The sequence below is a fragment of the Dermochelys coriacea genome, chromosome 4, assembly GCF_009764565.3.
Source record: "Dermochelys coriacea isolate rDerCor1 chromosome 4, rDerCor1.pri.v4, whole genome shotgun sequence".
Taxonomy (NCBI): domain Eukaryota; kingdom Metazoa; phylum Chordata; order Testudines; family Dermochelyidae; genus Dermochelys; species Dermochelys coriacea.
The window spans coordinates 132,062,142-132,123,089 of NC_050071.1; the positions used below are offsets into that span (position 1 = coordinate 132,062,142).

The 60,948-nt window shown below is 41.5% G+C and overlaps 1 protein-coding gene across 7 annotated transcripts; it reads right to left on the minus strand.

The window, feature by feature from the left end:
• Positions 1 to 12,332: 12,332 nt before the first annotated feature.
• KRCC1 (lysine rich coiled-coil 1) lies at positions 12,333 to 60,635 on the minus strand. Of its 7 annotated transcripts, none has more exons than XR_006280614.1 (10): positions 60,476 to 60,635; positions 35,003 to 35,109; positions 28,622 to 28,729; positions 28,358 to 28,532; positions 27,350 to 27,628; positions 26,085 to 26,181; positions 23,996 to 24,941; positions 18,908 to 19,109; positions 17,863 to 17,967; positions 12,333 to 16,714 (listed from the first exon to the last, which is right to left on the minus strand). XR_006280614.1 is itself a non-coding variant. In XM_038399944.2 (7 exons), exons 1-7 carry the CDS (start codon positions 60,618 to 60,620, stop codon positions 24,137 to 24,139), a joined length of 1,719 nt encoding a protein of 572 aa, XP_038255872.1. In that variant the 5' UTR covers positions 60,621 to 60,635; the 3' UTR covers positions 23,598 to 24,136. The 7 variants fall into 7 exon arrangements, 1 of the variants encoding a protein (XP_038255872.1); XR_006280613.1 differs by having other exon boundaries at positions 17,868 to 17,967; positions 26,085 to 26,184; XR_005292640.2 differs by having other exon boundaries at positions 26,085 to 26,184.
• Positions 60,636 to 60,948: the final 313 nt, after the last annotated feature.

Here is a 60,948-nt window from a genome sequence, read left to right on the forward strand (position 1 = left end):
AAAGGTAGTGTCTAAAACGTTACGGTGTTTTATCAAAAAGGACAGGAATCAGAAATTTGTTGGCTGCTATTTTAATGAATGACATTTGTGATTCTTTTTACAGGGGAAAAAAAAGCAAATAACTTTTTCTTTTATGCTGCTCTGAGCTAAAATGTGGTTTGTGAGACAAATTTTTGTTTATGTTTATGCAGGTGCAGTTCTGCACTGAAAATTTAGGTCATTGTACATCAAGGACTTAAATAGCTAAGTAATGCTAAATTTCAGGCAAAGATAATGTTAGGTCAAAACTGCACTCTAAAAGATGCAAGCTAGCATCAGAAAATCTGGTATATGTCAAAGATATATAACAAGTCAAAAATTTACAAGCATCACAAGTGAAAATGATGTGAAATTTACTGAGATCTACTAGAAAACTGGCAAGCAGATTTCTTTACCAATAGGATCAAACATGCAAGATACACACTGGGGATTTACACAATAGCACTTCAGAGTCTCAGTGTTTATTACAGGTGACAGGTGCAAGGACTGTGGATATAGAAAGCTGCACAATGAAATCTGGTGCACTGCCTGTGACCTTAGTTTGAAGAACAGCTGTTAAAATGAGTATGCTTAAAAATGATAATGCAACTAGTGTTATTTAGGGTGCAATTGATACTTGCAGGAGGAAAGTAATTACCATTTTAAAATTACTTTAGAGAGAGAAAAAAAAATCCCAGCAAGGGCAGATGTGGCTTTCAGAAGAGCCAGTGTCATCCAATTGCATTTTTACAAAGCATTCAACAAGACTGAAAATTCTCCATTTTATTCCACAGAGTAGATCTTAGATCTGGTGTTCTGGGTCTGACTACTTGCACAGAACTCCCATGGGTTGACATGTTATATAGTAGGTGGAACTTTGAGGAGCTCTATGATCCGAGAGAGCAGAACACTGGAATTGAGATCTGCCATGTGGATTAAAGATAAGGGTTTTAAAATTGTTTTCTACCTTCGTGTTTTAAAGTAACTTGGCTATTTTGGGCACAAATTTCAATTGGTACTTTGATGCACCTTATTAATTAGGGATTCCTATACATCTAACACTACACTGCTTCCAGCCCCATTAAAATTAAATTTACCATAAATAAAACCCCATAAATATAACAAAAGTTGTTTGTGTGACCTTCTATCCCAGTGCATTAGCTTCCCATGTGGCTGCATTCGCTTGGCCTTACTTCTTATTTTTCTAATCTTATCACCTCCACCTGCTGTTCTTGTTTCAACTTAGGCCCTGATCCAGACATTGACTCTGTGGCCCAAATCCTCACCTGGTACAAATCGGCATATTTCCACCAACTTTAATAGAGCTACATCAGTTCACCCAGCTGAGACTATGTTAGTCCCCTACATCCGGTCAAAGCCCCAATGACTTCTGTGAATGTGGGTACCAGGGTCTGTCCGCACAGCCAGCTGCAAGACCGGGGCCTTAGAGTGTCAACTCCTCAGGCAGGGAATCAGTCTGTATTTGTGCTGCCATGCACGTCTAGAGCACTGTCTGAGTAGTAAATAAAGCATAATGATGATGCTGGTTACTACTGGGAAAGTGCCTGCAATTCATGTGCTGCTTTATGGACATTGCAGAGAAAAAGAGGTCCCTGCTCTAATTACGTTAATCATCTGGGTAGGAGACAGCGATGGAGGAAGAGGGATGGAATCATCCTACAAAATTCCAAATGGATCAATCTCTGGCAAGGTACGTAAAGTCGTTTGCTTGCATATTCACTTTATATCCATCACTGGTACCATTACGATCCATCACTGTTGCCACCAATGCACAGGATACCAGAATGACTCTTTTGCAAGGTTTTATTGGTCATTTTCACCTTGGTGACAAAGAAACTCTTGGCCATTTCAGTTACACGGATGGACAACTGACCAGATTGTTGCTGGTGGTTGGCTTTGGTATAAACACCCTCACCGCAGCTGAACCTGACAGCTCCAGAAAACAGGGGAATGGAATGCACAGAAGTAATAAACCATAGTGGCTGAAAAGAAAGGGTTCATCCCTGCCAGGCTTGCTCCATTTTAAATTTATTTTTCTTCAAATGATCTCAAATAACTTGTTTTACTAACGTGTGTATAGGAAGTACAAACAAAGTGCAACCTTTACAGGATGTACACAAGCAGAAGGCTTTAAAAAATGGAAATCTTTAATATAGTGTTTTTAGTAAATACATTACTCTTTAAGGAGCAAAAATATGACACTTCATGAGAAGTAATAATTAAGGCAATGAAAATTACACATAAAATTAACCAAGGAAATAATAATAAAAAATTGCATAATATCTGTAGAAAATAAAATGCACAGGAAAAAAGAAGGCCTAATTGATGGGTTTTTAATGAAATTTGAAGTAGATAGATTTATAGTTCATTTGAGAAAATAATAAAACAAACTGAACTGTGCTGAAACCTGTTGCATAAATATAATTATAAACTTTTTACCCTATGAATATTTATCCCTTTATACCATGTATTTACATCTTTAAACTAAGCCTCAGAACCTCCTATTATACCCATTTTACAGATGGGCAGACTGAAGCACAGATGAGTTAAGTAACAGCCTCAAGCTCTTGCAGGTAGTCAATGACAAAGTTATGCTTGTATTAGGCTAAGCAGAGACAGAGGAAGGCGATCTCGAGTTCCTAAATCCCAAGGTTTGGATCACACTTACAGTACCAGTACATCCGATGAAGTGAGCTGTAGCTCACGAAAGCTTATGCTCTAATAAATTTGTTAGTCTCTACGGTGCCACAAGTATTCCTTTTCTTTTTGCGAATACAGACTAACACGGCTGCTACTCTGAGTACCAGTACAATTTCCTAGTGTAGCTAACTAGCAGATAGCATACAATGAAAGCACCACTCTGCAACTGCAAATGGCTGCTGCCATCTATGGGTCAAAACCAGTAGTGCACATAGATTTGGCAATCCCATAGAAGCAATGTGGCTGTATCATTCGTAGTAAGGGACATCAACCATCAACCTCAGCCTGGACCAATCCACACAAGAGATACACTTCCTGGACACTACGGTGCTAATACGTGCTGGTCACATAAACACCACCCTATATCGGAAACCTACTGACCGCTGTTCCTACCTACATGCCTCTAGCTTTCATCCAGATCATACCACACGATCCATTGTCTACAGCCAAGCTCTACGATATAACCGCATTTGCTCCAACCCCTCAGACAGAGACAAACACCTACAAGATCTCTATCATGCATTCTTACAACTACAATACCCACCTGCTGAAGTGAAGAAACAGATTGACAGAACCAGAAGAGTACCCAGAAGTCACCTACACAGGACAGGCCCAACAAAGAAAATAACAGAATGCCACTAGCCATCACCTTCAGCCCCCAACTAAAACCTCTCCAACACATCATCAAGGATCTACAACCTATCCTGAAGGATGACCCATCACTCTCACAGATCTTGGGAGACAGGCCAGTCCTTGCTTACAGACAGCCCCCCAATCTGAAGCAAATACTCACCAGCAACCACACACCACACAACAGAACCACTAACCCAGGAACCTATCCTTGCAACAAAGCCCGTTGCCAACTCTGTCCACATATCTATTCAGGGGACACCATCATAGGGCCTAATCACATCAGCCACACTATCAGAGGCTCGTTCACCTGCGCATCTACCAATGCGATATATGCCATCATGTGCCAGCAATGCCCCTCTGCCATGTACATTGGCCAAACTGGACAGTCTCTATGTAAAAGAATGAATGGACACAAATCAGACGTCAAGAATTATAACATTCAAAAACCAGTCGGAGAACACTTCAATCTCTCCGGTAACTCGATTACGGACCTGAGGGTGGCTATCCTTCAACAAAAAAGCTTCAAAAACAGACTCCAGTGAGAGACTGCTGAATTGGAATTAATTTGCAAACTGGATACAATTAACTTAGGCTTGAATAGAGACTGGGAATGGATGAGTCATTACACAAAGTAAAACTATTTCCCCATGTTATTTCTCCCTCCCACCCCACCCCCCACTGTTCCTCAGATGTTCTTGTTAACTTCTGGAAATAGCCTACCTTGCTTGTCACCGTGAAAGGTCTTCCTCCTTCCCCCCCACCCCCCGCTGCTGGTGATGGCTCATCTTAAGTGATCACTCTCCTTACAGTGTGTATGATAAAACCTATTGTTTCATGTTCTCTGTGTGTGTATATAAATCTCCCCTCTGTATTTTCCAACAAATGCATCTGATGAAGTGAGCTGTAGCTCATGAAAGCTTATGCTCAAATAAATTTGTTAGTCTCTAAGGTGCCACAAGTACTCCTTTTCTTTTTGTGAATACAGACTAACACGGCTGCTACTCTGAAACCTGTCAGTAAGGGACTGTATGCAGTTTACTAGCTTGTATTTTAAGTGAATTTAGTGCTGGCGAAAGGTGGAAGGCTAACAGCTCTGGAGGTTGGAATCCTCTATTGATCTGGAAAGCAGGCAGTGGAAGTATAAGCTTTCCTCATATTGTTTCACTCCAGCTTCAAACCTGACCTAGAGGGACTATTTGTAGGGATGAGAGTATAATTCAATTCCTCTGCCACACTCATTCCTTGCTCTTTTTGCTAAGGTAGCCAAACAAGACTGCCAGTTGTTGGTGTTTGTGATGTGAACATCTGCCCACTAGGAACTGGAGTGAGCCCGTCAACCCATTTTCTTTAGGCCACTGAAGACCCAACAGCTGGCAAAAACTCTGTGACCACTGACCAGACCAGACCAGACAAATCAGCAGGCTGCATGTAAGAGGCCCCATTACCAACAGCCTAAGCAGTCTGCAATGCACCAGTTCCCCTCCCCATTTAACCATGTAAAATACCCACAGAAAATACTCAGGGTAGTTAAGCAGGTCCAACTGGCCAAGTTTAGTTCCCTTTAGCACTAATATTCATAGCCCAGCAGTATGCATTGTTCTAGTTCTGGCTACAGTAACTAAAAATTACAGTTGGTGGAAAAGAATTGAAGAAATTAGTTCAGAAACAGCAGTTCTGTATTAACCCTTTGAATTCTAAAGGTCTTGTCCACACTGGGACATCCAAAAAATTAATCCAAATTAACTAAAGGAGTGAATTTGAAGTGGATTATTTAACCTGCACTAAATCTCTGTGAGGATGCTGTTATTCACAATTACAGAGGCCATAATTCTGTTTAGTATAATTCACTTTGGAAGTTAATTAAGATAAACCAAACTAAGGCCACTTTAATACTGAATGAGGATCTTCACACCAAGGTTTAATGTGGTTTCACTCATCCACTTCAAATTCACACCTTTAGTTAATTCAGATTAACTTTTTAGCCCTGGTCTACACTAGGCGTTGAGGTCGAATTTAGCAGCGTTAAATCAATGTAACCCTGCACCCGTCCACATGATGAAGCCCTTTTCTTTGACTTAAAGGGCTCTTAAAATCAATTTTCTTACTCCACCCCTGACAAGGGGATTAGCGCTGAAATCGGTTTTGCTGGGTCGAATTTGGGGTACTGTGGACGCAATTAGATGGTATTGGCCTCCGGGAGCTATCCCAGAGTGCTCCATTGTGACCACTCTGGACAGCACTCTCAACTCAGATGCACTAACCAGGTAGACAGGAAAAGGCCCGCGAACTTTTGAATTTCAATTTCTTGTTTGGCCAGTGAGGCAAGCTGCAGGTGACCATGCAGACCTCATCAGCAGAGGTGACCATGATGGAGTCTGAAAATCGCAAAAGAGCTCCAGCATGGACCAAATGGGAGGTATGGGATCTGATTGTTGTATGGGGAGAGGAATCCATGCTATCAGAACTACGTTCCAGTTTTTGAAATGCCAAAACATTTGTGAAAATCTCCCAGGGCATGAAGGACAGAAGCCATAACAGGGACCCGAAGCAGTGCCACGTGAAACTTAAGGAGCTGAGGCAAGCCTGCCAGAAAACCAGAGAGGCGAACGGCCGCTCCGGATCAGAGCCCGAAACATGCCACTTCTATGATGAGCTGCATTCCATTTTAGGGGGTCAGCCACCACTACCCCAGCCGTGTTATTTGACTCCTTCAATGGAGATGGAGGCAACACGGAAGCAGGTTTTGGGGACGAGGAAGACGATGATGAGGAGGCTGTAGATAGCTCACAGCAAACAAGAGGAGAAACCGGTTTTCCCGACACCAGGAACTGTTTCTCACCCTGGACCTGGAGCCAGTACCCCCCGAACCCACCCAAGGCTGCCTCCTGGACCCACCAGGCAGAGAAGGGACCTCTGGTGAGTGTACCTTTTAAAATACTATAAAAGGTTTAAAAGCCAGCATGTTTAATGATTAATTTGCCCTGGCATTCGTGGCTCTCCTGGATATACTCCCAAAGCCTTTGCAAAAGGTTTCTGGGGAGGGCAGCCTTATTCCATCCACCATGGTAGGACACTTTACCACTCCAGGCCAGTAGCACTTACTCGGGAATCCGAATTTTTCCACTAAATGCATCCGATGAAGTGAGCTGTAGCTCACAAAAGCTTATGCTCTAATAAATTTGTTAGTCTCTAAGGTGCCACAAGTACTCCTTTTCTTTTTTTGGGAATCATTGTAGAACAAAGCATTGCAGTGTATGTTTGCTGGTGTTCAAACAACATCCGTTCTTTATCTCTCTCTGTTATCCTCAGGAGAGTGATATCATTCATGGTCACCTGGTTGAAATAGGGTGCTTTTCTTAAGGGGACATTCAGAGGTGCCCGTTCCTGCTGGGCTGTTTGCCTATGGCTGAACAGAAATGTTCCCTGCTGTTAGCCACGTGGTAGGGGGAGGCAAAATGCGACCTTGTAACGAAAGCACATGTGCTATGTATGTAATGTTAACAGCAAGGTTTACCGTGAAAGAGTGTACCCATTGTTCTATAAAATGTGTCTTTTCAAATACCACTGTCCCTTTTTTTTTCTCCACCAGCTGCATGTGTTTCAAGGATCACAGGATCTTCTCCTTCCCAGAGGCTAGCAAAGATTAGAAGGCGAAAAAAACGCACTCATGATGAAATGTTCTCTGAGCTCATGCTGTCCTCCCCCATTGACAGAGCACAGACGAATGCATGGAGGCAGACAACGTCAGAGTGCAGGAAAGCACAAAATGACCGGAAGGAGAGGTGGCAGGCTGAAGAGAGTAAGTGGCGGGCTGAAGAGAGGGCAGAAGCTGAAAGGTGGCAGCAGCGTGATGAGAGGAGGCAGGATTCAATGCTGAGGCTGCTGGAGGATCAAACTAATATGCTCCAGCGTATGGTTGAGCTGCAGGAAAGGCAGCAGGAGCACAGACCACCGCTACAGCCCTTGTGTAACCAACCGCCCTCCTCCCCAAGTTCCATAGCCTCCTCACCCAGACACCCAAGAACGCGTTGGGAGGCCTCCGGCCACCCAGCCACTCCACCCCAGAGGATTGTCCAAGTAACAGAAGGCTGGCATTCAATAAGTTTTAAACTTTTAAAGTGCTGTGCGGCCTTGTCCTTCCCTCCTCCACCACCCCTCCTGGGCTACCTTGGTAATTATCCCCCTATTTGTATGATGAATTAATAAAGAATGCATGAATGTGAAGCAACAATGACTTTATTGCCTCTGCAAGCAGTGATCAAAGGGAGGTGGGGAGGGTGGTTCGCTTACAGGGAAGTAGAGTGAACCAAGGGGCAGGGGATTTCATCAAGGAGAAACAAACAGAACTTTCACACCGTAGCCTGGCCAGTCATGAAACTGGTTTTCAAAGCTTCTCTAATGCGCACCACGTCCGCCTGTGCTCTTCTAACCGCCCTGGTGTCTGGCTGTGCATAACCAGCAGCCAGGCGATTTGCCTCAACCTCCCACCCTGCCATAAACGTCTCCCCCTTACTCTCACAGATATTGTGGAGCGCACAGCATGCAGTGAGAGTATTGTTGAGAATACAGTGAGAATATTGGTTTTGCTGAGGTCTAACCGAGTCAGTAAACTGCGCCAGCGTGCTTTTAAACATCTAGATGCAGATTCTACCACCATTCTGCACTTGCTCAGCCTGTAGTTGAACAGCTCCTGACTACTCTCCAGGCTGCCTATGTATGGCTTTATGAGCTATGGCATTAAGGGGTAGGCTGGGTCCCCAAGGATAACTATAGGCATTTCAACATCCCCAACGGTTATTTTCTGGTCTGGGAAGAAAGTCTCTTCCTGCAGCTTTTGAAACAGACCAGAGTTCCTGAAGATGCGAGCGTCATGTACCTTTCCCGGCCATCCCACATTGATGTTGGTGAAACGTCCCTTGTGATCCACCAGTGCTTGCAGCACTATTGAAAAGTACCCCTTGCGGTTTATGTACTCGCTGGCTTGGTGCTCCAGTGCCAAGATAGGCATATGGGTTCCGTCTATGGCCCCACCACAGTTAGGGAATCCCATTGCAGCAAAGCCATCCACTATGACCTGCACATTTCCCAGGGTCACTACCCTTGATATCAGCAGATCTTTGATTGCATTGGCTACTTGCATCACAGCAGCCCCCACAGTAGATTTGCCCACTCCAAATTGATTCCCAACTGACCGGTAGCTGTCTGGCGTTGCAAGCTTCCACAGGGCTATTGCCACTCGCTTCTCAACTGTGAAGGCTGCTCTCATCTTGGTATTCTTGCATCTCAGGGCAGGGGAAAGCACATCACAAAGTTCCATGAACGTGCCCTTATGCATGTGAAAGTTTTGCAGCCACTGGGAATCGTCCCAGACCTGCAACACTATGCAGTCCCACCAGTCTGTGCTTGTTTCCCGAGCCCAGAATCGGCGTTCCACTGCATGAACCTGCCCCATTAGCACCATAATACCCACATTGTCACGGCCCGCACTTTGAGAGAAGTCTGTGTCCATGTCCTCATCACTCTCGTCACCGCGCTGATGTTGCCTACTTGCCTGGTTTCACTTTGCCAGGTTCTGGTGCTGCATATACTGCTGGATAATGCGTGTGGTGTTTAATGTGCTCCTAATTGCCAAAGTGATCTGAGTGGGCTCCATGCTTGCCATGGTATGGCGTCTGCACAGAAAAAAGGCACGGAACGATTGTCTGCTGTTGCCCTGATGGAGGGAGGGGCGACTGACAACATGGCTTACAGGGTTGGCTTACAGGGAATTAAAATCAACAAAGGGGGTGGCTTTGCGAGAAACTGAATGGCCACCTCAAGGATAGAACTCAAAACTGGATTTAGCAGGCTGTTGATTTCACAGAGGGAGGAGAAAATGAATACAAAACAAATCTGGTCTATTTCTTGTTTTGAGCCACTTCATCTATCTTTATACATCATGCTGGCAGCAGACTGTGCAGTACGACCGCTAGCCATCGTCACCTCCTGGGTGCTCGGCCGAAAACGGTGCAGTATGACTACTAGCCATTGTCTTCTGCTGGCTGCAAATTAAAAGACAGTGCACTGCCGGTAGGACTCAATTGCCATGAGACGAAACAAGGGAAATGACCTGGCTGAGTCACTCCCATGTTTGCCCAGGCGCCCGATTAAAAGAGCACGCAGGACTACGTTGACGACGGCTACTAGTCATACTGCACTGTCTGCTGCCAAAAGGCAATAAACTGCTGCTGTGTAGCAATGCAGTACCATGTCCGCCAGCACCCAGGAGACATATGGTGACGGTTAGCTGAGCGGGCTCCATGCTTGCCATGGTATGGCGCCTGCACAGGTAACTCAAGAAAAAAAAGTGCAAAACGATTGTTTGCTGTTGCTTTTACAGAGGGAGGGAGGGAAGGAGGGAACGGGGGCCTGACGATATGTACCCAGAACCACCCGCGACAATGTTTTAGCCCCATCAGGCACTGGGATTTCTACCCAGAATACAAATGGGCGGTGGAGACTGCGGGAACTGTGGGATAGCTACCCACAGTGCAGAGCTCTGGAAGTTGACTGTTGCCTCGGTACTGTGGACACAGTCCCCCGACTACATGCACTTAGAGCATTTTTGTGGTGACACACACTCGACTGAATAAAAACGCTGTCTACAAAACAGACTTCTATAAATTTGACCTAATTTCATAGTGTAGACATACCCCTGGTTGCATGTAGACAAGTCCTCTAACTGTAGCTTGCATTCAGGAGTTAAGCTGCTTCAGTGAAGAGCCAGTGGTTTGAATGGGGCAGAATAATGTATAAATAGGCTTCCATGGTACCTCTTTGGATAGGGACCATGTTCCATGTTCCTATAACCTTCTAAATGAATTAAGTAGCCAGGGACAGAAAATTTATGTTTTAATGGTTACAAAATCAGTAATTTTGCTTAGGGAGCCTATGCTCTATACCTGCCTAAATCAGACTTAATAGGAGCTTAATGCACAGCCCAGCTTGGAGAAGAGATCCTAGTTTGGCTAGTTACAACAGCATTCAGCTATTCACTGAACATATAGTTAGCATAGAAGACCTTATCACCATAAAGAGAGACAAAAAGACCTCTACTACTTAGCTGTTTATTGGATGTTCCTGCATATTCTTCATACAGCTGGATGGGACCTGCGAGGTATCTCCTAGATCACCAGAAGCCTGCTACTAACATACTGTTCTAAGCTTCATGGAGATGACTCCTTGCCAATGTTCACGTGAGCAACTAGCAGCTATATTGAATAGATCTAGCTTTGCTTCCCCTTCTCTCCCTGCTTCCAAGAAATTCCTAAAGACCCACTTGTTCTATGAGGCACTCAGGCTATAGAACCACTTCTGCACTCAGAGAGTTGCGTATTGCTCAGTATCACACCCGCTTATGGCGCCAGACTATACGCTATACGATGTAGGGACTCTTCTTTATCCAACATATTCACACTTTGTCTAATGCCAGGCAGCATTAATAGCACTGTATAAATAATTAATGGTATTTGGCACTGGCTAACTCTTAAAGGGTATGAAAACCTAGGCCAGCTTCTTAATGGGGAGATCTTCACTTTGGATATTCAAGTCCAGGTCCTAGAGCATCTAAGGGCCCTGAATTATTGATGATCACCACCACAAATGATAAATACCACAGGTGTTTGCCAGTGTATGAATCTGTGACAGTGCACTCATCTCATGAGCACCTCCTGTCAGCTGGGTGTGGTGCTGCAATCTTCTTTTTCTCCTGGCACCACCTATAGACTGCAGACCTCACTAGGCGGGTCTTCAGTGGCTCAGCCCTCCGTCCAAGTCACACACAGACAGTAGGCACGAATGAACCCCTTCTTGGGGTACTCAAGTCCAAAACAAACACAAAGATCTTCCAATTCCCTGGCTCAAACTGGACTCAGCCCATCCTGCCTGAAGGTGCTTTCTCTCTTCAGCCCCTCTTGGGCTCCTTTAAATCTAACCCCTTTTCTTGGGTTTTTAGTAAAGAGTCTTCTCACCTCTTTGGGATTTAGGGCACCTCCTCGGGATTTAGGGCACCTCCTCACTGGCCAGGTCGGAGCAGACCCCAGCCCACTCCACTATTCCAGGTCCCAACCTAGGGACCTTGTAAACAGCAGCCCTGGACTACTTCCCTTAATATTTGTTGCTGCATTCCCAGGGCTGCTTCCCTCTTGGTCATAGAATATCAGGGTTGGAAGGGACCTCAGGAGGTCATCTAGTCCAACCCCCTGCTCAAAGCAGGACCAATCCCCAACTAAATCATCCCAGCCAGGGCTTTGTCAAGCCTGACCGTAAAAACTTCAAAGGAAGGAGATTGCACCACTTTCCTAGGTAACGCATTCCAGTGCTTCACCACCCTCCTAGTGAAAAAGTTTTTCCTAATATCCAACCTAAACCTCCCCCACTGCAACTTGAGACCATTACTCCTCATTCTGTCATCTGCTACCACTGAGTACAGGCTAGATCCATCCTCTTTGGAACACCCTTTCAGGGGTCCCATCACCTTCACCCGTTACCTTAGAGTTACAGTCCTTGGTTCTCACTTTCTGTTCCCGGTTTGAGCAGGGTCTCTCCCAAGCTTCTACGCCTGGAGAGTTTCTCTGTCCTATCCCTGCTTGAGCATGGTCTCTCCCAGTATTCCTTACCAGGAGAATTTCAGTCTTCCAGCCCTACATCACCCTTCTGGTTCCAGCCAGGAACAGACCAGCTCAGACCCTGTAGCTCCTTTTATCTGAGCCTGTTATTCTCTGATTGGCTGCTTCCTTGCAGCCTTTCTAGGCAGTGGTGGAGGACCCACCTTTACTGCTCCTCTCCTGGGGCAGGCTGTGGTAGGACTGCAAGGTCTCCAGGAGGGCCTCAAAGGGCCTGGTACATTCCTTCACAGAATGCAACATGGACTTGTATACCAATTTCTGGAACAGTAAAACAGTCACTTAGCACCCAAACAGTCCAAAGAAAATAAAATGTTTATTTCTAGATTAAGAACATCTATAAATATAATCATAACATTTATTAAAGTTCATGAAATCTGATTTAATTTAATAAACAAGGCAAAAAAATCAATCATATTGAAAACCACAGCATTGCAATTATTGTTTAAAAACAGGAATAAAAACTTTACTGAACCCAGGAAAATCCACTGGAGAACAAGTCCTCATTTATAATAGTGGTCTAGCCGAGGAAAAAAAGGTGCCCAATCCTGCAAACACTTCTGCACACAACTAAATTTTCTCATGTGTTTGAAAGACTGGGCCCAATTAGTTAATTGTTAATTAAGAGACAGACTCAAAGGAGATACAATCATAAGAACATAAGAATGGCCATACTGGGTCAGAGCAATGGTCCATCTACCCCAGTATCCTGTCTTCTGACAGCGACCAGTGTCAGATGCTTCAGAGGGAATCTAGTTCTGGCCACAATAACTAAAAAGTACAGTAGGTAGAAAAGAACTGAAGAAATTAGTTTAGAAACAGCAGTTCTGTATTAACCCTTTGAATTCTAAAGGTCTTGTCTACACTGGGACATCCAGGAAAATTAATCCAAATTAACTAAAGGAGTGAATTTGAAGTGGATTATTTAACCTGCACTAAATCTCTGTGAGGATGCGAGGGAATGAACAGAACAGGGTAATTTATCGAGTGATCCATCCCCCGTTTACCAGCCCCAGCTTCTGGCAGTCGGAGGTTTAGGGATAGCCAGAGCATTGAGTTGCATTCCTGACCATCTTGGCTAATAGCCATTGATGGACCTATCCTCCAGGAACTTATCTAATTCTTTTCCGAATCCAGTTATACTTTTGGCCTTCACAACATCCCCTGGCAACGAGTTCCACAGGTTGACTGCATTGTGTGAAGAAGTACTTCCTTATGTTTGTTTTAAACCTGGTGCCTATTCATTTCAATGGGTGACCTCTGGTTCTTTTGTTATGTGAAGGGGTAGACAACACTTCCCCATTCACTTTCTCCACACCAGGCATGATTTAATAGACCTCCTTCATATCCCACCCCTTGGTCATCTCTTTTCCAAGATCAACGGCCCCAGTATTTTTAATCTCTCCTCATAGGGAAGCTGTTCCATACCCTTACTCACTTTTGTTGCCCTTCTCTGTACCTTTGCCAAGTCTAATGTATCTTTTTTGAGATGGGGTGACCAGAACTGCACACGGTACTCAAGATTTGAGTCTACCATGTATTTATATAGTGGCGTTATATTTTCTGTCTGATTATCTATCCCTTTCCTAATGGTTCCTAACATTGTTAGTTTTTTTGACGGCTGCTGCACACTGAGCAGATGTTTTCAGAGAATTAATTATCTATGACGCCACCAAGATCTTTCTTGAGTGGTAACAGCTAATTTAGAATCCATCATTTTGTATGTATAATTGGGATTAATTTTTCCAGTGTGCATTACTTTATAATAAAAATATTCAGCATACCAGACAAATGTTTGTTAAGCAACTTTTTAACATTTTAATATACAATGAATGTTAGTAGTTAAATTTGGCTTTTATACAGCACTTGTCATCTGTAGATCTCAAAAGTGCATTAGAAAGGCAGGTACATATCCATATCTGTTTTACAGATTGGAAAAATTCAAGGACACAGAAATGACCAGTTATGATCATCTAGTCTGACCGCCTACATAACAGGCCAGCGAACTCACCCAGTAGTTTGTGCATCAAGCCCATAGCATGTCTGAGCTATAGCATATCTTTTCGAAAGAAAACCAGGCTTGATGTAAAGACTTCAAGAGATGGAGGATCCATCACACCTCTAAATAAGTTGTTCCAATATTGACCTACCCTCACTCTTAAAAAATTGCGTCTTATTTTTAGTCTAAATAGGTCTACTTCAGCTTCCAACTAATAGATCTTGTCATGCCTTCTTCTGCTAGATTAAAGAGGTGTTTAGTCACAAATCTCTTCCCCACATATGTACTTGTAGACCATGATCAAGTCACTTAAGTAGAGCTGATTGGAACATTTTGGACTAAATGAAATTTAAATGACATTTTGAGAGATTCATTCTATCTCTCTATCGCACCTCTATAGCCCGGTGGTGAGGTCACTTGGATGTGGGAGATCCAGGTTCAAGTCTCTTCCCTGCTTGACTCAGAGAGATCTGGGATGAAAATCTCTTCTGTCAATCAGAGCAGAGACTTGAATGGTAGTCTCCCTCATCCCAGGTCCTACCCACCAGGCTGTAGAATGTGTCACACACCTTGTAGGATCAAAAAGCTCAGGTTTTAATTGAAAAATGGACATTTTGACACAGTTCTGTTTTCACAAAATCATTCAGAAAAGTTTTGGTTTTGTTCTAATAGGGAACAAAGAAATTCTAAATGTTTAAAAGTTGCGATAAAATGGAATTATCGCCCTCCCGCCATCTCTAGTCTTAACCTCCACTCGGATAAACTAACCTGGGTCAAGGTCAGTCAGCAGGTGAGTAACAGAGAACACTACCACCACTAATTTTAAACTTAGAAAATTCATTGAAATTACTTATCACTGAAGATAATTTTTAGTATCAAGAAAACATTTGAATAGGGGATTATTTTGCTGATGTGGCTGCTTGGTTTCTTCTCTGCCATCACTTTGAGCTCAGCCTTCCAGTTCCCCTTGAAACCTTTAGACTGATTTCACTTCCTGTTTGAATTTCTCCTCCTCAAACTTCAAGGCTTTGCAAGAGCTCTCACATTTTTCATCCTCTCTAGATCCTTAGGCTCTTCTCTTCCCTCTCTCCTCATGGATCTTTTTATCTACTTCTCCCATTCTTAACTTTATGCCTTTTTTTAAACAGGCCCCTATGCCTGAACCAGCCTTCCGCATCCCACATGCCAAAACAACTTAATCTCCTCCTTCAAATCTTCCACTGCCCAAAAGTCATTGCTTTGGTGAGGACCTTCCTATGCTTCCACCCTCACAAGGACAAGGTCTCTTTCTAGGTCTGACTTGCCCAGCATTTTATATTTGTCCAGGTTAGATTATAACTTGAGCCAAGAACCTTTTGTCCTTACACATTTTGTAAAGCAGTGCACATTTAAGGCATTCTATACAATAAATAATAATGATGATAAAAGCTTCTGCCTAAATGTTGCTGCAGTTCCACCTTTTGTCTACCAGAGAGCAATGTGGCACAAGAACAGCAGCAGCTCCCAGCCAGCTAGGGAAGAGAAAGAGCCTGCCTTCTTTGCAGCGCCTGTCAAGCCATATCAAGATACAGGGGCTATGGAGAGAGACAAAATGTGCAGTGCTGGGGGGGGGGCAGGGTCAGATGGGCTCATAAGGCTAGTGGGGGAGGACTGGGGCAGGGGCTGAATGGGAGTGGAGGCACAGGGTCACGGGGGGAGAGAGGTGCAAGGCCACATGGTGATGGGGGAGGGGCTGCTGAGCTACATAGGGATGGGAGTGGCTGAGTGGGGACACAGACACATGGGGACCAGGGAGTGGCTGGGTGGGGGCACAGGGACACCTGGGGTTGAGGTACAGAGCCACAAAGGGATGGGGGAGGGGTGCAGGGCCACATGGGGATAGACTAGTGGGCATCTGAGTGGGGGTGGAAGGACACACGTAGACCGGGGGGGAGAGGTGCAAGGACACATTGGGGTGCAGGAACACGTGGAGACAGGGGCAGAAGTGCCTGACAATGGCACAGGCGAGGGGTCAGCCAGGGTCTGCAGGGGGGAAGCTCCCTAAAAATCCCTTCATGCACCACCAAAAAAATGGTTCCATACATTTCCCACCCATATCCTCCAAGTTCACATCCGGGCTCCTTCCCAGCAATTTACTTCCCTCTCCCTCAGCTCCTCTGTTACCCCTGACTCCCCAAAGCCTTTGCACTGCTTCTGGGAGGTGCAGGAAATACAGTTCTGTATTGTAGTTTAAATGAATTATTACTCAAAGTTCTGTATTAATATGCCTAGTAAGAAACTGATTTATCAAAAAACATTTCTTGAATCTTTTTTGTTGTCTATATTGTTACAGACATACTTGCTGACTGGTATTTTGAAATAAATTACCAAAAATAATTGAAACTGGTGTGATTATATTGTGCTATTTTGACAAAAAATATGCAGAATTTTAAAATATTGTGCACAGAATTTTGTCGCAGAATTCCCCCAGTAGTAATGTAGATATAATTGTTTGCTCATTTCTTTAGGGCACAACTGAAGAAGTGACTCTCAGCTAAGGGCAGGAAAAAAGGGTTGTTGCTTGGTGGACCAATGAGATCATCTGGATTAACGTTCTCAGAAGAATTAGGCAGAAAGTTGGGCAACTCATCTGGGATGCTGAGATAGCCTCTCGCCTGTGTTGTTTCTCTGTTCTGTATATCTGTAAAACACAAGAGAGGCTTTTGAAATCCATCGAAGTGTCTGAAATCTTTTTGAATCAACATGAAGGTTGACATATGAGCTACTCCATAGGGCAGAATGAGGAAGGGTAGATGGGTTCAGGGTCGATACTGAGAAAACGAGAACCCTTCCCTCTGTAAAGTATTTATACACACTGCATCTGTTTTTACTGAGAAGCTGAATGACTGGAATTATATTTTAAGATGGGGACCCAGTGACCTCTTATGGGTTCATATATTTTCTATTCTAAACCCTGAAAAAATAAAAATTAGAACCACCTTAAAATGTGTTTAAAAGGACATTGCCAAGTTGTTTAGACCCATAGTCAAGGGTCTTGCAGAGCCTAACATGAATAAAATTATTTTCAGTTAAAAAACTGAATAAAAATATTAGGTATTCCCCCTACAGTGATGGACACATTACTTTCTTCAGTCCAGCCTACACAGAGATTTGGGATCAGGCACTAATCTTACATACAGTGGCCCTGATCCACCAATCTGATCCATGCTGGCAGATCTCACACTTGTGCAGTATGCTATGGATATCAGTCCATGTTAATCAGACTGCAGGATCGGGGCCAATCTGTGGTCACCAATATTTGCAGGAGTGTGAATCGACGATGGAGTCATCTATCTACTGTAAATATACCAGGCATTCTAAGATCAAAGCAGGGATGAAGGCCTCTCCAGCACTGCTTCTGCAACCATGATGAAGGTTGTGGCTGACATCAGCATGATGTGGAGAGATAGGGAGGAAGCCTTCATTCTGAATATCCTTGACTTTGGCTATATTCACTCAGAACTGTAATGTTAAATTAACAAGTTTCTTTTGCTTTTTTTTTTTTTTTAAATGCTCGTGCAGAGCATTAGCTCCTTGCAAATGCATTCAAAGGACGCACATACAGATTAGAAGGCAATAGAATCAGTCTGATTGTATATGACTGTATGAGCCATCATTTGTAACGTGTATCAGGACAATAGGAAGAGTTATGTACTTTATACAGCTAGTCACCAAAACTAATACAAATACACTTCTCTGTGTGTATCAGATTAAAACAAACATTATCAGAGACCTGGAACCACCACACAATATGGGGTGGGAGGAGAGGGGGAAAATCAACAGACTTACCTTACCTCCATAGGGAGGCACCAGCATTATTCAATGGTGAATGCAACAAGACAAGCCAGCTAGCATAGCACAGCAAGTGGTGGGAAGCTCATTTCCATGGGCCCACTAGACAAACACACACACACACACAGGGAAGAATGAGTGAGTTTAAGAAGTCACGTTTGCAGCATTTCACAACTATCCTTGATCTTATTAAGATCAGAATGTTCAAATTTATCTTTAGGCACCTAAAGAGGTGGCCTTTGATTTTCAGAGGTGCTGAGCATCCACAATTTCCAGTGAAGTAAACTGGAGCTGCACATGATCAGCACTTCTGAAAACCAAGACACTGATTTAGGTGCTTAAATTTTTACTTATTATTATTTAATCACAAGGGTTAGAACATTTGGGGCTCAAGTTACATTTCTCCTGTGATCCATCAAATGTAACACAGGCACATTCTGGATCATACCTGAGATGCATACATCTTGCTGTTGTGATCACATTAAACTACCCTAGCTCTGCACTTGTGGGAATTGCGGTAACACCAGAGCCCCTCAATGCGAGCAAAGACATGCAAGTCATTTACCTGTGTAACAGTTGCTCTTTGTATGCGCAACACAGGGTTACTGTATACAGCTTTATAAAAAGATGTTTGTTACAGTTATGCTACCACTGATAGAGAAGTCTGACAGAACATATTATATTGTTACATATGTATGCCTCTATCCTGCCATCTTTCGTGCCCTTCCATAAAACAGAACTAGTGGTTTCAATCCAGTTGCCAGTGGGATATGGGCAAGGCTAGAAGCAGTCCCTGCTACTAAATCATCACAGATATTGGAGTAAAATAGCAGCTAAGGATAAAAGCTACAGCAGACCAAACAGTCATTATAAAGAAGATAGAGACTGGACATCAGCACAAAAGTATATCTGGATTTCTTATTCCCCACTGACATTAGCTTTCCTGTTTTGTCACATATGAAGAGTAGGGGGACAATGTGAAAGGGAAGAGCAGGAGGGGTTATGGCACTGTGACTACTTCTGCACCCAATACTGTACATACCTGATGCCGTACCAGCACCCACTGCTTACAGCCAAGCTGCACACTGTGTGCACAGCTTTGCACGTGTTAGCCTACATAACACTTTCACCACATGAACGGCTGAGGAGACAGCAGAGAGAGAGGAGTGTGGTTGACGTGTGTGGTCTGCCCATAGCTCTCCTCTTTCCTTAGGATGAGAGATTGTTTTCTTTCATCTGCTAATCTAAAAAAGAAGAGAGACAAAAACATAGAGCAGCCAGTTAAAGATCTAGGGTGACATTCTCCCTCAGATTTGAGGGACTGAATCTCATTTACAATAGAGCAATTCTACATCACTCTGGGAGTCAAAGCACCTTAAAACGGATATATATGTAAACTATGCCCGCTTTAAGGCATATTACCTACATACCATGCCAAAGTTGCATAAAGGGACCTTAGTGTAAATGAGAATCATGCCCAAGAGTTTTCATCTACTAATAATTCAGAACTGTACTGAACCCTCTAGTTCAAAAAACTGTCTGACAGTGAATAATGGATATGGATTTCACAGACTAACGCATGGATGTTTATTCCTGATTTGGCCTTGTATGGCACATTACACCAAGAGAGAGACATGCCAAGGTTATAAATCCCTATCCCTTAAATATTTAGGGCCTGATCCTGATCCAGGTGAACTTAGCAAAACTTCTATTGCCTTCAAAGAGAGCAGGGTTGGGTATAAGGGCCTAATCTTTCAAGGTGCTGAGCAACCTTACCTCTCGTTGGAGTAGTCCTGTACTTGGGTGAAGACTTCAGGCAGAATTGTAGTCACTCAGCACCTTGTGGGAGTGGGGCCCTAATGAGATAATGTGAATGAAGCCACAACCAATTTGGCTGTATGTGGAGGGGATCGTGTGTCAGGTGACTTGTTAAGCATACCAGTTAAAAATGGTGTTGAAGTTGAAAGCAGGCTAAGCTAGCACAGGAAAGCACTATGCATGCGCAGAAAGGCATGGTGCAAGTTTCACGTGATGGCAATTACTTCAGTCCAGACACGCAATACTCCCTCTTTTCCCTCTTTAGAGGCGGCGGCCTGTTTGTGCAGCATAGAATTTCACATTCTAAGATGAGATCAGCAAGTTCAGTTTGACTTGGGACACAACTAGGGAGCCCACATCTCTAGAGGTGAAAGAGTTGGCGCACAAAGCCCTACGTTTTCCAAAAGCGAGTAGTGATTCTGGGTGGCCAACTTGAGACACCCAAGTCCTCAGCATTTTCTGAGGATCAGGGCCCTTTAGAGATCTCTAAGTTTGACACCCCAAAATCACAGGTTAATAATTTAGGCCTAAATTGCTGCTCCAATTTCTCACATGCAGCTCATCATGCATGGAACAGCAGCCTTCCGTGCTTTTCCTGTAGCCTTCTGAAATTAAGACACTCTGCATTTATTGAAAATGTATCATACGGCGTTTAGGCCCAACTTTTGATCTGACAAGAGTGATTGCTAAAATGAGTTCATTTTTCATTTAGCTGTAGGTTGAACCTTCTTTAGAAAGAATAGTTCTGTTTGTTTTTAAGACTTTCTGCAGAAAGGGAAAAAAACTGTGGCATTTATGCTCATTTTTGGTCATCATTGTACATTTATATCTTTATTTATAGGCATTTTTATAAGCCTAACACTATAGTATCTGCACTCCTCACAAAAATTAATGGATTAATCCTCCCAACACCATGAAACTATTATCAGCCCATTTTTACAAATGGGGAAACTAAGGCACAGAGAAATTAAACGAGTTGCTCAAGATCATACAGGAAGTCTGTGGACAGCTGGGAAGAGAACAGAGATCTCTTGAATCACAGCTGGATGCTTTCACCTCAGTATCTGATGGATAAACACATATTTTAAACCAACAGTCACTAACTTTTAGAGGGATCCAAATACAGATGGTGGGCTCCATTTCAGAATGATACGCTCCCCATTCTAAAGAGGTATTATTAAAAGCAACAGAGCATAAAATAAATGAGATACAGAGAAAACCCTAAACTAATTGACAACGATCATTTAGCTACTTCACTGCAATTTGGTCCCATTTTTTAAAATACTGCTAAGCATTTTACCACAGTAACATGAGTAATAGCACAAATGCTACTTACAAGAATTTTAGGAATGCTTAATTAATCAAATTAATGTCTTATTCCAATATTTAAAACACTCTGAAAATTTGTTCACCTGATATATTTTTATATCTATGGTAATATCCCTACGCAATTAGACTAACCCAGAAATAAAAAATATATTGTACTTATATAATAAATTTGAACTACAGTTATAGGAGCTAGTTGAAGGGCATTGTATTCAGACCATATACTACATTTAAAACATTTAAAATAGAATACCTCTTAATCTTCACTTTACAGAGATGCTGCTAGGAGAGATTTTAAAGGCCTAGATCCTGACTCAGCAAGGTAGGTTAAGCGCATGACTAAGTTTAAGATGTGAAGAGTCACAATGTACCTTGCTGAGCTGGGGGCATACAGGGTATATTCAGAAGTTCACATTTATCTTTAAACTGTACCCTGTACAGCTTTCAGATGACAACATTCTGCGATGTATTCTATTTCACAGTGAACCAGACTTTTCTCCTGCTTTTGAAAGTGCAGGGGAGAGGTCCTATTTAGTCATAACCTTTTTCAAACATATCTGTAATGGATATCACAATGGATATTTTAACGTACCACATACCAGGGAGAAAAAAGACAGGTGGGCACAGGAAATTCTAAAATCCTCCCTTAAGATACACACTCGTTGCACTCGCACAGCACATTTTAGCTGAAGATCACCACTCTTTACAAACAGCATAGCTTACAATCCCTCTCTTAGAGGTATCAGAGTAGCAGCCGTGGTAGTCTGTATTTGCAAAAAGAAAAGGAGTACTTGTGGCACCTTAGAGACTAAAATTTATTTGAGCATAAGCTTTCGTGAGCTACAGCTCACTTCAATGCATCCGATGAAGTGAGCTGTAGCTCACGAAAGCTTATGCTCAAATAAATTTGTTAGTCTCTAAGGTGCCACAAGTACTCCTGTTCTCTTAAAGGTAATTATTATTATACCTAATTTACGGATGGAGAAACTGAAGCACAAGGTGAAGTGACTTCAGCAAGGTCATGTGGCAAGCCAGTGGACGAGCTGGGAATGGAATCCAGGACTCCTGATTCCCAGTCCCTCGTTCTAACCGTTAGATTATCCTGTCTCACATTGAGCCTACATTCAAGCAGTCCTAATGCAACAATGAAGTTCAGAGTTAAGACTGAAAATCTGCCAATAGCTCGGTCTTACTGTGCTGATATACAGCTGCTGTCTGTTTAAAGACCCTCACAATTTACAAGTTTAGAAAAGAACGTGTTACAGATTAAGTCCCCGATTCTGCAATCACATCTGTGCAGATAGAGCCTTGAGCCTGCCTGGAGCACCATAGGCTTGAATAGGTCTCCATGCAGATGTCATTGTCCATCCATGCAGATCTGATTGTAGAATCGGGGCCTTTGTCTGTGCCTCACCTCAAAATTCCCATGCTTCTGTGGTTTCAATTAGATTAATAATCTAAAATTGGCACACTTTCCTTTAATTATCAACAGTATCTAGATGCTTTTGTAACTAGGGAGGAAAAAAAAGTGTATGATAGTTGACAGTTAGAAACAGTATATATGGTAAACATGTACTTGCAATACATGGTAAGTATTTTTTTTAAATGGGCTTGGTAATTGTTTTAAAAATGGACTATCATATAAATACCTATTGACACAAATTTGCAAATACAGGCAAATAAATATTTGGAAAAATATGAACCACATTATTTATATAATATGAATGGCTAGAAAATTATAACCTCTCTATATAAAATAGAGATCCATATCACATATGCTGGATGAGAACGTTTGACAAGTAGCATGTGCAGCATTTACATGACAGAGCAATCATTCTTTTGGTGAGTAGAACAGCATTTTAGAGTCAATTTAACACTCCTAAGGTGAAAGAATGACAGCAAGGGAAACTCCTATCCTCCTTTAGCCAAAGACCTTAGACATCACAGGCCAGTGGTTTTCAACCTTTCTTTGTTGTTGTGTGGATCCCTAAAAATGTCAACTGAAGGTGCGGACCCCTTTGGAAATCTTAGGCATAGCCTGCGGACTCCCAGGGGTCCGTGGACCACAGATTGAAAACCACTGCCATATGCAGACACTGTGCATTCTCCCCCCAACTCCTTTGCTAATGTGACTCAACCCTGCCATAGAAGGACCATCTGTAAGGGTGCAAAGGTAATTCCAGTCTCAATGGCCCATTGAACCCAGGACCTGAGAGTAGCACAAAGGCAGCCTGAGAACACCAACTCATTTCATGTACTATAGGACACCAAATATTACATTAGCTCTCTATCAAAAGGATCTAGTTTCATATTGTGAATGAAGAGCTAGTAAAATTTTATTTCTAACCCTCCCCCCAACAAAGTTGTTCTTTTATTTTTCAAGCATTGTTTATTTGTTTTTCAAATCAAGCTCTATTCCACCACTGATAGTTGCAGATTTTAAGTTAATTATCTTGAATCAGAGTGGCAAACACTACTTAGCTTGGAATTACCAACTGAAATTGATTTTGCATATGGTACTTTATCAGTATTTCCTAAACTAAAAATTTGGATCACAGCTATGAGAAAAATATACTGGACAACATATGTCTGACAATCAGTTACATGTTTAATAGACTCTTTCTCTTTTCACTCAGAACTGGGGGAAAAAAATAACAGTTGTAAATAATTGGAACCAAAAAACCTAAATATATTTCACATTCCCCTTAAAAGCCTTTAGTGAAACTGGAACAGGGAGGGTTGGGAATATTGTGTACTTATCATTTATTTTACAAGATTCTGTATACTAATCGAAGAATAATCAAATTCTCCAAATTAATGCCAGTAATATGGTTTGGAAGAGACAATTCATTGTGATAAAACTCCAGAAGGAATGGTATAGCTACTGACCCATATTTGAAGTACATTCCAGAACAGATTATAGGCTTTCAATTCATGTTGTTGTATGACTGTTGTGTGTATGAGATTATTAAAAGCTGATTCATACCTACTACCCAATAGTTTCAGAAGTCAGGCTCTCTCTCGCTTCCATAGAGTGGGACAAAAATTATTGAGTCATAACATAGTACACCATGGTTAAGAGAGACTACAAAAAATACTGACTTCATAAAGTTAATCAAAACCTCTATTAGAATCCCAGGATAGATTCATCCCAAAGTATCTCTTCTTCTGTTTTGCCGTCAGGCTGTAGTTTCCTTTTATCCTTTTTGTGCTTTCTACTCTCCTTTTCAGTGGGTATTTCTTTAATTCTTTTGTCTTTACTGTGCTTTGATTTTTTCTCATGAGTTGAATCTAGATCAATCTTTCTTCGCTTTTGCATTTCTCTGTCCTTTCCAGAATCTGTGTCTTCACTGTTTTCCTTTCTCTTCTGCTTTGTGGCTTCTTTGTTGTGTTTCTCTTCTCCTTCCCCAATGTGTCTTTCCCCCTCTTCATGTTTCCTTCGAAGCTTTCGGCCTTTCCTATAGGAGCGGGTGCTATTATCGGAAGAGATGTGTTTGTAGCAGTCACTGGATTCTGCAGATGATAGGCCATAGCTGTCATCTTTGAAAGAGGTCACCTGAGATGTTTGCATTTCTGAATAATATTCCTTGCTGTCATGACATTTAGCCATGTTTTCTAGTCTTAGCTTATTCTCATGAGCTGGTGACCAGCACAGTGATCTGTTTTCAACAGCATGTGATGACATATATGTTTCTGAGAAGAGGATGGAATGCTGTCCTTCTTCAAATGTAACATTGGAAGATACAATATCATCAGAATCATTTACGGCTTCTAACTCGTAGTTTTCAAACTCTTCCTCCTCTGCTTTTCTGAAATATGTTTTTGGTTCCAGTCCTCTAGCTTTTTGCACTTTAATGTAATCTTCTAATTCATCTTGAAAGGAGTTATATGTTTTCTTTGAATTCTTTATGAGGTTGACAACCATGGTTTCTCTGCAAGAATCAGGTATAAAATCTTAGTTACTAAAACGAATCTACTTTTTGGCCAGTTTTCTTTTTGAACTATGGTAGAATGTCAGGTAAAGACTTTTATGTCTTCCTGGTTTAGATGTGGCATGTTACAGAGTACCTTTATACCTAAGCAGAGAAGATGCCTTGAAAAGCACTACATAAGCGCTAAGTATTATTATTATGAACAGCAATTTTGTCTTGTTTTTTAAAAAAATGTGACTGAGGAAAGGAAAGGAAAGGAAAAAAAGGTTGGGGGTGGGGGAGGAAGAGAAGAGGAAAAAAAAATTCTGTCTTCCCAGCTTTCTGTGTACAGAATCCAGAGATAGTAAAGTATTATACCATTTGTGAATGTAGAGAGAGATTAAAGCCACAAACTGTTAAACTAGCTGGACACAGAGATTTAAAGACTTTCCTCTATCTAGATTGTAAATAACTAGTTTTACTATATTATTTATATAGGTTGTTTAATATTAACAGGGTCTGTTCCCAACAGGTGTTGGGTGTGCAGCAACTTTCAAGAAGGCCAATGAGAGTTGTGGGCTCTCCACACTGTTTGGCATCAGGTCCTAAATCGCCACGGCAATGGTAACCTTACATTACAGGCCATTCCCTCCAATGGTGATTGAGCACAGAAGGCTCCATACCGAAGTATGTGGTGCTGCCTCCATCTGGTGAAATTAGTAAGGAAAAACTGTGCAGGCCTTTTCCGCAGGCAAGGAATATCCACAATTGAGTGTGTATGTGTGTGAGAGAGAGAAAGCTCCGTGAGCTGATCTGGGGAGTGGGGAAGGGAGGGAGATGATGTTATCACCCAGTGGTAGACACATTTTTGATCAGAGTATGATTTTTAAATTGTTGGTGTCTATTTAAATCAGCAGAATAAATGTGCAACGTCAAAGCCAATTAACAGAGCAGCCACCAGAGGATGCGGCACAAGATGGGCACTCCCTCCAATCCTTCTACTCTTTAACAGAAACTTGAACCAGCAGTGCAGTGGTGCAGCCAGAGATGTACAGTAAGAACATAAAAACGGCCATACTGGGTCAGACCAAAGATCCAGCTAGCCCAGTCTCCTGTCTTCTGACAGTGGCCAATGCAAGGTGCCCCAGTGAAAAAAAGACTTACTTAATCTGATGTTTATTTCCTTGCATATGGGACTGGTACATTTCTATAGACGTAAGAGTGATGTTACATATAGGACATATGTAGTTACCAACTCCAACTGCTGAAAGAACAGAGAGCTGCAGGTTAAAGAGATTGCAAACAAACAGCAAAATAGAAAGCACAATTTGTCTACTCCCTTAAGCAACTGCCATTTTATAGAGACAGCGTCCTCCTAAAATCTTCTACAGACAGATGCAAAGTTTCTGCAGTAAACAGATTTTGTTTTGTTCTAGTTACATGAAAATTTGGGTCTGTGATAGTAAACCTTAAAGCATACAGTATATTATGGGCATAATCTAAATAACGAGATTATTATTTATGGACATTGATGATAAGCTCTCTGTCTTCGATATTTCTAGAGTGTCTATTACCTTGGTACCCACGTGCTGACAAGAAGGATAACTGTGCTGGAAATTGAAGTATTACTGTAAATACACAGTGTGGATAAAGTATAAGCATTCACAATATAAACCAGACCATCCAGTCTAAATACAGTAGTATTAGCTTAGACAAGGGCATCTCCTGAGTAGAGAATGCTGGATGATGCCTAGAGAAATTTCAACATGGTATATAATGGATTTAACACATGTAGCCTCAAGTCAATACATAGTAAGGTCTGAGGAGGAAAGGCTTGTGCTTTACTAAGTCACATCATTCCCCCCCCTCACCGCCCCCTTAGAAGCTGAAGCATCAATATTTCCAAACACAGCAAAATCAGTAAATAAATGCCCCACCTCAAAAGCCAACAACCTTATCTATCAGACAAATTCAACAAATACACCCAATCCCAACAGGCTATTGTTTGGCATCAAAGTGTATTCCTCAAGTTTATTTATGATTAACAGCCTGATTCATTTAATGAGATCTGAAATATATAAATAGCTACATTTGAATAAGGAGTCAGATCCAGATCTTGAGTTCTAGTATAGGAAGGGTTGGCAGTTCACTGAGGGCCAGATCCGGTTCCCATTAAAGTCAATGAGAGTTTTGCTGCCAAAGTTCAATGAGAATTGGATTTGGACCTCAGGGCCATGAGGAAATATTTTCCAAAGCAAAGGTGTTCAGAGATCATAAAATCTAGCAGTGACAGCACAAAGGGAAAGGTGAAAACAAACCGAGTCCAAAACAGAGGAATGAGCCCTAACTTCCTTGCACAAATCAGGCATCATCGAACATCCAGCTACAATCAGTGAAGACCCTGGAATAATTCCCCATAGTTCACTTACCATTTGCACTGGATTCCGCAGGAACAGCTTCCTCTCCCATCTCCGCCATCATCTTCTTCCGTGCTTCGTTCCTTTTGTGCTTCTTGCCAACATAATGTTGATGGGCCATCAATGGATTATTGAAGGGAGCTGAGCAGAGCTTGCAATACTTGTCTGGATCATTTAAATCCAAAGCAATGCTAGAGGATGATGTGGACTCTTCAACATTTGGCTCCTGGGAGAGCTTCTCAACTGAGGGCTGCTGTAGTGCCAGAGATGTAGAAGGACCAGCTGGGGAACCTGTTAATAGCACAACAAAGGAAAGTCTGGAACAGTTCTTTAGAACCAAGTATTGAACTACTGGAGTCGAAAAGGGAGAGCAGCAGAATGGCAGCCCTGGTGCCTCCAGACAACACTGTTCAAGAGAGAAAATAATCCTCAGTCTCTTTCATCTCACAGAGGAGAATGGGCTCACCAGGCACATGAGCTTCTGTCACCACCACCCTCTTCCAGCTCCAGCAGGTATACTGAGTGCGTGGCACGAGAACACGAAAGATACTTTAGGTTTCAACCCTAGGAATCGCACAAGATGCTAGTCTCAGTTATGTGTTCCTGGATTGATTTTCTTAATAATTAGTAATATTAATTTAGCAATTAGTATCATGCCTGCTAAGGGCTGCAATCAACCCTCATACTACCCCAAGAGCAGAAGTGTAATTTGCATTTCAGATGGAAAAATGGAGACATTTGCCTACAGCCACAGTCAATGGAAGAGCAGGGATTATAATGTAAGGGTCCCTGACTCCCAGTCCTTTGCTATGGACTTGCTGACTCTGATTAAGCAACAGTGTCTTCAGTCTTTCACTTGATGGTTGCATCTTGAGTTGTCATACCTTCTGCTACACTTCAATAAAAGCACAGTGAAGTAGTAGTGCTGGGAAGATGGTTAATGCTTCACTTTATCTGTTTCAGAGAAGTGACAATAAAATACATGCACCATGTAGGACACAAAGCCCATTTAGTTCTCACCTGTTTGTGGTTGAGTGTTCTGTGCAGGCACTTGAGGTTGGTCTCCTGATAATTGCTTCAGCTTTTTGGCATGTATTTTTCCCAGGTAATGAGACTGAGCAACAACTGGAGAAGTAAAAATCATGTTGCAAAGATTGCAATATTTGTTTTTGTCCACTACTCCACTCCCATCCACCTGAAACCAAAGACAAGCTCAGTTACAAGGGTTCAACAACAAAGAGCTCATTTAACATCTTAGCCAGAGATCTGAAGAGGAAATGTTACCTGAAAGTTCACATGATCTGGTCTCTTCTGTTTGCCAGGCTCTTGTCCATCATCTTGTTCACTGTGCATTTGGAAATAAAGGCGAACTTTCTGAGCATGCTTTTTGCCCTGGAAAGAGAAAAATTATTCCTACTCCATTAACAAGAACCCATGTGCTGATTTACCCAGAAACTAAGATTTGCTTTGTCAAAATCTGAGAATTCCCGTTCTTTCCCTTCCTTCATGGTCCACAGAGAGAACAGGAAGCTCTGCACTGCCCTCAGCATACTCATAACACTTGCAGCTCTGCATTAAGACAATGACTATAATCTAAATCTCATGCTTCAAGGCTTCAGCTGGTTACCTGAAGGGGTCAGGAAGGAATCCTCCTCCCCCTCATCCCTGTATCACAACTGGCCAGATGTATTCTGGGTTGGGGGCTTTTTTTGTTTGTTTTGCGTTCCTCTGAAGCATGAGGGATGGGCCACAGCTGTAGACAAGACACCGATACTCTGAGTTGGTTCAGATAATCCCCTCAGATGTTTGGCGGGTAGGTCTTGTTCACATGCTCAGGGACAAACTGGTTGCCAGATTTGTCAGATAATCGTAATAAACGTACTGGTCCATTACTAGATAGAAATAGTAGAATTATCAATAATGATGCTGAAAAGACAAACATCCAATAAATATCGGTTCCATATTTGGGAAAAAACAGATGATGTAGTCATATCATACGATAACCCTTGTTCCATTCCACTAGTATCTCAGGAGGATGTTAAACAGCACCTTACATACATACATACATAAAGCCATACATTTTTAAATCAGCAGGCTCAGATACCTTGCATCTAAGAGTTTTAAAAGAGCTTGCTGAGGAGCTCACTGAACTGTTAGTGTTGATTTTTAATAATTCTTGGAACACTGAGGAAGAAGTTCCAGAAGAAAGCAAATATGGGGTCAATATTTAAAAAGGGAAAATGCGATAACCTGGGTAATTACAGGCCGGTCAATCTGACACTGATCCTTGGCAAGATAACGGAGCTAGTCATATGGGACTGGATTAATAAAGAATTAACAGAGGGTAACAATTAATGCCAACCAACATAGTGTTATGGAAAGTATATACTGTAAAACTAACTTTTTTAGATGAGATTACAAATTTGGCTGATAAAGATAACGTAGATAGACTTCTACAACATTTTGATTAAAAAAACTAGAATATAAAATTAACCTGGCACTTATTAAATAGGTTAAAAGCTAGCTAACTGATATGTCTCAATATGTAATTGTAAGTGAGGCATCAACATACAGTGGGTGTGTTCTAGAGGGATCCTTCTGGGATTGGTTCTCTGATTCATGCTATTTAATATTTTTAATCAATGATCCGGAAGAGAACATAAAATAACTGCTGATAAAATTTGCAGATGACAATGATTTGGGGAGTGGTGAATGAAGAAGAGAACAGGTCATTGACATAGAGCAATCTGGATTGCTTGGTAAAGCGAATGCAAGAAAACAATATGCATTTTAATCTGGCAAATGTAAATATATACATTTAGGAACAAAGAATGTATGCCACACTTATAGGATGGGGGACTATCCTGGGAAGAAGTGACTCTGAAAAAGACTTGGGGATCATGGTGGATAATCTGATGAATGTGAGTTCCCAGTGTGATGCTGTGGCCAAAAAGGCTGACATGATCCTTGGATTCATAAACAGTGGACCCTAAAGTAGGAGCAAAGATGGTGTTTTACCTCTGTATTGGCACTGGTGCAATCACAGCTGAAATACTGTGTCTGCTGCTGGGTTCACAATTCAAGAAGAATATTGATAAATTGTAGAGAGTTCAGAGAAGAGCCATGAGAATGATTAAAGGATTAGATAACATGCCTTACAGTGATAAGATAAATATCATGAGCTCCTTGTGAATAACAGAGAGAAGTTTAAGGGGTGACTTGATCACTGTCTAGAAGCATCTACATGGGGAACAAATATTTGACAATTTGCTCTTCAATCTAGCAGAGAAAAGTATAACATGATCCACTGGCTGGAAGTTGAAGCTAGACAAATTAAGATAGACAAATTAAGACTGGAAATAAATTTTTAACAGTGAGGATAATTAACCATTGGAACAATTTATCAAAAATTTATCAAGGATTATCCACCACTGGCAATTTTTAAATCAAGACTGGATGTTTTTCTAAAAGATCTGCTTTAGAAATTATTTTAAAGGACGTTTATGGGGTGTGTTATACAGGAGGTCAGACTAGATGATCACAGTGGTCCCTCCAGGCCTTGTAATCTATTAATCTGACCGTGGTTGGGAAGGATTTTTTCCCCAGGTAGACTGGCAGGGACCTTTGTGGATTTTCACCTTCCTCTGCAGCATGGGGCCTGGTTCTCCTGCTAGGATCTTCTGGGCATATCTCAACTAATCAATTCTGTTATTGCATTGGTCATGTCACCTCAGTCTCTCCTGTTCTCTGCTTAGGGCACATAAATGTTTAGTCTCCTGAGGACTGAAATGCTTTGGTCTAAACCAAGTTATTGGACTCAACATAGAGGTAACTAGGTGAAATTTAATGACCTGTGTTACACAGGAGGTCAGACTAGATGATCTAATGGTCCTTTTTGGCCTTAAACTCTATGAAAAGCTGCTTTCATACTTACAGATTGTATTGATATAGCAAGAGAGCCACAACTGGATAAAGACTGTATAATAATATTTATTAATCATAGAATCATAGGACTGGAAGGGACCTCAAGAGGTCATCTAGTCCTAGTCCTGCCATGAGTGCAGGGAACAAGCATTATCTAGATCAGTGGTTCTAAAAGCCGGTCCACCGCTTGTTCAGGGAAAGCCCCTGGCGGGCCGGGCCGGGCCGGTTTGTTTACCTGCCGCGTCAGTAGTTTCGGCCGATTGCAGCTCCCACTGGCTGCGGTTTGCCGCTCCAGGCCAAAAGGGGCTGTGGGAAGGCCAGCACATCCCTCGGCCCGCGTCGCTTCCCACAGCGCCCATTGGCCTGGAGCGGCAAACCGCGGCCAATGGGAGCCATGATCGGCCGAACCTGCTGACGGAGCAGGTAAACAAACCGGCCCGGCCTGCCAGGGGCTTTCCCTGAACAAGCGGTGGACTGGCTTTGAGAACCACTGATCTAAACCATCCCTGACAGGTGTTTGTCTAACCTGCTCTTAAAAATCTCCAATGATGGAGATTCCACAACCTCCCTAGGCTATTTATTCCCGTGCTTAACCACCCTGAGAGTTAGGAAGTTTTTCCTAATGTCCAACCTAAACTGCCCTTGCTGCAATTTAAGCCCATTGCTTCTTGTCCTATCCTCAGAGGTTAAGAACATTTTTTTCTCCCTCCTCCTTGTAACAACCTTTTCTGTACTTGAAAACTGTAATCATGTCCCCTCTTAGTCTTCTCTTTTCCAGACTAAACAAACCCAATTTTTTCAATCCTCCCTCATAGGTCATGTTTTCTAGACCTTTAATAATTTCTGTTGATCTTCTCTGGACTTTCTCCAATTTGTCCACATCTTTCCTGAAATGTGGTGCCCAGAACTGGACACAATACTCCAGTAGAGGCCTAATCAGCATGGAGTAGAGTGGAAGAATTACTTCTTGTGCTTGTCACCATGAAAGGTTTTCCTCCCTTCCCCCTCCTGCTGCTGGTGATGGCTTATCTTAAGTGATCACTCTCCTTACAGTGTGTATGATAAACCCATTGTTTCATGTTCTCTGTGTGTGTATATCAATCTCCCCTCTGTTTTTTCCACCAAATGCATCTGATGAAGTGAGCTGTAGCTCACGAAAGCTTATGCTCTAATAAATTTGTTAGTCTCTAAGATGCCACAAGTACTCCTTTTCTTTTTGCGAATACAGACTAACACGGCTGCTACTCTGAAACCTGTTCTTGTGTTTTGCTTACAACACTCCTGCTAATACATCCCAGAATGATGTTTGCTGTTTTTGCAACAGTGTAACACTGTTGACTCATATCTGGCTTATGGTCCACTATGATCCCCAGATTCCTTTCCGCAGTACTCTTTCCTAGGCAGTCATTTCTCATTTTCTATGTGTGCAACTGATTGTTTCTTCCTAAATGGAGTACTTTGCATTTGTCCTTATTGAATTTCATCCTATTTATTTCAGACCATGTCTCCAGTTTGTCCAGATCATTTTGAATTTTAATCCTATCCTCCAAATCACTTGCAACCCCTCCCAGCTTGATGTCGTCCGCAAACTTTATAATTGTACTCTCTATGCCATTATCTAAATCATTGATAAAGATATTGAACAGAACCGGACCCACAACTGATCCCTGTGGGACCCCACTTGTTATGCCCTTCCAGCTTGACTGTGAACCACTGATAACTGCTCCCAGAGAGTAGTTTTCCAACCAGTTTTGCACGCACCTTCTAGTAGCTCCATCTAGATTGGATTTCCCTAGTTTGTTTATGAGAAAGTCATGTGAGACAGTATCAAAAGCTTTACTAAAGTCAAGATATACCACATCTACTGCTCCCCCCCCATCCACAAGGCTTGTTATCCTGTCAAAGAAAGTTATCAGGGTGGTTTGACACTATTTATTCTTGACAAATCCATGCTGTTACTTATCACCTTATTTTCTACTAGATGCTTGCAAATTGATTGCTTAATTATTTGCTCCATTATCTTTCTGGGTACAGAAGCTAAGTTAATCAATAATGCTAATATGTAGTGCTTTTATAGGGGTTTCTGTTCAAGGATCTAAAAGCAGTCTTTACAGTCACGAGTTAATCCTCACCTTAGTGAAACAAGTATCCCTTCCATCTCTCTACAACAGATGGAGACACTGAAGCGTGGACAGGCTAAGAAACATACACAAGATCTCAGAGAAAGTCTATTGCAGAATGAAGACGAGAACCCAGCTCTCCTGCTTCTCACTCTTGTGCCTTAACCACAAGGCCATTCTGCCTCCCAGTAGGAAGGATCCTACATTTTTCAGTTCCTTTTTAATTCTGGAGGTGCCATCTCATACCACGCCCTATCTTGGTAAAACACAGCTGCACATATGTTCCAGGATATGGTAGTCACCTGTTGGCCAACATGTCATTTACCTGCTCTGAGCGGATACTATCCAAACAGATGCCATGGCTTCAGAGGAGCAATCCCAGGCTGCCCATACAAAGCCACCAAAGAGAACGAGATCCTGCTACACACGAGTTTGATGCTGGCTAAAACATTGACTCAGAAAACACTATCAGTATGGAAAACAGCCTTTCCCCCTGTAATGGTGAAGTCATTAGGATATCTGCATCCTCAGTTGAGGTCAGATTCAACAAAGGGTATGTCTGCACTACAAAAAACAAAATGGTGTGTTCTTAGCTCAGGTTAACTATCTGGGTTAAAACAACAGTGAAGACACAGCAACTCTGTTTTTAACTCAGGTTAGCAGCTTGAGTTAAACCTCAAGCTCCCCTAAAGGCTTTAAGTTGAGTTGCTAACTCAAGTGAAAAGCTGACTTGCCATGTCTTCATTGCTATTTTAACCCGAGTTAAGAACATACTTTTTTTTTTTTTTTTCAGCGAAGACATATCCCAGAAGAGAGAAACTCATGCTGAAGCCTGATCCCTATGAGGTGCTGAGTGTCTTTGACTCCACCTGAAGTGAACAAGAGTTAAGGGCACTCAGCACCTTGCTGGAGCAAGTCCAGTAGACAGTAGATAACAATAATGAACTCCCAAGGTAGTAGACATTCTGAACTTCTTTAACTTGTGAAGATGGAGAGTGAAAAAATGATATTGCTTTGGCTCAAACTTGAGGAAATACTAGTGCCTGGGAACCTCTGTACAGACAAAGGATCCCATGTAAAGGCAAAGTACATTTATGACAAAAAAGTATTCACCCAAGATATTTATTAGTTCCAAGACAAAGCCTTCAGCATGATTTATAGTTCACTGTGTCCTATGATCTACTTAGGACAGGGGTTCTCAAACTGGGGGTTGGGACCCCTCAGGGGGTCGTGAGGTTATTACATGGGGGGGTCATGAACTGTCAGCCTCCACCACAAACCCCACTTTGCTCCAGCATTTATAATGGTGTTAAATATATTAAAAAGTGTTTTTAATTTATAAGGGGGAGGCCACACTCAGAGGCTTGCTATGTGAAAGGGGTCACCAGTACAAAAGTTTTAGAACTACTGACTTAGAACATGTGTACAACGCTTCAGCTGCAGTAACTGTAACTGATCCTGGTAGTTATAGTATGCAATTCTGGTCACCATCCAACCATGATGATGAGTCTTGGATAACTCACTACAAAAAGCCGTAAGTGACCCATATGCAATGCAATTGTCACTGGAAAAAAATAGGTAGCATTATGTAGGAGGACACTGAAATACCCTTATGGCTTACCTCGTAATGTGAAATTCTTTGCGACTCAAACTGCAGCACAGCCCCGCACACTTTACAGAAGGTGTCTGTGAAAAGCTCTTTTCTCGTCGCCTCGTCCAACGAACCACCTAAAATCAAAGGTTAGAGAGAGGAGCTAGGACAAGAAAGATTTTCATTTCTTTACTTAAGAGACATACCAGCCGCTGTTGATGTTCACATATTTACATCCAATGCAATATGATGAAACAAAGGTCCATTCACTGAACTGTAATATATTACAGCAAGAAATCACATAGAGCCTGGTTATGTTTTCAAAGGACTATTGCAAAGCTACCTAAACCATCTCACCCACAAAATTGCTGCTCTAGTGGACCATCAAGGTATTAGTTGTAGAAAACCGTAAGTGAACTTGGCCCTTATAAAAATAAAGAGATAGCAAAGATTCTGCCCCGATGGTTTAGAGTCCAGTTCAGATGGATTGGAAACAGTTTGAAAGGAATGGGATGGGAACAGGCCCTTAAATAGGACTGAAGTAGTACACAGGTCCTGTGCTAGCCCTCTGCACAGTAGTGAATTTCACCGTGAGTGTGGGAAGGCTTGGCAAAAGAAGTGCATTTTGAAGGACAGATTTGAAGGAAGATGAGAAAGTTGCTAGACACAACTAAGAGGAAGACACTGAGCTTGACAGCTTGCACCCGCCCACCTCCCAGGCTTTCCAATAAGCCCGTCCTGCTGCTCTGAGTGGCAAGGTAAGGGGAGGGGGTTGGGCGGGGGTTGGATAAAGGGAAGGAGGTCCTGGGGGGCAGTCAGGGGACAGGGAGAGGTTGGTGGGGCAGAGGTTCAGGGGTGGGGCAGTCAGGAAACTGGGAGCAGGGCAGATTGGATAGGGGGTGGGGTCCGAAGGGGGGTTGCAGTTAGGGACAGGGGTCCCAGGAGGGGGCAGTCAGGGGACAAGGAGCAGGAGGGGTTGGATGGGGATGGGAAGTGGGAGGGGGCCAGGCTGTTTGGGGAGGCACAGCCTTCCCTACCCGGCCCTCCATACTGTTTCGCAACCCCAATGTAGCCTTTGGGCCAAAAAGTTTGCCCACTCCTGCTCTGAATGATATTCCCTCTGCTAACACTAGGGAGAACACAGTTATCAGCTTATCTGTGAAGTCAAAATACCCGTTATAAAGGAATGTTTTTAGACATATTCAAAACACTTCTATTAATCAAGCATGCATTTAATACAAGCAGTACAACCTAGGAATGAACTGACAGTTGCAATCATCTCACTGAAAAGGGACACCATTTCGCTCCTACAGAATGGAAGCCTGAAGTATGGGACTATAAAACCACTTTGCATGTTGCTTTCGTATCAGTTTAACAATCCAAAGAAAAGCTTCTACCACAAAGTCTTGATGCACTTGCACAACGTGGGGATTTGCAGACGCACAAATCTTTATTATTGTATCTATGCATATGTACAGCCCTGACTTGCACACAACTACTGGTTGATCTATAACTGCATTTCATGAGCAGGGACCTTAAAAAATGTGGTCCTTACAGTCTTCTGTGTTGGGTTCCCACACTGATTGTGTGACAAATGTTGTATTTCAGCAAGATGTCCAGTCACCAGTCACTGGCTCAAAAATATTATTTCCAAATGCAAACTTTATTTTCAAACACTTTTCATGAGTTACATTGGCCAGATGCTTAATTCTAATCATGCTTTTCATTTCTCTAGCACTATCCATCCAATAACTGTAAAACACTTGGGAGATTCATGTATTTAGTCTCATCCCTGTCAAATGGAGAGAGTAAAATGACTTGCTCCGAGCCACACAAGAAGTCCAACTCAGAGCTGGGAAGAGAGCCAAGATTTCATGATTCTCAGCTCTGTGCTTTAGTACAAGCCTACATAAGTCTCCAAAAGTTACGAACTTTCTACAAAACTGGATCAGTTTGCTTAAAGGAAGGCCCCTTATCCTGCATAATTAGCAAGAGCACTGAACAGTAAGGGGATGTCTATACTAGGGAAATATATACGAAGGAGAACTCTTTTTTTAAAAAACTGAATTGGAATGTAAGTGAATAATTGTGATAATATTACCATGGGCAATGGCGGCCTTATTTACCACTGGAAAATGTTTGCAATATTTCTTTGTTTTGAACAGGGAAACTCAGACAATCTTTCCTGTACCACTCAAGAACATTTATTGTAAATATGGTCTCATGACCATAGATCCACATTGCACAGATTTCTTAGCAGAGAAAAAAGTATGCAAAAGTATGTGCTGTCAAGCATTTCTATAGCACACCTATGAATCCTGACATGGAATGCAAAAGCAAAAAAAAAGTTATAGCGTTAGCAGCAGGGAATATGGATCTGGTGGTTTCAAGGAACTGAGTTGAAACAATTAACTGGATGCCATAAAGTTATGTTTTACATTGTATGCCTACAAAAAACTAACACTGATTTGATATTTGGTTTTATAAGGAATAGCAGGTCTCCTGAACTTCCAGTCCAACAAGAAGTTGCACTATTAATAGGCAGTCACTTCTTGAAGATATGCGTTTAGATTCTCAATACAGTGCAGGGGATTGGGACACAAATCTTCCATAAGTTTTAGTGGAAAATTTGTCTAAATCCCCCAGACTGCTTCGAAAATCTTAACCATAGTACTTAAACTATGCATCACCTGAACCGAACAGATGCTGGTGTACAGTGGGCATTTTTTATTTCTTGTCAATGCAATTCGGGGTGGGGTCTGTGTAAAAGTAGAATTTTGTTACCATAGCTTCTCTTATTCTAGTCTCATTTTTTCCTATCCTTTTAAAGCATACTGACTACATAACAAGGTCTGATTGTGAGCCACCATTAGTATAGTAATAGCACCTAAAAAAGACTAGCCAAAATTTTCAAAAAATGGATGCTGAAGTTCCCACATCCACATTCGAGAATAAATGGCCTGTTTTTCCAAGAGCACTGAGCGCCCAGCAGCCTCAATTGACTTCAGTGGGATAAAAAAGTCAAAATATAAATGTAGGACTTCTGCTTGAGTTCTAAACTTCAATCCAGAGTTTATGAGCAATTCAATGGTCTTGTAAAAGTCTGTATCAGTATATCAAACTCAATATATGTTAGATTTTTATGGTATGCCTACAGTCATGGTATCTAAGTGCTGCACAAAATTAATGGACATTATTACAGAAACTAACATGGCTTTTTTCTCTCCATTCCTCTGGGAGCGTAAGATGACAGCCATCCTTATCATAAAGACTGGGGATCAATGAGGTATGATTTTTTTATGTGCAAAAGACTATCGTAGTCATGTTTCAAGAAACTGGAGTTTGAACTATTGGTATTTTTCCATTTGTAATTTCTATGGCTCTGCTTATTCCTAGATTGCCCTTTTCAGCTAAACACAGAAGTGAGTGTATGATTTTTAAGCTTCTCAGTCCTAAAAATAATCACACGGAAGCCTGGTTTACACCTAAACTTTAGATTGACCTAGCTACGTCATTCAGGGGTGTGAAAAATTCATACCCGTGTAATGTAGTTATGTCAGCCTAAGCCATGGTGTAGACACAGCTAGGCTGACAGAAAAATTCTTCCATCCACTTAGCTACTTTCTCTCACAAGGGTGGATTATCTACAGCAATGGAAAGACTATAGCTGTGTTGCTGTAGTGTAGACATAACCTAAGGGTCACATGAGAAAAGTAACTGCATTTCAGGTACACTGTATGCTTTTCCCTTCTTGTGCTGGCAAACAGCTAACACCTGCTGGCTGGCTACTCTCTGGGTCAAGCAACTTTAATTTTACATTATAAGCACTCTGGGGAACAGCAGATGAACATTTCCCTCTGGTGATTGCCAAGAACTGTTGCACTATAAATGGCATTCTTTATTTATCAGAGAATGAATGGAGTGCTGCAAATCAAAGTCAGCATTTAGACAGGTCCATTTGCAGTCCTTATCTCACCGATAACAAAAATTAAAGGTGGAGGAGGGCTATTAATTGATCTAGTTCATTCCCCTTTAAGAGTGGGTGGGGGGGGGGTCAATACAATTTACTGATGCTTCTTGCGAGTCACACTACCACTCAGCTGTATGCACACAACAAGCAATGATGTGCTATTATGATGTGGTGTTAACTTCACTTTGCTATTAACATGCTGCAAAGAGAAGCTGACTAATCCTACTCAGTTTTTCTTTGTAGCAGTGTCAAACTGTGTCAAACTTCCAACAGGACACAGACTAGGACTAGTCAGCTTCCCCTCTTCATTAAACTAAGATATTGTTTCAAGAAAAAAAAATGACTAGGGCACAGGAATTGCCGTACAAGATCAGAATAGCGGTCAATCTATTCTGGTACCCTGTTTCTGACAGTGGCCAAACCAGATACCTCAGAGGAATCTGGTGCAAGAAACACTGTAATGGCCAATTATGAAATAACCTACAACAGAATATTTTTTTCTAGCTCTCAGTCACTTGTTTGTCCCTGAAGCCCGAGGGTTTGTGCGTTTCAGGACAAAAAAAATCCCATAAACTAATGAAGATCAGGAAGCTTTCTACATGGGTAGGTTATACCACAACTACTCATTGCAGAGTTTCTTGCATCTTCCTCTAATGCAGCTAGTACCGGCCACTGTCAGAAATAAATATTGGATTAGAGAAATCACTGGTCTGATTTGGTATTGTAATTCCTAATGTTTTCTCTTAAACCATTTCTAATCCTTTTCTGAATCCTGCTATGCTCTTGTCCTCAATGATATCTCATGGTAATGACTTCCTCTGGTTAACTGTCTTGCATTAAAAAAGAAGAAAATCTTACCAGTTTTAAATGTTGCCTTTCATTTTCAATGAGTGTCCCCCTGTTCTTTTATTATGCAAAAGGATAAATAGTAGGACGATACCCCTAGACAATACCATTTTTTATTTTCTATACCTCTATCATGTCACATCTTAGATCCCTCCTTTCTTAGTAGTTCCCATCTTTCCAATCTCTCCGTAGAAGTTTCCATACTTTTGATCAATTTTGTCTTTGCTCTCCAGACATCTCCTCCCTCTCCTATTTTAGCTCTATCTTTTCTCTAATAGGGTAATCACAATCCAGGTGAGAATACATTGAGGAAGTGGCATAATGTTCTCTGCATTATTTTCTATTCTGTTATTTGCACATTTGAACATTTGTAGTATTGCCAACCCCCAAGAGTTCAAAAAAGAGTTGAGCTCAAAGAGATTGATGTAAATATCATGAATTTAAAAAAAAAAAAACAAAAAAACCCAAAAACATAAATTCAGGATTGTTGGTTTTTGGAGCCTTTAGGGTTCACATTCTTCACACCATGACGGCTAGAAACTTTTTCCGCCCCCAAAATGGAAGTTGAGATTTTCACCTAATAACGTGACAAGGAACCAAGGCTTTTGGAGAGACACTTAACTTGAGGAGTCTTCTGATACAATCATAAGAACTGGCAACATTTCTTTACTCTTTTGACTGCTGCTGCACAGTGAGCAGAAATTTATATTGAGTCCTCCACAGTGACAAACAGGTCTTGTTTTTGACTAGTCACAGTTCATTTAGAACCCAGCCATGTACACAGGTAGTTCAAATGATACTTTCCCATGCGCATGACCTTGCATTTGTCAAATTCCCGTGATCAGCATTTTGCATTCTGTTACAAAAAGAAACTGAATAGCACTAGTCATCATCCCTCTACAAGCTTCTGATATGTGAAGCATGACAAAAAGGCAGGAATTTAAAAACAAAAACAAGAGGAAAGGGGGATATATAGCATGCAAAGTTGCAAGTAATATTTTTAATGGGATTTTTTTTTATCATCATCTATATGGTAAATATGGATGAGTAGGTTTGCAAATCAGGCTGGCAAATTGTCATGCTCATGTTGCCAGAGAGCTGAATAGTTTGATTGTTTAGTAGAATTAGGCCAACAATTTTTTTTTTTAACCTAGTTGCCTAAAGTTTGGCTCCTAAATAAGCTTTGTCTAGAGAGGAAAGGTTAAGTTTAGGTCCAACTTAGCTGATATGAGCTTGCTAAGTCTGACAAACTCAACTGCCGCCCCCCCCCCTTATACACACTATACATGCACAGAAACACTTTTAGCTTAGTAACCTGACCTGCTGAAATTGAGTCGAAGGCATTAACATGCGTCTGCGTTAGGAAATGTGGTAGCTAAGCCCAACATAACCGTACCCACTTTTCCTAACCCAGGCAAGCCCTTAAGTGGCCTGATTTTCAAAGATACTGAGCACCTGCAACTCCTACTGAAGCTAGTCAGAACTGTAGATGCTCATCACATCTGGAAAAACACTGAGCTGTTTCCTGGTACTTGACTTTAGGAACCTAAATCTGAAAGTTTTGGCTTTAGGCATGTGAAATATACCTTACCTTTGTGTCAACACAGATTTTAAAGCAAAATATTTATCCAGTAATACACCCCATTATCCAGTGTGTAACATGATAATGCAATAGAAACGTACAGACCAAAATTCAGGCATGGATGCAGCTCCTACTGAAATCTAATCTAGCCAGTACATCACTAAGGCTCTTCAGGGTGGCCTATGCAATCTGAGTCCAGTTCTTAGTGGGCAAGTGTGCACATCACAAAGCCAATGCACTGTCATTCTTTTTGGCATTCCCAGCAGAAATGCCAAGAACTGGAGAATGAATTTACCCTCATCTCCTTTCAGCAATTCCTCAAGGAGGCTACTGACGCATTGTGGCAGCAGAGTGGGGAACTATGCCTTGCCACTGCCTATGATGAACCTGAGAGTACACAGAGGACTTCTGTCTCCAAGACAGCACCTTTTATGACAACTAAATAAACTTTAAAAAATCCGAACTGCCAACCTTTGAATCCAACAGCAACGTTAAGAAGAAACATTACAGAGATACTGAATTCAAAGCGGCAGCCTTGCATGATTGCCATTTTGAACTCAGTATTTTGTCCATGACCACAAAAACTTCATGAAGCATTCCAGGGCATGGGTTCAGATCGCTCTGAGCTAATATTGTGTCATTTAAAGAAGATGCACCCTCACAAAATAGACAAATGATTGTTCCCTACAAAGCGATTGGTCCTCATTTATTGACATTTATATTGATAATGAGAACATCCAGACTTACATTAGATAGGATGAAAACAAAGTGTAGGAGTGATGTAAATCCTCCTGCTTTCGAGCAAAAGTCAATCAGTAGGTGACTGGGGTTACAAAGAAACTTCCCCTTTGGATAGGTTATTCCATAAAGGTCCACTATAAAGTTTCTTACACATTTCTCTGAAGCACTCGCCAGTTAGAAGCAGGACACTGGGCTAGCTGGACAGTTGGCCTGATCTGGCACAGCACTTCTTATCTGCTCTGTTACTGACTTGTCATGTGACCTTGGATAGATCATTTAAGTTTCTGCCTCGGTTTCACCATCTGTAAAATGGAGATTGTAACGTTTACTCATCTATCCCTCAAACAGGGGCTGTGAGACTCAGTATTTTGTGAAGTCCACTGAGATGCTCACAAAGGAAGTGCTATAGAAGTGGAAAATATTAATGATCAGCAATATTGGGAGTAAGGAACAAAATAAAGAAGGGCAAGTTTCTCCCAATCATCATCTTCCTATCCCAGGGTGATATCCTGACCCTGCTGAAATCAGTGGGACTTGTGCCATTGACTTCAATGGGGCTAGAATTTCACTCCATATGTTTATATGTGATATTTAATGAGTCGATTTGGAGATTCTCATGGTCATTAACCAATTTATCCTCGGTACCCTTGGGAAATACAGACCATTGATTTTGTTCTGATCTTAGTGATATTGTGCAGTAGTCTGAGGAGACAAAGCAATAATTCTTGCCTGTGATTTTAGGGCTTACTATATTTGGTCACTACAGAACTCAGCCTATCTCCAATAATGTCCCTTCACAAAATGAATCAGAAGTATATCTGTATAACTTCACTGTAACTCCTGAATATGTAGCTGAACAAATATTTCCTGACACTGCAGTTACAGCTGGTAAGATCAGTCACCATTGCCACTAGAAGTCACAGGATCTGGAGTGTCAGGTTAGAATGACAGTATTTAGGGGCTTCAGAAAAGATGTTTAGATGAGCCTCTTTGGCTAATGCCTGAGAAAAAGTTTTGACTGCATCAATGTATGTGCCCACATGAAAGCAGAGTTAACAATCCACTGTGTGATTTGTATTACAGCAGTCCTAGTGACACCAATCAGGATTACAGCCTCTTTGTGCAGGGTACTGTTCAAACATAAGAAATAGTCCTTTTTCCTGTTTAAAACACACCTCATGCGTGTACAACACAATGGAAGGGGCACGAAGACAAAGGTGACCGTTACAGATCACAAGATTGCATAAGGTAATTGTGGGTCTACGTTCCCATGGGCAGCGAGATTCAGAGTCTGGGTCAACTGACTTGGTCTTGTGCTACAGGGCTAAAAATAGCATTGTAGACATTTGGGCTTGCACTGGAGCCCAGGCTCTGAGACCACCCACTTTGCTGGATTTCAGAGCCCAGAGCAGCAGGGGGAAGGAAGCCTTCCCTGCTCTTATCCATGCCATACCCGTTCTGTTGATATAGCTCACTTCAATTGGGCAGTAATTACAGAATCCACCTGTTTTGCTGGAAGCGGTGGCTGGTAGGAGAAATGAGGGAATAATTGAGAGTTTTGATTCTCTTGCTTTATGCAAATAGATTTAGATAGATTGCCCAAACCTACCTAGTGACTGCTTTTGCTGTTATGCATTTGAATTAATCATAAGGAGATCTAAAGCACTAGATGGGTACTTACTGGTATTATTTTATATATCAAAATGAATATAGCTGTGTCAAAAGAATTGAAATTCACAAGCAGGAAGAAAAAATATCCAATTGTTGGTTCAATTATGTAAAGACTAATTGTTGGATATTTGTGCATTTCAGTAGAACTGCTGAAACTAATCAAATGTTATAAATTCAAACTCCAAGTCTTCCAAATAAGTTATTACAGAGGGTTGGGGCCCTAAAGCAGAGAGAAGAGATGAATCTAGAGATGGATTCAGAAGAGGCAGAGCGGTGAGAAAGCTGTTCCAGAAGGTGGAAATAGCAGGGAAAAAGCACCCAAGCCTCCCCCCCCCAAAGAGGAGGGACAGTGAAGTCAAGCAATCCAGGAGCACAGGATAGAGCCAGTTTCTTATAATTCATTATTACTGAAAGTTTGCTCTGTACTTCCCTGTTATTGTTGAATAATCCACAGACCAGATACATTAATAAAGCCCTTTAAAAATGGGCCCAACAGAGAAACAGAACCATAGAAGAAGGGAAGGAACAGAACAGCTGTCCTCCAACAGTGACCACTTGGCACTGGGCCCCAGAGAACTGGCTAACTACACATTGCTAACTTTCCTCCATAGTTTCCAGGTGCTACATCATATTAAAGGCAACTAATGCATACAATTAATTGCTGTACTTGCCACAGTGATGATGTGCAATTGCAAATGGTAGAGGATGTGGTTTAGGTGACAGGGAATGGGGGCGTTCATGTTCTTAAAGCCTAGTAAGATGTGACTGTGCTCCACGCTATGAAAAAGTATGAGAACTCCTGAATGAGGACAATTTAAATCACATCCTGAACCTCAGCACTACTTGATTGATCACTGCCTTTGGCATCATGCCCTGCATGCCATTTATGTAATGTTCCTGAGTACACACATTGTAGTGCTTCTAATGTAGATAAAACTATAGACATTGCCTATTCACCAGAAATATTTACTGCCTTTTTACACCCTTATTATTGAAGTTTACCAGGCATCTGTGTGAATCAGGTCTCAATTCAGGTCATTGTATTTGGCCAAAACACCCACAGACAATGACAACACCTTTCCCTCTTATGGCCAGTTATGGGAAAAGACTTGCACCGATAGTGTAATAATGGTAGATATGAACATCTTAAGGCTAACCACAAGAAAGTGCTCTTAAAAGGCTGACACACAACAATGGTGTTGTGATGATTCCAGAGAAACACAGTGCTGCCATGGCACAATATATATATATTCCCAGGCTCAGAATTTTGGCATGCAAGACAGTTATTTATTACTCTGAAAAATGCAACGCTACATTAATAAGGAGAACCCATTGGGCCAAACCCTGCTGCGCTTCCTAAGGCAAAGCTTGCAGTGAAGCGAGTTTAACTGGACCTTACCTGGGCCAGCTGTAAAGTATGCTGCTTTGAAGCATATATTCTATGGGTAGTTTACGTTTTGAAAACTTTTAACCACTTGTGAGAGATACCAAAGAGGCAGCTCAGGAAAGCAGAGTCCCCTGCTGATCAGCAGAAGATACACAGACACTGTAATTTCCCTATACAGTCCTGCCATTCTATGTTAGAAGGTCCACCATTAGGCATGTGGGCTGTGAGTCACTACTATGTCTCTTTAGTGCGTGACTTCTCTCTGCTGAGAATGCTAACAGTGCCTGTTACAATGTAAACTTCCGGTACTGAGACCAGAGTAACTGTGGACCATAAACAACTAATTTCACACAGGCCTCTGAACAGTCCTCAACTGAAGAGATTTTTGTCCATTCTGACCATGTTTTGAACTATGATTTGGAGGTGAAATGCTCCAGATTGCATTACCAATCACACCATCCAAATTACTACCGTGACTACTAACTGTATTAATAATGGATTAATGAATGTGTGTATAAACATCAGTATATGTTAGTGGATAGTGTTTAAATATAAATTTTGGTGTGTTAATGCTGTTCTGCACATTAGTGACAACAACAGGATAAAAGCAAGAAATTTCACACCTGAGTGTGATATACTATACAATACATATGCAAAAGAGGACACAACAGGGTAAATTAAACCAGAACTCAGTTGTACTTACAAAGAAGAAACAATTGTCTTGTGGTTAAACCACAGGACTTCCACCAGGACAACTTGGTTCTAGTCTCAGCTCCACGATACGGTTGTTACCTTGGAAAAAGAAAAGGAGGACTTGTGGTACCTTAGAGACTAACAAATTTATTTGAGCATCTGATGAAGTGAGCTGTAGCTCACGAAAGCTTATGCTCAAATAAATTTGTTAGTCTCTAAGGTGCCACAAATCCTCCTTTTCTTTTTGCGGATACAGACTAACATGGCTGCTACTCTGAAACTTGTTACCTTGGGTAAGTCACCTTTATCTGGACAAAGCTTTTCAAATGCAACTAATTTTATCTAAATTCATACTATATTTAGGTGCCTCACTTTAAGCTTAAAAACGTGTTTCCTCATCTGAAACATGAGAAAAATAGTTACCTACCTCATGAGGGTGAGATCAGACTAATTCATTTTAATTTGAAAGATTTCTTTGAGATCTTCAACCAGATGAATGCTAAGAGAAAATAATTATCCTAGTTTTCGGAGTAAATGTAACTCAAATTCCTCGCATTATTCTTTTCAGTCCAAATCTTAACATTCTCTCTGATTAAATTCCTTCATCTTAAAAACCAATGAGTAAGTGCTTTGAAGATCAGAAGTGTTCTGTAATCTCTTCCAAATTCAAATATACATACCAGTTGTTGCACACTAGCACTGCTTGACTACTCAAGAATGTCAATACATAAGTGAAAGAACTGAAAGCTCCATTTCTTCCAGCCTAAGAACTCATGAGATTAAACTCAGCTGGTTTAGAGACCTACACATAAAGATGCCTATTTGACTTCTCTGATGGTTGTGAGAAGATGGACACTTCTCTGCCAGGAAATGGACTAAAACCAAACTTTTCAGAAAGATCAGAGAGCATACACATGAGCCCTTAGATATTTTATACTTTTAAAAAACAGCTTTTTTTTTTAAAATTACAGATGAATTTTTTAAAAATGTGCTGGATGTGCTATTGGCAATGAAGTGTCTCATGTACAAATGATGACCACGCTGGCAGATTTATTGGCATGAAATACAGCAGATGGTAGCCATCCTCATCTTTAATATGGGCTGTGGCCTGTGGAGACAAGAAGTTCCATCATGCAATGCTCCAGTTTGACACAAGCAAAGGCCACTTGGATCAACAAGGAGTATCATAGAATATCAGGGTTGAAAGAGATCTCGGGAGGTCATCTAGTCCAACCCTCTGCTCAAAGCAGGACAATCCCCAACTAAATCATCCCAGCCAGGGCTTTGTCAAGCCTGACCTTAAAAACTTCTAAGGAAGGAGATTCCACCACCTCCCTAGGTAACGCATTCCAGTGCTTCACCACCCTCCTAGTGAAAAAGTTTTTTCTGAATATCCAACCTAAACCTCCCCCACTGCAACTTGAGACCATTACTCCTTGTTCTGTTACCTGCTACCACTAAGAACAGTCTAGATCCATCCTCTTTGGAATCCCCTTTCAGGTAGCCGAAAGCAGCTATCAAATCCCCCCTCATTCTTCTCTTCTGCAGACTAAACAATCCCAGTTCCCTCAGCCTCTCCTCATAAGTCATGTGTTCCAGTCCCCTAATCATTTTTGTTGCCCTCCGCTGGACTCTAATTTTTCCAGATCCTTCTTATAGTGTGGGGCCCAAAACTGGACACAGTACTCCAGATGAGAGCTTACCAATGTCCAATAGAGGGAATGAACACGTCCCTCGATCTGCTGTCAATGCCCCTACTTATACAGCCCAAAATGACATTAGCCATCTTGGCAACAAGGGCACACTGTTGACTCATATCCAGCTCGTCCACTGTAACCCCTTGGTCCTTTTCTGCAGGATTGCTGTCTAAACATTCGATCCCTAGTGTGTAGCAGTGCATGGGATTCTTCTGTCCCAAGTGCAGGACTCTGCACTTGTCCTTGTTGACCATCATCAGTATCCTATGCTGGAACTTTTAAACTCAGTGGGCCACATCTCTAAAACAGGGAAGTATGTCCAGCACTGGTCATATGCTTAGCAACGACATTTGCTTATTTAGTACATCCCTTAGAATCAATTAAAATAGTCTGAATTTTCACTAGTGAAGAGATATTCCCAGGGCAGAAGGTACAAAGTCAATATAGTTTTTACTTGACGCACAGTTAGGGATAATTGATAATGAATGGCAGCTGAGGTAACATTAAGCAAATTTACAAGGCTGGAGTTTGCCAAAGAAAAGAAGTGAGCAATGGGGAAAAACCACATACACTCTTCTTCTTAATACCACTTCCCAAGAACTGTAATCTTGAAAGGACATCAAGATACATTCTCTTTGTATCTATTGAACAAAACTCCACCCTCTAATTCAGTGCTCTTCTGCTCTCTGGTGCAGAACTTGTCTGCATTACCTTGGATTCTACCGTTTCCCTTTATCTGCATTTATGGTCTTACCTTCTGAGCCCAACTCAGAGAGAGAAGTCTAATAATCTGAACCCAGGACTGGGACACAAAGTATTCACATTCTAAACTTGCTCTGAGCCAAATCTTATGCTTTGATAATCATTACAGATGCTGAAAATTTATTAACTTAATTTATTACTAAAGCATTTTGGAAGTTTTTTCAAGATTCCTTTTACAGCAAAAACAGGCTTCCTAAACACTTTAGCTATGCTTACATCAGTGATTGTTCTCTGATCCTTATAAAGGTGACTGCACATACATATCCCAGTTGAGCTTGGATTTAAAAAAATATGACTATATGAAAGCTCTACTATATTTATTGCTATCTTATCCTTATGCTTTACCATACTAAAGACTCAGCATAAATGGAATTAATTTATATGCCAAAATTCTAAGCATTGTTCTTTATGAAAAGACATTCACTATGAAAGTCTTAAAATAACCATTCATCTCCTAATGTTTATTTTATCTTTATAGAAAGCCCATTTCCACAGCAAGCAACAACCTATTATTCCCCAGTTGAATCTATTATCCTTAGTTTGCAGTAGTATAATTATTAACCAGAGCTAAGTATGGTATCACAAACAAATCATCATGTGAGAAACAAATTCAGATGAAAAGGAGAGACCCAATTGTACCTGAACAGATACATACTCACATAAACCAATCATTCTTGGGAGCAGTAAGTTTTGTACATACACCAGCAGCACTGTGCCCAAAGCGATCAATGAGGTACAATAGTTAATGGCAGACGGTCAGCCAGCAGAGCAAACAACACTTTTGGGGGGAACCTGCATAAGAAGTGTCTTAATTTTTCAAAATGATCAGTTAAAAAAAAAATTTCTATCCGATTGTAATACCAAGTACAAATATCACCGGTACCTCTTTATAAGGCCATAATCGACACATTTTTATCATTTAAATTTGTTTCTACTTTTCCACTGTCTGAAAATAGCATTCTTAAGTTTTAAAATAAACATCTTTGTCCTTTTCTACTTATAAGCAAATATCCTGTTATGACTGCTTGAAATAACCATTTAATTTACTTCCTTGTTCTATTTTTATTCATGTTCTTAAACTGCACCCAGTAGATTCAACATGAGCAGTGCAGCAGTCCTGTTTGTTAACTGCTCGAAAGTCAAATCTGGCAATACAAAGCAGCTTTGGTGTAGAACCTAGTGGATAACAATAATTTAAAGGCAGCTTAAGCCACTTGACTGTAGCCCTTTGAGAGCATTTAGAAACAGTGCAGAAGACTCTAAGGGTTAATATAAAGTGGATTAAAAAGTAATCTGACAACTACTAGTGATGAGACATCGTGGAATCATAATGGAGAACATCAATTAGTACCAGAATGGAGACAGTCAATGAGGGTGGGAATGCAACATCCAAAAGAAGAGGAATTCACACTAATGTACTCATAGAATCAGCATTTACATACTGTGTTTCATCTACAGAACTCCCAATGTTTTTTGAGTTAGCATTATCATCACCCCTATCATACAGGGAGGGTAAGAGGTGAAGAGATGTTAAGGCCCACATTTTCATGAGTGGAGTAATTTTAGGTGTCTTCATTTTCCATTGTCCAAATTTAGATATTTTAGAAAACAATGGAAGCTAGAGGTCCTCACCATCTTCTAAAATCAGAACCAGGGAAGCTTCAATTGAGCATCTCCACCACTTCCCCCCCAAAAAAAACCAAATGGACAGTTTTGAAAGTTTGGGCCCAGTTGAGTAGTCTATTGCTGCACACTGAGTCTGCAGCAGAATTAAGAGACAAGGATTCAATTCCTGACACATTGTTCTTAGCTACCCCACTGTAGGAGCATGCTTTGCTGCATTTGTTTTAGCCTTGTAACTATTTGTCTGTTCCTCCTTTGGCACAGTGCTTTGATACAGCAATTAAAGCACTTAATGAAATATTAGTAATGAAATATTACTGTACTAATTTATTTTTGCTATATGCTAAAAGTTCTCAGACATTTTCTCTTTACATTTTCTCTTTATCCTTACAAAAGTGTAGGGACAGATACTGGAGGTTAAAGTTTAGAGAAAACTTTTGGTGATCCCCATAAAAGTTCTGATTGTGTCATTTAATAAACATCTTCAAAATGATTTTAAGATTTCTCTTTGCACGCAGTCTATTTCCACTCCCTTCAGGCTATGTCTACACTACTGCGGTAAGCTGACCTACGCTACACAACTCCAGCTGGAGTCGTCTTACCTTAGGTCAAGTTACCGCGGGGTCTACACCATGGGGGGGTCGAAGGGAGAAAAATCTCCCATCGATTTACCTTACTCTTCTCGTCAAGGGTAGAATACAGGGGTCAATTTGGCAGGTCTTTACTAGACCCGCTAAATCGACCGCCGGTGGATCGATCTGAGCATTGATCCCTGCGGTAGTATAAACCTGCCCTCAACCTCTAAGAAGCGCAAGATTAAAGGTGGTAGGAGAGTAGGAGAGTTGTTAAAACATTAGAAAAATGATACTGTAGACATGCTATAGTTTTGTGCAGATGCTTTTTGATCAGAGTGTCAAGGAAAAGGCCCACCTTGATTATCACTACAAAAGGTTTTTTGTTTTTTTCCCTCTCCTGCTGGCAATAGCTCACCTTACCTGATCACTCTTGTTAGAGCGTGTATGGTAACACCCATTGTTTCATGTTCTCTATGTATATAAAATCCCCCTACTGTATTTTCCACTGCATGCATCCGATGAAGCGAGCTGTAGCTCACGAAAGCTTATGCTCAAATAAATGTGTTAGTCTCAAAGGTGCCACAAGTACTCCTTTTCTTTTTAAGGAAAAAGAAGTGTGCTCAACCTCACTATTTCTAACAGCTCTTCTTTCCTGATTCTCAAGGATAACTTGCAAGAGTACAGAAATCTAGAAGAGTGCAAAGAAAAATCCTGGGCCAAATACAGCCCTTGGGCAGGAGAGGGCAATGGGGTTTCAGTGTGAAGGCACCAATAAAACATGATACCATCAAATTCTGCCCTCAAATACCACAGAGACAGGTATAGCATTAAAAGTCAGGAACACAACATATATATACACATTGACTTCAACAAATATATAGAGCAGATGTTGACCCCAAAAGTGATTTTATTTCACAAGCATTTGTAAATGATTTTCTGTTTGCAGCCTCATAGTAACTGCAAGAATGAAAGGCAGAGGTGCTATAGTAGAAAATACTGGAAAACAAACTCTTTGGCAAGCAGTCTCTTTCTTGCTAATTGTTTTTGGGGAGGCAGAAGGGAAAGCAATCACAACCATACATAAAAATATGTTCACTAGAAGTGCTAGAAAAAAATCAAATTATGTTTTCTTAACACCTTTCATTCCAAGCTACAGGCATAAAACACTACAGAAATACCGCCACTGCTGGGATGCAATGGAGCAGCCAAACGTACACACAAGCCACTGCACAGCTGGTTAAAAGGAAACTCTTAAAGGGACATCAGGACAAATGCCCTATTCATGTGAAAAGTGCCAAAGGTTTATTTATTTGTAAACAATGGAGAGCGGAGAGGACTTCAATTTTTAAGGTCTCATTCTGGTGACCAATTTGAAAGATGGCTGCAAGCTCAAGTGTCAAAGAGAAAACTGTGTACCTCACACACAAGACAAATCAGAACTAGACAGATGTGGGCTTCAGCAGCTGGCTGATGAAAGGATGTGTCCCCATGAGGAAAAATCTGAAATTGTTAACATGTTTCAATTTTCTTAAATAATGTAGGCAGTGGAAGTTTGTCAAAACCCAAGAGATTATAAAAAGTGGAATGTTACAACTGTACTTTGTTGCTTGGAAAATCATAGTATAAAACTGAAATGGCTACACTTAAAATTTCAGTAAATTGACTTCATTTTCGAAGCTATGAGATAATTTGGGTGAGAGTTTCAACAGACCTCAGCACTGCCTTTCAATGGTAAAGGTTCAGTTGATTTCAATAGGAGCAGACTTAGGCCAATGCAGAGTGCTTCTGAAAAATCTCGTTCTATATTTTCAAAGTGAACCACAGAGAAATCTTTTGTGGTAGTTGCGTAGATAGGATGCTCCACAAAATTAGACCCAATCCCGCAAACACTTTTGCATGTGCTTAACTTGACTCCCAGGCATAGTTTCGTTGACTTTAGTAGGACTACATGTACAAGTGAAGTATAAGCATTTGCAGGTTAAGGGCCTAAAATCCGCTATATACTGATAAAATAAGAGTTCAGTGGGGATTGTTAGAATTGGTGCTGGCCAAGCTAGTTCATAACATGGTTTGGTCTTGACTGCACAAACCCTGTTATAATTCGTTGTGGCTGAAGTGAACAGGTCTTAGGCCCACCTTAATATACAGAACAGTGAAAAGGTATTTATTATACTTGACTTAACATATAAAGGACGAGCTTTTGGCAAGACTTGTCCTAGACAGGGTGTGCATCGATAAGCCTCTTCTCCTCCATACCCACCTCTGAAATGTTTGTAAGTGATGCACAACTTAGACACAAAAAGTTCAATATTGGATTTTCAAGAAAATTAAGATGAAATCCCACAAAATGAAGTAGTCTACTCTTACCCACGAAATTATTCTGATTGACTCTGCAGTTTCCATCTCTCTTCCTCTATTTTCTTTAGTCTCATCATTTCAATCCATGTTCTTGTGTTTCCATTTCTCTGGCTCTTGTGCACACTGTTCCAAGTCATAGTGAACTCTGCTCATTATATTCTATCAAACCAATGACATCTTGATCACTGCATTACAGCTGAAGCAAATTGAAATGAACAAGATTTTTTTTTTTTTTTAAAGTTGGCACAGAAATGAAATTTCTAGGTCTTGTCAGATCAAACCACTTTCACTGTAACACCCTGCTCAGGATCGCAGGAATCACACAAAGTCTCTTGGACATCTGCCTAGCAAGTAGTTATGCAGTTTCTTGTAAATGGGACATAAAGCATGCTTCGTCCCAGCAAAAATTAACTTCTTAAAGGAACAATGAACTCTAAATGTTTTATCCTAGCATTGCACATGAGGCTGCCCAAATCAGGTTTAAAGAATCAACACCACAAATCAATTTTTAAAAAATTGCAGGATAACAGACCATGTTACTTCTCTTGCTGGAAGTGTCACTTTATTTTCTTTGGCTGGCAGAACCATTTTGCTTTGTGGTTCTCATACCCTTAGAAGGTATGACAACACTAGAAAAATAAATATGGAGCATCTCCTGTTCATATCAAACATTCAACAAAGATGAAAGTCAATGTGCATGTTGTTAGATAGTTTTTTGCTCTTCTGGCATGTAAGAATTCATGTAAGATGACTGATATTGTATTCACTAGCATTATACTCAGTGCTCCTTGAAGACTAGCTTGTAAAACACTGTGTAACAGCTCTATTTTATGCCCATTACGTTTTGGTGGAAGGACGGGAGATGAACTGTTCAGAACAAAGACATTAATATACGGACGTAATTCACACACTGTCTCTCTGTAGAGGGGTTGTGATCCCAGAAAAGGTAAGCTGTTTAGAGTTCATTATGTTTTGTTTAATTAGCCACAAACAGTATGGTCTGGAACCTTAAAATGCCATGAAAGACCTCAGGCTTAGGCTGTGCAAGGACAGATGTCAGAATAGGTCCCCAAAGCTAACAACTGATGTTAATTTAAAAATAAATAAAATAAAATACATATGAAGAATCCTTTTCCTATACAAATAAATTGTGTCATCACAAGTGACATTCATACATACAGTTGTATGTTTTCTTTGACGTAGCTATTAATTAGGGCTGTCGATTAATTGCAGTTAACTCATGCGATTAACTCAAAAAAATTGTGATAAAAATCAAGATTAATCTGTTTTAATTGCACTGATAAGCAACAGAATACCATGTGAAATTTATCAAATATTTTGGATTTTTCTACATTTTCATATACAATGTATTGTGTTATAATTGAAATCAAAGCATATAGTATTTTTTATTCTAAATATTAGCACTGTGAAAACAATTAGTATTTTTCAATTCAACTCTCAAGTACTGTAGTGCAATCTCTGTTGTGAAAGTGCAATTTAGAAATGTAAATTTTTGTTACATAACTGCACTCAGAAAAACCAATACCATGTAAAACTTCAGAGCCTATAAGTCCACCCAGTCCTACTTCTTGTTCAACCAATCGCTAAGAAACAAGTTTGTTTACATTTACAGGTGATAATGCTGCCCTCTTCTTATTTACAATGTCACAAGAAAGTGAGAACAGGCATTTGCATGGCACTTTTGTAGCCGGTATTGCAAGGTATTTATGCGCCACATATGCTAAACATTCGCATGTCCCTTCATGCTTCAACCACCATTCCAGGGGACATGCATCCATGCTGATGACGGGATCTGCTCAACAACAATTGAAAGCAATGTAGACCAACGCATGTTCATTTTCATTATCTGAGTCAGATGCCACCCAGAGAAGGCTGATTTTCTTTTTTGGTGGTTTGGGTTCTGTAGTTTCTGCATCAGAGTGTTGCTCTTTTAAGACTTCTGAAAGCATGCTCCACCCCTTGTCCCTCTCAGATTTTGGAAGACACTTAGGATTCTCAGGTTTCAGAGTAGCAGCCATGTTAGTCTGTATTCGCAAAAAGAAAAGGAGTACTTGTGGCACCTTAGAGACTAACAAATTTATTAGAGCATAAGCTTTCGTGAGCAGTGAGCTGTAGCTCACGAAAGCTTATGCTCTAATAAATTTGTTAGTCTCTAAGGTGCCACAAGTACTCCTTTTCTTTTTACTTAGGATTCTTAAACCTTGGGTTGAAAGCTGTAGCTATCTTTAGAAATCTCACACTGGTAACTTTTGTTTTTTGTCAAATCTGCAGTGAAATTGTTCTTAAAATGAACAACATGTGCTGGGTCCTCAGCCAAGAGTGCTACAACATAAAATATATGGTAGAATGCAGGTAAAACAGAGCAGGGCACATTGAACTCCTTGGGGGAGAATTGTATCACAAATTTAATAAATGCATTATTTTTTTTAACAAGCATCCTCAACATGGAAGCATGTCCTCTGGAATGGTGGGTGAAGAATGAAGGGGCATACGAATGTTTAGCATATCTGGCACATAAATACCTTGCAATGCCGGCTACAAAAGTGCCATGCAAATGCCTGTTCTCACTTTCTAGTGACATGGTAAATAATAAGAGGGCAGCATTATCTCCTGCAAAAGTAGACAAACTTGTTTGAGTGATTGGCTGAACAAGAAGTAGGACAGAGTGGACTTGCAGGCTCTAAAATTTTAGACTTATTTTTGAATGCAGTTTTTTTGTATATAATTCTACATTTGTAAGTTCAACTTTCATGATAAAGAGATTGCACTATAATACTTGCATTACGTGAATTGAAATGTACTTTGTTTTTTACAGTGCAAATATTTGTAATCAAAAATATAGAGTACTGTACATTTTGTATTATAATTAAAATGTAGAAAACATCCAAAAATATTTAAATAAATGGTATTCTATTATTGTTTGAACTGCATGATTATTTTTTTCATCGCTTCACAGCCCTACTATTAACATTCTCCCTTCTGGCTAGTTCATGTCCAAACACATAACTAGCAGCTCCTACTATATATACTGACAAGAACAGATAGTTATGTACGTCATGCAACTAGTTCTTATTGTTACCAGCTAAGAGAGGTATTTTAATGGTGTGAGAATGTATTGTTTGCAAAATTAACATCTTAAAAGGGACGTTAGTGAATTGAGGGCCCTTAAACAATCTACTTCCTAGTTCATATGAATAAATCCTCTTTCACCAGAGGAGTAACCGCTAGCATTTTTAAAATACTTCTTTTAGTAGCTGGTGCAGAAGGCTATTGCAAATGAGGACTACCTTCAATACATAGTTTCACCCTGAGAGCTTTGGTGTTAATGAGTTTATAAAATGCCAAGTTTCAACTGAAGTTATGTGTGGTTACCAAAAAAAAAAAACAAACCACAAACCTAAAAACATGAGAAAACAAGACTTTGTACCACTTTTCCCAAACTTACTTCATCTTCAAGAATTTGATTGTTTAAAAAGGCTTAGTGTCAGTTTACCAACGATACTTAAGCAGTTTTGTTACTCATAATGAATCATTTTGTCACTATTATTTTTGTTCATCATTGCAGCAGACCTGTACTAATTTGCACTAGCAATGGGGTGATCCATTGTTAATTTAATCACGAATACAAGTTTCAGAAATTTAACAAGAAAACAGTTATAGACCACTAACTTAATTCCATTTTAAATTTGTAGTACTCAGTGTCCTACCAAGTATTTTGTAGATAAATACATAAATGAAGCCTAAGACGGCAGGCTTCTTAACTATCTCTGCTACTGAACTTCTGGCATGATGAGGTAGTAAGCTATGTGTGATTAGCTACATTTTACCACACATGATGCTCTCTACAGGAGAATCTCTCTATGATCACGTGATAAGAGATAGTGAAGTTTTTTTTTTTTTTTTTTTTTTTTTAAAAAACTGTTTTCACCCTGAGCCACAACCTCAGGATTAAGTTTCAGGACTCTTTTTCACAGGTCTGATGTATAAAATTTGGTTAATATTTGTTGTTGAGATTTAAAGAAAATTCCAGAAGATTTAGGACAGTGATATGCACTGCTTGACAAACTCTCTACACCTGGCAGGTAGTCTCCCTTCTGTAATTTAAGAACTCAGGGTCAAGTAATTTGGATCTCTTTACATAGCATACCTGTTCTTCAGTGCTGCTTCAAGAAAGGACAACATCTTTCCACTTACAGCAAAACATAGGCAAGTCAGCCTCCCATTCACATCTTGTTTGTTATTAGTTTCTTCCTTAGGTTTTTAATGCTACTTGCTTTTAGACACTGTCAGGGTGGGAAACATTTTATTTCACAGGGGGAACTGCACTGCCACATTCCTGCCATTTTCTTAATCTTAGATTTTTTTTCGCCCCCCTGTGTGGCAATGGATATCATAGCATGTATGGGAAAATTGTCTACATGGAGACAAATGCACAGGATGCATCAGGACCAGTATGTAGATCTCACTGAAAGACAGATTAGGCATCACCAAAAAGTATATAAAATATAGATATGAGTCTCGAACTGTGAGAATTTGAATGAGTGAGATTTTAAATGTCTCACTGAAACATACAGCAAAATCCAACCTCACAAGGAGACTTCAAACTCTGGCTTAAAATGCATCACAGAGAAGAGCGAGTCACCCTTACCCCAATGAATGAGACTTGGCAGGCCTGACAGGGTATATATTTACATACATACACACTAGCTGCACTACAGGTTCGCTATGCTCCAGAGCCAAAAAGCACACCTGTTGCCAAGACTTGTGTACATGGGAGGGAGGGAGACACCCAGGTTAAAGGAATGGATTTCAAGGCGGTGTTTGAAATTTCTCTCTCCTGTGACACAGGGTTTTGCTGTGCATGTTTCACTGAGATTTAAAATCTCACGCATTATTTTCTGAAATCTCCCTCATTTAAATTCTCGCAGCCCAAGAGGCCTGGTAAACCATTGTTAGGTGTAGTTACTGTATCCCCACAGGAGAGTCAGAGCTCCCAGCCCTTCAGCCTCTGCTTTGCAACTACACCATAGTTCTAGCTACTACTCCCATGGCTAACACCCATCCCCAACCAGCCTCTTCCTCCCTCCAACCCCCACACCTTCCCTTTAACACTGCCCACCAGCCTCTCCCCGCTACCACCACCACCACCGCTCCCAACACCTCCCACCCCCAGACACCTCTTCCTTCCTACAACACTCCATACCGCCCCTCTCCCACCCCAAAAACTAACAGCAACTTTTTTTTTTTTTTTTTTTTTAAAGTACATCAGAAGCAGGAAGCCTGCCAATCAATCAGTGGGGCCACTGGACAATCAAGGTGCTGAAGGAGCACTCCAGGAAGACAAGGCTGTTGTGGAGAAGCCAAATGAATTCTTTGGATGGGTCTTCACTGCAGAGGATGTGAGGGAGATTCCCACACCTGAGCCATTCATTGTAGGTGACAAATCTGATTAATTGTCCCAGACTGAGAGGTCAATAGAGTAGGTTTTGGAACAAACTGGTAAATTAAACAGTAATAAGTCACCAGAATCAGCTGGGATTCACTCAAAAGTTCTGAAGGAACTCAAATATAAAACTGCAGAACCACTAACTGAAGCACGTAACATTGCTTAAATCAGCCTCTGTATCAGATGACTAATGGATACAAATGTGATGTTGATTAAAAAAAAAAGAAGACTGCAGAGGTGATCCTGGCAATTACAGGCCAGTAAGCCTAATTTCAATACCAGGCAAATTGGTTGAAACTACAGTAAAGAACAGAATTATCAGACACACAGATGAACACAGTACATTGGGAAAGAGTCAATACAACTTTTATAAAGGGAAACTATGCCTCTCTCATCTACTAGAATTCTGAGGGTGTCAACAAATAAGTGGACAAGGGTTAGCTAGTGGATATAGTATACTTGGACATTAAGAAAACTTTTGACAAGGTCGCTCACAAGATTCTTAAGCAAAATAAATAGTTATGGGATAAGAGGGAAGGTCCTCTCATGAATCAGTAACTGGTTAAAAGACAGGAAACAAAGGATAAGAATAAATTGTCAGTTTTCACAGTATAGAGAGTAAATAGTGGGGTCCTCCAAGGATCTATATTGGGACCAGTGCTCTTGAACGTATCCATAAATGATCTGGCAAAAGGGGTAAACAGTTATGTGGAAAATTCTGCACGATACAAAATTATTCAAGATAGTGAGTCCAAAACAGACTGAAGAGTTACAAAAGGATCTCACTAAACTAGGTGACTGGACAACAAAATGGCAGATGAAAATCAATGTTGATGAATGCAAAGTAATGCACATTAGAAAACATAATCCCAACTATCCTTACAAAATGACAGGGTCTAAATTAGCTGTTACCACTCACAAAAGAGATCTTGGAGTCACTGTAGATAGTTGTCTGAAAACATCTGTTCAATGTATCATAATGTCACTATATAAATGCATGCTATGCCCACACCTTGAATACTGCAAGCTGTTCTGGTCATCCCATCTCAAAAAAGATGTATTAGAATTGGAAGAAGTACAGAGGAGGGCAACAAAAATGATGAGGGGTATGGAACAGAGTCCATATGAGAGGTTAAAAAGACCGGGACTGTTCAGCTTAGAAAAGAGACTAAAGGGAGGACATGATAGCGGCCTATAAAGTCATGACTGGTGTGGAGAAAGCGAATAGGGAAGTGTTATTTACCCCTTCACATAACACAAGAACCACGGGTCATCCAATGAAGTTAACAGGCAGCCCGTTTAGAACAAATATAAGGAAGGACTTCTTCAGAAAGCACACAGCTAACCTGTGGAACTCATCACCACAGCATGTTGTGAAGGCCAGAACTATAACTCGATTCAAAAAAAAAAAAAAAAAAAAAGACAGAGGTAAGTGGATGGAAGATGGGTCCACGAATGGGTTTTAGCTAAGATGGTCAGAAGGACACAGCCCCATACGCTGGGCGTCCCTAGCCTCCGACTGGACAATAGGGGGACGACGGATCACCGTACATTGCCCTGTTCGGTTCACTCCCGCTGAAGCCTCTGGAAGCAGCCGCTGTCAGAAGACGGCCAGAGAGACCATCGCTGGGACCCTGTACAGCGGCTCTTATGTTCAAGGGGGGGCTGGGGCAGGGGTGTTGATCCCTCCTCCTTTTCCCTGCCCTCTGCCAGCTCCTTCCCTAGCCCATCGCCCCCACCTTTTTACTATTACTCGTCTTATTTCTGGTATTACTGCAGGATCCAGGAGCGTCAGCCCCATAGACTGCCCCACGTGTAGCCCCCCCTCGCCCCCTAGCGTAGCCCCCCCACCCCCTCTGTGGCTCCCCACCCCCCAGCGTAGCCCCCCCCTCTTTCCTCCTCACCCTCCCCCTGTGAGCCCCCCCCGACTCCTCTTCCTCCCCCCAGTGCAGCCTCCCCGTCTCCCCCATCCCCTCCCGCAGTGTAGCGCCCCCCCCCCCCTTTCTCACATCCGGGCCCCATCACGCCTCAGCCCCGGCTCCCCGTCCTCGCTCTGCCTAGCCCGGCTGCGGCCCCGCCCTGTGGGGAGCGGGGGAGGGGCGCCCGCCCGGCCCCTCACTCACTCACTCACCTTCTCTCTGGACACGGGGCACGGGGCGCGGGGCCCCGTCCCTCCCCCCCGCCTCCCCCCCCACGGGGGCCGCCGCCATGGGGGAGCCCGTGGGGCGGGCGCTCCCCGCTAGCTGCGCAGGGATGGCGGCGCCCCGCCCGGCCATCTTACAGCGAGCGCGCCTGCGCCAAGCCGAGAGACCCGCCGGCGGGCGGGGCCTCGAGCTCCTGCGGCTTCCCCGCCAGGCCACCTTAAAAAAACAAACCCCCGCCCGCGCCCGGCCCCCTTCTCGAGAGCCGGGTCCGCCTCCCCCCGCCCTCAACAGAGCCTGGGCCCCTCACGGGCGGGGGGCCTGGTCCACCTTAACCAGCGCTCCGCTCAGCCTTTCCCTCCCCTCCCCTCTTACGGGGGACCAGGCCACCTTAACCAGCGCCCTGTCCCCTAGTCCTCCTTAAATCCTGGGGCACATGGCCATTCCGGCTGCCATCCCGTAA

Bases quoted from the DNA above. Each gene is read 5' to 3' on its own strand.
- KRCC1 (XM_038399944.2), bottom strand. From the start codon at position 60,620: ATGGCCGGGCGGGGCGCCGCCATCCCTGCGCAGCTAGCGGGGAGCGCC. The intron at 28,533-28,621 runs GTAACATTTCCT...CTTTGGTTTCAG, and splicing joins CAGATCATGTGAACTTTCAG to GTGGATGGGAGTGGAGTAGT. The intron at 24,942-26,084 runs GTAAGTCTTTTT...TGATTCTTGCAG, and splicing joins GGAAATAAACATCAGATTAA to AGAAACCATGGTTGTCAACC.